We start from the raw sequence: 72089 nt of genomic DNA on the forward strand, positions 1-72089 counted from the left end.
TGAAATCATCTGACCAAGGATTTCAGGGGGTTAAACGTTTTCTTTATACTGTGGGAAGCAGTGTGGTCTAGTGGAAAGAAGAAGAGTCAGAGGACCTGGGTCCTAATTCTGGCTCTGCCACTTGCCTGTTATTTGACCTTGGCCAAGGAACTTAATTTATCTTTGCTTTAGTTTCCTCAACTGTGAGGTAGGGAATCAAAACCTGCTCTCCCTCCTACTTAGACTGTGAGTCCCATGTGGATCAGGGACTATGTCCAATCTGATAAACTTGTGTCTACCCCAGTGTTTTAACAGTGTTTGACACATAGTGAGCATTTTAATAAATATATTTTAAAAATATACATGAAAAAATAAGGATAGGAGAGAACCCGTAGTCCCAGCCTCAGTGTGCACACATAATCATTGTTTTTTTTAGGGTTATCAAATTTGATTTTTACAGTATCTGGTGCTGCTTTTGTTCTTGTTTCCTTATACTTTTTCAGTAGTTTCCAAAGAGCATCAACAGCAGCAACAGCAAAAAAATTTAGAGTTGTCCATGGCACAACTAGGCAAACCAGAGCTGGAAAACAGCATGAGATTCAGGGCAGGGCAAATTCAGAATGAACCATTGCTTCATTGCAAAGGGCAGCACTCCCTGGACATCTGGTCAGACAGGTCTCAGCAATTTTCTGACTCAGGACAATCTGCGCAATAGCAATCAACCAGTCAATCGATAATATTTATTGAACACTTACTGTGTACAGAGAACTTTTCCATGCACTTGGAGAGTACAATAAAATAGAGTTGGTAGACTCAATTTCTGCCTGAAAGAGTTAACTCAAACGGGGAAGCTTACAGTCTTACACTATTACCAACTGGGACTCTCACTTCTTTTGTTCATATTATTGGCAACATATGGAGTAATGGAGATGTCAGTTGCCAAAAGTGAAAGAATAGGAAAAGTAAATAAATGCATTAAAGATCTGTGGTCTGGATCCAGAGTGGCTTTCTCTTGCCTTCTATTGCTCTACCAACCCTCATTCCCCCACTGCCACTTACCATAGTGAGAACCCATTGCTAAATGCAGATACACAAACCTTTGTATCTTTCTCCAGGTTAGTTTAGGAGGGAGGAGGCAGGGGAATACTAAATAAAAGCCTTGATGTAGTTCAATGCCATTCTGCTGCATCTGTCATACAACAAAAGTCTTGCCTGCTGTTCCCCTCTGGGGTCTCAAAATGCATTCATACTATAGAAGCCCAGTAGAGTCTTTTAGAGACAAAGCCCAGATATTTCATCATTCAGCACAAAATAACATTTCTTTCTCTCTTGTTTCTTGCTCTCTTTGTTTTGCTTCAGTTAGCTGTTTGCTTTTGTTCTCTTTAAATTGCTAGATTCCATGGATTTTAGCTACGCAAGTGTTTCTTGTTTAAGTTTGACACCTTAACACTCAGAACATTGCACGGTCACAGCCCAGAAAAGGACAGAAGCACAGTGCTGGTGCCTCTTTTCACCTCCCTGGGCCTGTGATCCTATCCTGCCTTGCATCCATCATGACAGGAAGGACAGAAGCAATAGCTGCCTGAGGTCCTCACAAAGCTATGTTGGATAGGTTGTGGTGGTGGTCCCTGTAGCTACAGTTGTGATTGCCAGACTCTGAATCACAGAGAACCCATACTTTTGCCCCTCCAGCCAAGTACCCAACTGATTTTTTTTATTTGGTTAGTTTTTATGTTGTGCATATTTGTTGTGGCTTGATGTTGTTTTAATGTTTGTTTCTTCTCTCCTTCTCTGTCTGTTGCACATCTCCCCACTCCTCAAAAACTTCCAATAGTTGTCTATCCAACTCTGCAACAAGCAGAAACTCCTCACCATCAGCTATAAGGAACTCACTCAGCTCTCTCCCTCCTACCTATCCTTGTTCCTCTCTGGCTACAGTCCAGTCTACACATTTCACTCCTTTACCACCAAACCTCTCACTGTGCCTTGATTTCTTCTGTCTGGCCACTGATACCTTGCTCACGCCCTCACTCCAATCTGGAACTCCCTCCCCCTTTATATCTAATAAGTCATCATTCTCCCCATCTTCAAAGTCCTACTAAAATCACATTTCCTCCAGAAAACCTTCCCTGATTAACAGCTCATTCACCCACTCTATTTTCCCTTGTGATTTTTCCCTTGTGATTCCCTCACTTTCCCTGAGTTACTGTCTGTTGGATATTAAAAGGGAGGAGAATCCAGCCTAGAGGCAGAACATGGGCAAGGGATCAGCGGGGAGAGACAAAATTGAGGTTCACTGAGTAGTTTGGCATTAGAGGATCAGAGTATGGGCTGGACGATAGTAGGAAATAGAGAAGTAAGATATGAGGGGGTAAGGAGATTGACTGTTTAAAGACCCATGGTAAGGAGTTTCCATTTGATGCAGGGATGGATAGGCAACCACTGGAGGTTCTTGAAGAGTGGGGAAACATGGACTGAATGATTTTTCAGAAAAATGATCCAGGCAGCATAGCGAAGAATGGACTGGAGTGGAGAGAGACAGGAGGGAGGGAGGTCAGCAACTAGGCTGTTATAGTAATCAAGGTGGGATAGAATAAGTGCTTGGATTAACATGGCAGCAGTTTGTATGGAGAGGAAAGGGTGGATTTTAGCGATGTTGCGAAGGTTAAACCAAAAGGATCTGGTGAATCTGTGTGTTGAATGAGAGAGATGAGTCAAGAATAATGCCAAGGTTATGGGCTCTTGAGGCAGGGAGGATGGTTATGGGCAGGGAACTTTGTATTCTGAGTTGCATTGTACACTCCCAAACAATTAGTACATTGTCTGCACATAGTAAGTGCTCAATAAATATCATTGATTGATTGAAACTACAGTAATAGGAAAGTCAGAGGGAGGACGGGGTTTGAGTGGGAAGATGAGGAGTTCTGTTCTGCACATGTTAAGCCTAAGGTGTAGATGTCCTGAAGGCAGAAGGAAATGTGAAACTGCAGAGATGAAGATAGATAAGGGCTGGAGATGCATATTTGGGAATTATCCTTATAGAGATGGTAGTTGAAGCCATAGGAGTGAATGAGTTCTCCAAGGGAATGGGTGTAGATGGATAATAGAAGGGGACCTAAAACTAAACCTTGAGGGACTCTCACAGTTGTGGTGGGGGAGAGGGGACAAGGTGGGAAGAGGCAGAGGAGGAACCTGAGAAAGAGGCTGAGCATGAGCTACTAGAGAGAAGGAGAAGCAGGAAGAGGACATTGTCAGTGTCAGACATTATTTAGAGATTATTAGATTTAGTACAGTGCTCTGCACACAGTAAGCACTCAATAAATACGATTGAATGAATTAGACTGGAAGCTCACCATGGGCAGGGAATATCCCTGTTTGTTGTTGTAGTGTACGTTCCCAAGCACTTAGTACAGTGTTCTGCACAAAGTAAGCACTCTATAAATACAACTGAATGAATTAATTAGATCAATCATGTGTCAATCCTAGTGAGCGGCTGAGATGTTGTATAGCAAATGGTCTGCTGAGGGTAGGAGAGAAAGGAAGCAGAGGGCTGTAGAGTCAGTGAAGTTACCAATCTAGAGAAGCAGTGTGGTCTACTGGAAAGACACAGACCTGTGAGTCAGAGGACTTGGTAATCCCAGCTCCACCATGTACCTGCTATGGCATTTTGGGCAACTCACTTAATTTGTCTGTGCCTCAGTTCCCTCTTGTGCAAAATGGGGATTCAATACGTATTCTCCTTCCTACTGAGAGGATGAGCCTAGTTCAGTGCTTGGCACATAGTAAGCACTTGACAAATACCATAAAACATACCAATATTATTATCAATATGGAACCTGAAGTCTCAGGGATTAGAGTGGGAGAAAGGAGCAAGATCTGGAAGGCAAGGAAGGCATTACAATCAGCAAGATATGGCCAAGCGGAACCAGGATGTAGGGAGGTAACAGCAGCTAGTATTTGAAGAGGGTGATAGAGATGGGTCCTGGGAGATTCAAAGGAGGAGAAGGAGACGTAGAACAAACCACCAAAGCTGCAGTGGGTGGCAAGAGGACCAGACTCACCTCTCCCATTTTCCCTATGAGATAGAAATAGTGGAGGAAGATGAGCCCTCCCCCTCTTGGCATCACCCCTTAAGAGCCAGAGAGTGTGTTTTAGCTGTTGAAGTAGTTGACAAGACCCCTGATGATCATCTTGCCCCCATCCTCTTTTTTCCCAGTCCTCTCTTATAATTGGCTTAGTTCCAGATGGTGCCTTTGGCTAAAAATAATTGGCATGGAATTTAGATGAGCTTTGCCTTTGAGAGAAAGTGTGAAAGAGTGAGTAACTTCCTCTCTGAAAAACTTTCTTTTTCTGTCTTCGTGGGTAGGGGTAGCCTCTTTTGACAGTACTATGGCTTTTCTAGATGAGGCATTAGCACTGTTAGGAAAGCTTCTTCAGTGGAAGAGAGGAGAGCCAAGAGCAGGGAGCTGCAGCCAAAGGTGAATAGTAAATAGTTTAAACAGAACAATAAATCAGTTTTATGTTATATAAAACCTGTGTTGCCTTGCCTTTGTGACCAGAGTAGAACTACACCACTGGGGATACTGGATCCTGCTAATTTTCACTGCCTCTACCATGCCCCCTAGGCCTGAATGTGACTTCTGAGCATACCTGGCTCTGAGTTCTCATTCCACACTGACACGAGAGTAGGGCAGGAAGAACAGGGCATTTGGGTGAAAACATTTGGGGGCCTGAATTCTCCATACAATTTTCTCAGTTCTCTGCTTGCCATGATTGGGTTAGACCCCATCACTGAGGCCTTGGCATATGAACAGGCGAGTGAAATTGAAGCCAGGTTCATATTCCCTCTCGGGATGGACAATGGAATCACTAACCCTCTTGCTTTTCAGGCCTGACCCTTTCAACATAAATTTCATCACCTGTGAAGAGGAACATCAATTATTCCAATATTACATTAGACCACATTAATAGGACCTTTTGTAAGGATGGAGTCTTGACTTTGTAAGGGAAAGAAAAAAGAAAAGAAGAAAAAGATATTGTTCATTGTCTCTGATTAATGGCAGCTCCTTCTCTGAATAGTTGTCTGGTTTCAACAGAATTATTTTGGATTATCAAAGCCTACACAGGGACTTGGAAGAATAGCAATGCTTGCAATATAGGACAATGCGCTGTTGATTTCTGACCTTCTGGTGTTCCAAACTGTCAGAAACAGTCTAAATGACCTTTTATCCTGTGATTTATTTGCCATTTTGTGTCAGTCTCAAATTTTCTTAGCTCACAGGGGTCATATAACCTCAGCTATTGCAAACCTTCCACCTGCATGAATGACTCATAAAAAATGATTTTAATGTTCTCAGAGCTATAATGGATGCAGTGCTATATGGCAAGCTCTAATAATATTAGGCTTTTTTTTCAACATCTTCCTGTTCCAAATTTGAAAATTGAGGAAAGACACATTGTGGTATGGGAACTGTCACCAAGGGTGCCCCTGCCTCAAATACATGCATGGAACAAAGCCTATAAGTATTGATTAATATCCCTCTCAAAGCTCAGTAGGGAAAAGGGGAAAGGGCAAGATAGAGGGAGAGAATAGGGGCTTGGACTGGCTCAGTGAGATAGGCTAAGAACACAGAATGCTAGGTCCTTCCAGGGAGGGTCAAGTCCCTGATTATATTTCAAAGACAATAAGAAAAAGATCAAGAAGGGTAAGGAGGAAAGGTCAAGGGGCAGAAAGGAGCCAGGAATGGAGAAAAGCTGCAGTACTCTCTGGTCACCAGGAAACAGAGATGCTGTGGGCATCTAGTGAGAAGAAGCATGGCCTAGGGGAAAGGGAACTGGTCTGGTGTCAAAGGATGTGGGTTCCAAACCCAGCTCTCATTTGTCTGCATTGTGACCTTGGGCAAATCACTTAATGCCTCAAAAACGGAGGTTTCTCCATCTGCATACTGGGGATTCAAAATCTGTTCTCCTTCACCTTTAAGCTATGAGCTCCATGTGGGACAAAGACTGGTCTGAACTGAGTATCTTGAATCTACTCCAGTGTGTACTTCAGTGCTGGGCACATAGTAAGCACTTTGCAAATGCCACAATTATAATAATTATTATTATGGTGAGCACAATGGGACCTTCTCCAAGAGAGCTTCCCTCCTGATTGTAAGCTTGCTGTTGTACTCTGTTTTACTGTACTCTCCTAAGAGATTAGTACAGTGTTCTGCACACAGGAAGCAATCAATAGACAGCATTGATTTGACTGATTGAGAGAGAAGAAATTCAAGAACCATTTCTGGAAAGCACTTCTGATTTGAGTCTTTTCTATGCTACACCACACTTGGGAGTAATAACAGAAACCTGAAAATATAAGCCTAGACATTTGAATGTTTTTGCGCCAGACTTGATCTGCTGGGGCCCAAGTCAGCACTTCTTGGTAGAATTCAGGATTTAAGGCTTACAGACATTAATAGAAATAAATAAATTGTGGATATGTACATAAGTGCTAGGGGCCAAGGTTGAATAAAGGGAGGAAGTCAGGGCGATGCAGAAGCAGGTGGGAGAAAAAGAAATAAGAGCTTAAGGGAGGCTCATCCTATCCTGCCTGGATTACTGCAACAGCCTCCTTGCTGACCTCCCAGCCTCCTGCCTCTCCCAACTCCAGTCCATATTTCACTCTTTTGTATGGATCACTTTTCTACAAAAATGTTCAAAAAACTCTAGTGGTAATCCATCAAACTAAAACTACTCACCATTGGCTTTAAAGCACTCCATCACCTTGCCCCCTCCTACCTCCCCTCGCTACTCTCCTACTACAACCTAGCCCACACAGTTCACTCCTCTGATGCTTCCTTCCCACAGTGTCTTGATCTCACCTTTCACGCTGCCAACCCCTTGACCCAAACCTGTCTCTGGCTTGGAATGCCCTCCCTCCTCAAATCTGACAGAAGGTTACTCTCCCCCTCTTTCAAAGCCTTAATGAAGGCACAACTCTCCCACTAGACCTTCCCTGATTAAGCCCCCTTTCCCTCTTCTCCCACTACCCTTTCTCCCTCTGTTCTTCTCCCCTCTCAGCCCTACATCATTTATGTACAGATCTGTAATTTTTTTATATTTATGTCTGTCTCCTCTCCTCTAGACTGTAAACTTGTTGTGGGCAGGGAATGTGTCTGTTTATTGTTGTATTGTACTCTCCCAAGTGCTTAGTAGAATGCTATGCACACAGTAAGGCTCAATAAATAAGATTGAATGAATGAATGAGGAGATGTGCCTTCAACAAGGCTTTGAAAGTGGGGAGAGTAATTGTCTTTTGGATATGAAGCAGAAGGGTATCCTTGGCCAGAGTCAAGATGTGGGCGAGAGATGAAAGCAAAATAGATGAGATCGAGGCACTGTGAGTAGGTTGTCTTTAGAGGAACAAAGTATGCAGATAGGGTTATGCAAGTATGCAATAGGGTAGTAGAGCAGCGAGGTGAGGTAGGAAGGGGCAAGGTGATTGAGTGCTTTAAAGCCAGTGGTAAGGCATTTCTGTTTGATGTGGAGATGGATGGGCAACCACTGAAGATTCTTGAGGAGTGGTGAAACATGCACTGAATGCTTTTGTAGAAAAATGACCCAGGCAGCAGAGTGAAGTATGGACTGGAGTGGAGAGAGACCTGAGGCAGGGAGGTCAGCAAGGAGGCTGATAAAGTAATCACCATCCATCCCAGATACATCATCCACCTGTTTTCCATCCAAGTTAACAACACAACCCTCTAAGACTCCCTCACAGAAACACCCTAGGGTTGCCTGAAAACCCCTTCTATGACATAATCACAGTGTGCTGTGGGCCCAATATAATAAATATGACTTCACATGCATCGTCATGTCTAGCATATAAAGGGGAAGGTTTTGTAAAAAATATACTATTTAGACACTTGTTCTTCCACAGTTAGGAAGCCCTTGACTCACAACTGCCCAGGTTTCAACAAACAGCATTAAGACATCTCTGAATTCACCCTGTGTTTCAGGGTAGGACATAGGATCCTACTTCATGATATCAGACTCATAAAGTGGGCATTATGGAACCTGGCTCTCTCTGCCCCTGTGACTTTCCCAATCTCTCTCCCCTTGTTCCCTGGAGTGCTTCCCACAGCTCCTTTCCACTCACCATTCACTACCTCCTCTAGTCAACAACACTGGAGAAGCAGCGTGGCTCAGTGGAAAGAGCACGGGCTTTGGAGTCAGGGCTCATGAGTTCGAATCCCAGCTCTGCCACTTGTCGGCTGTGTGACTGTGGGCAAGTCACTTAACTTCTCTGTGCCTCAGTTCCCTCATCTGTAAAATGGGGATTAAGACTGTGAGCCCCACATGGGACAACCTGATTCCCCTGTGTCTACCCCAGCGCTTAGAACAGTGCTCGGCACATAGTAAGCGCTTAATAAATACCAACATTATTATTATTATTAGGAATGCTACTTGAGCAAGCTGGGGTTAGGGGTTGACTGGAGCAGGCGTTGTACCAGCAATTTTGGGGGTCCATCCTGCCCCTGTCCCCATCTTTGTGGTCTTTTTGGGTCCATGTCTCATAAGGTAGGGGGTCATGGGTTGGGGGAAGGTTTTGTAGCAGTAGCTGAATCTGACATTTTGTTTCCAGAGGAGGAGGCATTCAGTTCAAAGCAAGCCCCCATCCATTTGTAAGTAAAAGCAGAGGGATGTTTCTGAGCTTGGCTGGATCAAAAGATATTTGGGGTTTCTGCATGAGGCAATAGTGCTCTGAAAAAGTATTAAAGAGCTCTTAATATTTTCATTACTCATGGGCTCATGTGCCCAGAGCTGTGCCCTATTGCTATATTTTGAAGGGAGGGTAGTTGTGGGAAGATTGGATCAAGTTTTATCCCTTCCAAATTTTTCCAGTTCCTCATACATACAAATGTTAAACTCTGCTCACTGTGTGTTTGTGGACACTAGAGAACCTAATGAGTTTTCCTGGAATTCTCATGGGGAAAAAAAACTGGAGTGCTGTAGCAAATAAAATTTGCTGGCCTGAGACTACCAAATTGTAGCCTCATAGAATTCTTTAACTCAGAGTGCATTTTTTTCCTATCCTTTATTCTCCCCTCCTACAAGGTTTACATCCACTAATAAATTAGCTCAATAATTTTTTGAAGTAATTTTGAGTATTTTTTTTGTTTGGTGAGTACCTAGGGGATAGACATTAATCTTTCCATCTGTAGTTCTGTCCTGATGGAGGATGGGTGTATGAATGCCTGTGAGAATGTGTGCTTGGTGGGAAAGAATGTCCAGAAGTTTCGCCTAAGAACAATGTGCTGACCCGAAGTGCCAGAGCCATGAGAAGCAGAATACAGTGAGGGCAGGAAGCCATCAGGAAGCTGATGGCAAAGCCATTTCCTGGAGGTGTCATTTGGCAAGGAGTCTGCATAGGATGCTGAGTTCAATAAAAAGCACACCAGAAATGAAGTCGTGAGGTATGTTTTGAGGAAAGGAGTTTGGCTAGGGGTTGGTGGAACACTCATTTCCAGCCCCTGAGCCAGCAGTGGGGAAGAAAGGAGATAGGAGAAGGAGGACCGGGGGAATCATCTCCCTCCAGTCCTCAACAATGGAGGTGCCCGGGGGAGGTTCCGGGCTTTAAGGGAGACTGGAATGAGCAGTGCTTCTCCTACCTTCTTTTAATTCCCAGCTATTTCCACTCACCCCTATTGGAGGTTCCCAAGCTTTGCTGGGTTCCTCATTCGCTCTTCTCCATCCTGTCCCTTATGGGGCCTCTGGTCCTCCTTAGTGTCCCAGAATGAACACTCCTCTTTATTTCCTCCTCCTTTACAGCAGTAGGATAAGAACAGTGGCCCACTCATTAAACATCTCCTCCCCTGCTTAGGTTAGCCTTTTTTTCATCTGCCGCTGAAGACCAATCGGAAAGTGATGCATCACTGGCACAGGGAACCAATCAGAGGAGGGGGCAGAGAAGGTGCTAAACATTAATATTTGCCTAGCAATCAGATTCAAGGTGGAGCAAATGAAGAAAGAGGCAGGAGTAGTAGATCCTAAGCTAATGTTTGGTTTTAGTGGAATCCAAACAAAAAAGTGGTGACCAAAAAAGCCTTTCATTTTCCAGGGATTGTATTGTTGCAAGCCAAAATACCTGGTGCCTCCCAGGTCTACCACATGGCTGAGGCATCCACATGGCTCATCACAAAGATGGCAGAAGTGCTGTCCTTCTCAAACATGAAGACTGCAAAGCCCAGCACTATCCTGGGACAGAAGCAGGTAGACTCTCCCCTCTGTTAATGGTATGCCTCTGGGCAAAGATGAATCTGTCAGGGGAACAGACTCCTCAGACCTTCCCTGGAGTCATGACAGAGGCAGAGAGTGGATTAGACTGCTGATGAAGCTGGATGGGGGTGCCTCTGTCCATCAGGCATAGAAGAACATCGCCTTGAAGCCACCAATCTGCTGCAGGGTCTCTTTTCTCTTGGAGTGGCTGAGGTACTTCAGGGAAGAGGGAAGAAATGTACTTAGATGCTGGCCTAACCCCTAAAATACTACACTTTGGTGGCCACTGAGTCACCAGAGGGGTACAGTGGCCAAGCTAGAATCCCCAGGTAGTTTTTCATTCCCTCTCTCAGCTTCCTCTCCACCTAGTTTGTAGGAAAACTATAAAAGATAAAAGGCAAATTAAAAAAAAACAAGATCCTAATGGGAGAGAAGGATTTCTTGGCAATGAAATCTCCTTTCAAGTAGTGTATCTCTTCAGCCAAGAACAGCACAGCAGGGACCAGATGGAACTTTTCAAAGTCACTTCAGCCCAGCAACAGCCAGATTAAGTTTGTGTAATTCTAAATATTTGATGTGAAGGAAATGTTTTTAATAAAAGCTAACTCTTTCAATTGCAGACATCATTCCAGAATCAAGAATTCAGTGTTTTCTGTTTGCCAGGGGAATGAGCCAGGGTAATAGTACTCGCATGGAGCAGAGTTGTAGAGAAAGGCTGGAACTCAGCCTGCATCCCTGCATACTTGTCTGTTACTGGGTTAGATGCCACTTCTCTCCTCCTAGATACCACAGAAATATGATCATTGTAGGAATTTAGAATCTAATTTTCCCAGGACAATCTAGAGGGCAATGAAACCACTTCTAGAGCCATCTGGCACATGCTGCCCCATTGTGCGTTGGAAGAGATTAAATAGTCAGGATGCTAAATGCAGGATACCAGGATTGTCCTGCCGACAACGAGACTTCATTAACATGATGATCAAAAGGGCTGATTCAGCTCCAAAGATGAAGTGTTAAGGCCATTGTAGAGCTGTGGGGTTCAAACACTTACCCAAGGTAAAGGGATGGGAAAGGAATCCATCCCTGAGATCGTTCCTGCCATCATTATCTCCAGCATGTCCTGAGCAACTGGGTTCCCCCATCAAAGGCTGGAGACATGCACAATAATCATTCTAGAAGGCCTGAGCAGGGCTGTGGAAAGAGATGAGATTTGGGGAAAGGCATTCTCTGCAGGGAACAAGGGGTGACCATGGATTAGAGGCAGGGAATTAAAGGCAAGGGTGAGGTAGAGAAAACAGACGGAGAGCAAATGGCCAAGACCAAGTCTTGCTTTTTTTTAAAAGGTATTTGTTAAGCCAGGCACTGTACTAAGCACTGGGGTTGATACAGGTTTATCAGATTGGATACAGTACCTGTCCTACATGGTGTTCAGAGTCTTCAACCCCATTTTACAGATGAGATAACTGAGGCACAGAGAGAAGTTAAGAGACTCGTCCAACATCACACAGCAGACAGGGAGAAGAGCTGAGATTGGAACCCACATCCTTCTGCCTCCCAGGCCTATGCTCTATTCATTCTATTCCAGGCCCACGCTGCTTTCCCCAAGCAGTGTTCTAGTAACACAGGCAATGTACCAGTTGGACAAGGTCCGATCCCTTCCCAGTGTCCTTCTGTTTGAGACTTGGAAGAGAGCAATATCAGGGGCAATGCTTTCTCGGCTTTGTTTTTCAGTGATTAATCTCAGGATTGCCTAGAGACTGGTCTCAGCCTAGTTCCGAGGTCAGACAAGAGAGGGAGTAGGAAATGAAGGATGGGAGACAGTTAGCCCTTTGCTGATCTTATTGAAGTAAACTGGCTGCACCTCCTAAAATGACATTGGAGTCTTGAAAATATTAGTATAATATCAATTTACATCCCTGGGTCTCAAATAGATTAAATCTAAGTGAATTTGTCATCTTCACACACACACACACCCTATCTTTCCCATCACTGTAGAAAATACCACTATTCTCCCTATATCACAAGCTTATAGCCTTCATATTATCCTCATTCAGTCACCAAATCCTGTCGGTTCTTCCTTAACATCACTAAAATCCGCCTTTTCCTCCCCATCCAAACTGCTCCTATGATGATCTAAACACTTATTGTATCCTGCCTTGACTACAGCATCAGCCTTCTTATTGACCTCCCTGCTTTCTGCCCCCTCCCTACTCTAATCCTGACTTCACTGTACTTCCGAGATCATTTTCCTGAAATATCATTTTGAACATATGCTCAGACACTCTCCAACCACTGACTTTAAGGCATTCTATCAGCTCTCTCCCTACTGCTTATCCTTGCTCCTTTCCTATGCTAACATAGTCCACACATTTTGTTGCTTGAATGTCAACCTACTCCCTGTGCTTTTCTTTTCTTTCCGGTTTTCCTCTTGTCCGTACCCTCCTTCTTGCCTGGAACTCCCTCCTACTTTTTCATTCATTCATTTAATCATATTTATTGAGCACTTACTGTGTGCAGAACACTGTACTAAGAGCTTGGAAGGTAAATTTGGCAAAAGATAGAGACAATCCCTACCCAAAAACAGGCTCTCAGTTTAGAAGGGGGAGACAGACAACAAACCAAAACAAGTAGACAGACATCATTAGCACCAAAATAGATTAATAGAATTATAGATATATACCTATCATTAATAAAATAAATAGATTAATAAATATGTACATGTATACACAAATGTTGTGGGGAGGGGAATAGAGCAGAGAGAGGGAATCCGGGTGAGGGGGAGGGGAAGAGGAGCAGAGGAAAAGGGGGGCTCAGTTTGGGAAGGTCTCCTGGAGGAGGTAAGCTCTCAGTAGGGCTTTGAAGAGGGGATGTGAGGATGGAGGGCATTCCAGGCCAGAGGTAGTACCTGGACCAGGGGTCGAAGGCAGGACAGGCAAGAACAAGGCACAGTGAGGAGGTTAGTGGCAGAGGAGCTGAATACAGGGTGGGTTTTAAAAGGAGAGAAGGGAGGTGAGGAAGAAAGGAGCAAGGTGATGGTGAGCTTTGAAGCCAATAGTGACTCAGATGCCCCCAATCCCTATCAAGTTTTTCAGACCTCCTATCTCCCCTGACAACTCCTTCCCTAACCACCGATGACGGTGCCAACGACTTTGTCGCTAAAAATCAAAGCCATCAAGCATGTACTTCCCAAAATCTCACCCTCAATCCTCTATTGTTTCTTCCTCCTCCTCTTCCTGCTTCCCAGCTGTTGATTAAGAAGAGATCTGCTACATGTTTCTCCAGGGAGGAGCTGGAGATTTGGGAGGACACTCTGTAAGAGAGGAGATGAGAAAGGACAAGAAAAGGAGGTACTGGGAACCTGGAATAAGCAGGCCCAACCCTTCCCTGACACTCCACTGAAACACAACGAGAGGGGACTGTGTCACTGGCATGGTGTGGAAGAGGGAAGTGAGGGCTCAACAAGCAGATTTTCCCATGAATCAGATCCTGCCTGGAGGAATCAGTCAGAGGAGGGAGGCTGTGGGATGAATTGTAAACAAATATTTCAATGGGAGGAATCGAGACAATGACTATTGCTCAGAATCCATTCATTATTGAGAGAGATTTAGATTAACAAACTGAAGCCCTACCAGGAAACAATTAAAAGCACATAAGTAGGCTAACTGCTGCCAACTCAAGAATTTTCTGAAAGGAGCAGGTTGCGTGATCTTCAGTCCGAGAATTAGGCCAGGGACACCCGGAGCCTGCTCTCCTTGTACCACCTCAAGCCTCGGCTTCAAACTAGACATAGCCAGAGGCCAAGATTCAGGGGTCAGAGTTCAAATAGACCCTGAGCAATTCTGACACTGGCCATAATGGTCATGTGCTGGACACAGTTCAACATAATTTGCAAGGGATTTTCTCTGGTCTCATTGCTGCAGAGTAACGTAGTGGAAAGAGCCCAGGCCTGCGAGTCAGAAGACAAGGGTTCCAATCCCAGGTCTACCACATGTCTGCAACATGACCTTGGGCAAGTCACTTCTCTGTGCCTCAGTTATCTCATCTGTAAAATGGGCATTAATATTGTGAACCCTATGTGGGACAGGGACTGTGTCCAACCTGATTAGCTTGTTTCAACCCCATCATGTTGAAGAGTGCTGGGAAACGTATCACATATAACAGTGCTGGGCTCATAGCAAGTGTTTAACAAATACCATAATTATGATTATCATTGTTATTATTATTATTACTTCTTCTGACCAACAATTGCTCATGTATAATCCCATGGATCACTACTCCCTATTTTGTAAAGGAGAATGTTTTTTCTGACTGTGACATTCATCTATCTTTGACCTTTGCTTTTTAAGCTATGAAATAACAAATCTCATAAATAGGCACCATTACCATTTCGATTACTTCAAAACATTTTTGATTAGTGTTTACCTTTGCTTCAAAGGAAACATTGAAGCATCAGCCTAATCATCAAGAAGAGCAGTTTCTAATTCCTTGGCTGAATGTGCTTTTAATCCAAAATAAAATCATACTTGCATGCTGAGCTAATGAAAAGAGAAGATTCTTTAGTGTCTGGAGTTTTGTTCTCTAGTATGAAGAAAAATTTGCTATTAGTGAAGTGCCATTTATATTCAGTTACTTAAAACAACTGAAATATCCCTGACACATTTATGACCAGGGAAAGAGAAGAGGGAGAGGGAGAGAGAGTAGAAAAGAGAGAGAGAGACTTAAATAGCATTCAGAGCTTATTGACTGTGTTCTCAACTATAGAGCTGTCCTAGGGCCTCCTGATAAAGATTCTATCAGTGTTTGTATTTGTGTTTGTGCATGTGTATATGACAGATGCCTGGATAGCAATCTTTTACACTTCACGTGCTTGCAAAGTTTGCCGTGTGCCTTACTGGAACTTTTGCTAAAAGCTGCATCTGGGCAGGTTTTTTATCATGATGATATTTATTAATAATAACAATAATAATGGTATTTGTTAAGCGCTTACTATGTGCCAGACACTGTACTAAGTGCTGGCGGTTACAAGCAAATTAAATTGGACACAGGCCCTGTCTCGCAAAGGGCTCACAGTCTTCATCTCCATTTTACAGATGAGGTAACTGAGTCACAGAGAAGTGAAATGACTTGCCCAAGGTCCCACAGCAGACATGTCTCAGAGCCAGGATTAGAATCCATGAACCTCTGACTCCCAGACCCATGCTCTATCCACTAGGCCATCCTGCTTCTCATATACTAATAATGACATTTCTTAAACCCTTACTATGTGCCAAGCACTGGTCTAAGCCCTGGGGTAGATACAAGGTTACCAGGTTGCCCCACGTGGGACTTTCAGTCTTAATCCCCATTTTACAGGTGAGGTAACTGAAGCACAGAGAAGTTAAGTGACTTGCCCAAAGTCACATCTGATAAGTGGCCAAGCCGGGATTAGAATTCATGACCTCTGATTCCCAAGCCTCTTCTCTTATCAGTAAGCCACACTGCTTCATTAAACGCTTACTCTATTCCAGGCATTGTACTAAGCTTTGGGGTAGTTAATAGCCAATTATATTTCACACAGTCCATGTTCCACATGGGGCTCACATTCCTAATCCCCATTTTGCAGGTGAAGTAACTGAGGCATGGAGAATTTAAGTGACTTGCCCAAGGACACACCTAAGACAAGTGGCGGATCCAGGATTAGATCTCAGGTCCTCTCCTCTCAGGCCCAGGCTTTAGCCACTAGGTCATGCTGCTTGTCTTCTTGACAGGAAAAACTCTGAGCTCAAACCCAGGGTCCCTCTGTAGTCAGATGAATAGAGGAGGGTCCACTGGGGAAATGAAATCACTTGATCAGCTCTATTTTTGCATGGAACGAGCCGCCCATTGACTCTCTAGACTATCAGCTCCTTGGAGACTGGAAATGTGTTTATCAACTCTGTGGTACTGTACTCTCTAAAGTCCAATACCGTGCACTCAGTAGTACCCAATAAATATCACCGATGGATTGTCAAGCAATTGAGAGAGTAGCAGCTGGGAATTTTCTCCCACATAGTATTTGTAAACATAAGGTAGCTGTTACTGTGGGTCCACTATTAGCTTATTCAGCCACCCATACCTTCATAGATGAATTTCATATATCACACGAAGGATCATTTTATGCAATCCTAGAATTGACTGCATTAACCAGAAGAGAGTGGGAATGAAGATACCAGTTACGGTCCTGAAGAATATTATTTCACTGTTCACTTTGCAAATCAGCTTTTCCACCAAATGAATGTTTTGAACAAACTGAATTGATTCTGCCCATGATCTAACTGGGACATCCTGCTTGGTAAATGGGATGAATTAAAAATCACACGTTTCATTAAATGGCTCACCTTCTCTCCATAAACTATAAGTGGAACGTTTCACCTAATGAATATTTCTCCTAATGCCTTTCTGCACCCCAATTTCAGGATTTGAGGTCCCATTATTTTTCTTAGTAGCAAGAAACTAGTAAACAGTGAAAGCATAGCTGATGCCAGGAAACAGTACGTTAAGCATTTTACAGAGTGACAACGTAACCCATTTGAAGTATCAGTGGTATCTGCAGGGGGTAAATTGTCCTTGGAAGACATAAACAAAGTATAAAGAGCAATTTATAATACATCTCTTAGGCTTAATAATATTAATTTGTCTTAGTCATTTTGGAGGTCCTGACCACAATCCTTCTTTCCTAGGTGCATTTTAATTAGGCTGATTCTGTCTCATTAAGTTACTCAGGATTCAGCACAGAGCAAACCAGGAGCTCAGAAGCAATCGCCATGGAATGCATTAGGATTTAATTGAATAAACCAGGCAATTTGAGCTCCTAAAATGGACACCCTGAAGTATAGGATTTCAGTCATCTTCTGCACAGAATTTTTAGGTTCTTGAACGAAAGTTCCCATTTACCAAGAGCATTTGTGAGAGAAACATGGGTGTTTTCCTCAGAGGTTTGAGTTGCTTGGATTGGGGTCAGATCCAAAAAATCCTACAATTGAGAAGTTTCCCCAATTCATTTCCCCCTAAATACCACCATCTCTTCCATAAACCATCTCTCTGAAGCATCATTGCTTCTGGCAAGACAAGCTAAAGACACCAATCAGTGTTAATAATAGCAACAATAATAATAATTGTGACATTTGTTAAGCACTTACTATATACCAAGCACTGTACTAAACACTGAGGTGGATACAAGCACATCAGGGTGGACACAGTCCCTGCCCCACATGGAGCTCACAATCTTAATCCCCATTTTACAAAAAGGTAACTGAGGCACTGAGAAGCTGTGACTTGCCCAGGGTCACATAGCAGATGGGTAGAGAAGCTGGGATTAGAGCCCAGGTCCTTCTGACTCCCAGATCGTGCTCTATCTACTAGGCCATGCTGCTTCCCTCTTACCCCAAAACAGTCTCCACAAACTGATGGCAGATACCTCAGGAATTCCAGATGATTTACTTTGGAACGGAGGGATGTGATCCTGCCTCCAAAGGCCAAGATTTTCCAAGCACCACCAGTACAGTGCAGACTTTGTGATGAAGGAAAGGTGAGAAAACTTTAAAAGAGAATTGAATTCAACAAAGATTCTTCCCCAAGACAGACCTAGTTCATGTCTACAATGATCATCCAAACCAGTGAGATAAAATAAACCTAGCGGCCATGTTTATAAAAATATTAACAATACTTAATTCTGAGAGCGGAATGGAGTGGATCTTGGAACACGTGAACCACATCTTATGGGAGTTCTTTTAGCTCCTTAGGGACAGAGGAGAAGCAGCATGACCTAGTGGATAGAGCATAGGTCTAAGACTCAGAAGGACCTGTGTTCTAATTTGGGCAATGCCATCTGTCTGCTTCTGTGACCTTGAGCAAATTAACTTAACTTCTCGTGTTTCAGTTTACTTCACCTGTAAAATGGGGATTAAAACTGCAAGCTCCATGTGGCACGGAGACTGTGTCCAACCTGATTAGCTTGTGTTTACCCCAGTATTTAGTACAGTGCCTGGAACATAGTAAGCACTTAACAAATACCAAAAAAAGAAATAAAAGGAGCTATCTGCACTTTTGTGCTGACACGTCTTGTTGGAAAAGCCCCATGGTTTAGGCCAAATAACTTTCTTGCAGAAGCGTCCACCCACAGAGCAGACTTACACTGGCTGGCTTAGCAATAGGAAAGGGGCAGACACTGTGCCATACAGACAGAATCTGTACTTCTTAATGACTCTAACAATATCTGTCTTTTTAGCCAGCAAATCAATGTTTGGCTGCTGCTGACTTCAGGATGGTGATTCAGAAAGGACTATCTAGGTAAGAGCCTGGAAATCAGCACTATTCATCTTCTTCCCTCCTAAACCCATTCCTCCTCCTGACTTTCCATCTTCTTGAATCATGCCACCATCCTCCCTGATCCAGAATTTCACAAACTTGGTGTCATCACCTTTCAGCTCTCACATTCAGTCCAATACCATATCCTGCCAGTCGATTCTCCACACCAGTTCTCACATCCACGTCTTCCACTCCACCTTAACTGTTACCACCCTGGTCATATCCTGGCTAGATTATTTTATCAGCCTCCTTACTGGTCCCCTGTCTGCAGCCTCTTCTTCCACCAAACTGCTAACTTACATTCTCAAGATTCATTTCACTCACCTCTCTCTCTTCACTCCTCAAAAACCTTGCATGGCTATCAGCAGCTCCAGGGACTCCTGTACCCTGAGGAAATTAACCATTTGACTGTCCCGCCTCAGGTGACTTGAAGCCATCAAACTGTGCATACAGTATGTCTGAGATGTTCCCAGGGGTTCTCAACCTTAAATCCCAGCATAAGTAGTCTTTGGGTCAATCGATCAATCAATCAATCGTATTTATTGAGAGTTTACTGTACTGTACTAAGCTCTTGGGAGAATACAATATAACAGAGATTAGTAGACACCTTCTCCACCCATTTACAGACTAGAGAGGTAGACAGATATTAATATAAATTATGGGTATGTACATAAGTGCTGTAGATCTGAGGGGGGGTGGTGATTAAAGGGAGCAAATCCAAGTTTAGGAGCACTCAGACTGCTGTTTTACTTTGTTCATTTTTTATGGGTTTTTTTTAAACATTTACTATGTGCCAGATACTGTACTAAGCACTGTACAAGTTTATCAGATTGGACACAGTCCTTGTCCCCTAGTTTTAATCCCCAGGTAACAGATGAGGTAATTGAGGCACAGAGAGGTTAGATGACTTGTCCAAGGTCACACAGTCGACAAGTGGCAGAGCCGTGATAAAAATCCAGGTCTTTCTGACTCCCAGGCCCATGCTCTAACCACTAGACCATGCTGTTTCTCCTGTGGGCTCCAGTTCTTCCATTCCCGGGACCGACAGTTTGGACAATCTCTGCCAAGTGAATCTCATATCCCTACAGCTTTACCCCTGCCTTCAACCCGTTTCTCAAACTCAAGCATCTTCCACAGACTAGCCTACCAACCCCATCCTGAGTTTGACTACTGGCAGCTCGCCCAGAAAGCACTCCTTCTTGTCCCTTGGCTTCCAAGGTCTACGAATCTCTCTGGCACCTGGAACTTCTCCTCCAGCCCTCTTGCAGATAGGTGCCAAGATCAGAGATTTCAATAATAATAATATTCTTGCAAGCATTCTTAATCAGATAACAGTCATGTAGAATTCCAGTTCAGACCACCTTTCCCTAAATCTAATACTTTTCCTCCCTCAGGACCCTCTATACTTCCCTCAGACAGACCAGAGCTGATGTTCTTCTGGTCTTTTTCCTCTTATCTCAGGTATCCCAAGCTCCAGTCTCACTCTCTCAAAGTCTTTTGATCAGGATGGTAGCAGTTTGGTTGGAGAGGAGAGACCAGATTCTAGAAACATTGTGAAGGTAGAACTGACAAGATATGATAACAGATTGAATATATGGGTTGAATAAGATAGATGAGTTGAGGATAATGCCAAGGTTATGGGCTTGTGAGAGAGGGAAGATGATGGTGTTAATGTCTATAGTGATGTAGGTTATCTAGAGTGCATCAGGAAGGATGCTGGCAGTCCCTGCCAGATACCACCCTCCAGTGACTGCTTACCTTTTCCACCTTGTGAAACGTCCTTAGTATTGACTTCCTATTTCCCTCCACATCAAGCAAAAGCTTGCAATCAGCTTCAAGGCCTTCCTACTCTCCCTATCTTACATATCTATCCTCTTCAACTTTGCAGTAGAGAAGCAGCTTGGCCTAGTGGATAGAGTGTGGGCCTTGGAGTCAGAAGGTCCTGGGTTCTAATCCAAGCTCCGCCACTTGTCTACTGGGTGATCTTGGGTAAGTCATTTCACTTCTTCTGTGCCTCAGTTACCTCATCTTTAAAATGGGGATTAAGAATGTGAGCTCCATGTGAGACAGGGACTGTGACCACCTGATTAGCTTGTATCTTAGAACAGTACTTGACACATAGTAAGCATTTAACAAATACCATTATTATTTTGCAATGAACCTTCTAACTAATCTCACTCAAAGTCTTATTAAAATCACATCTCGTCCCAGAGGCCTTCCTTGATTAATCCCTTTTCTTCCCTGGCTCTCTCTCCCTTCCGTGCCATCTATGCATTTGGATCTGTGACGTTTGGGCCATTTCATCCCACCCTCAAGTCCCTGACCCTTATCTGCAGATCTTTAAATTCTATATTAAAAATAATTTATATTAATGTCTTTCTAATCCTCGGGACTGTAAAATCCTGGGCAGGGAACCTGTCTGCCAACTCTGATGCATTGTACTTTCCCAAGAGCTTAGTAGAGTGTTCTGCATAGAGTAACCACTCAAAAAATACCACTAATGATGATAAATCAATAAATAATAAATAATTGTGGTGGTGTGACTATGAGCCCCACGATGACTTAGGGACTGTGTCTAACCTGATTTGCTTGTTTCCACCCCAGTGCTTAGTACAGTGCCTGGTACACAGTAAGTGCTTAATAAATACCATAATTATTATTATGTTGATGATGATTACATTGATTCACAACTCTTCCACTTCCATCCCCTTGCTCATACTGTCTCCCAGCATGAAACTCCCTTAGTCCTCTAATCCACAAGACCACAACTCTCCCCCTGTTCAAAGCCTTCCTAAAATGTTCCTTCTTCCCACAAACCTATCCGGATTAACTTCTTCAACCCCAAGAAGTATTCATTTATGCCCAGTCTCAGAACTTGTATAAAATGATTATTTTAAATCTGTATTTAATTATTTATTCTTACTGCTCTAGTTTAAATATTATTACTGTTATATGTCTTTTTTTTTCTGTCTCCCCTATTAGAGTATAAGCTCCTTGATGGCCGGGAACTTATCTCTTGCTTCTATTGCACTTCCCCAAGCACTAGGTACTGTGAGTCACTTAACTTCTCGGTGCCTCAGTTACTTTTCACATATTCACTCTGAAACTAAATCCTATCTCTTTAACCTTAACAACATTGCTAAAATCCATACTTTCCACTCCATCTAAATTGCTACCATGTTAATCCAAGCACTTATCCTATCCCACCTTGATTATTCTATCGGCCTTCTCACCGACCTCCCTGACTCCTCTCTCTCCCTATTCCAGTCCATTCTTCACTCTGCTGCCCAGTTCATTTTTCTACAAAAATGGTCGGTCCATTTTTCCCCACTCCTCAAAAACCTCCAGAGGTTGCCCATTTACCTCTGCATCAAACAGAAACTCCTTTCTATTGGCTTTAAAACAATCATCTTGCCCTCTCCTACCTTACCTGGCTGTTCTACTACAACCCAGCCTACACACTTCACTCCACTAATGCCAACCTACTCACTGTACCTTGATCTAGTCTATCTTGACACTGACCTCTACTCCACATACTGCCTCTGGCCTGGAACACTCTCCCTCTTTATATACAACAATCACTGTCCCCACCTTCAAACCCTCACTGAAGGCATGTCTCCTTCAAGAAGCTTTCCCTGAGCAAGCCATTTCCACTTCTCCCACTACCTTCTGCATGGCCCCTGCCTTGGATTTGCTCCCTTATTCACTCCTCCCTCAGACCCATAGCATTTATGTACTTATCCATGATTTATTTATTTAGATTGTCTTCTCCTCTAAACTGTAATCTTGTTGTGGGCAGGGAACCTGTCTACCAACTCTCCCAGGCACTTATTACAAAGCTCTGCACCCAGTAAGTGCTAAATAAATATGATTGATTGATTGACTGATCTTCCAAATCAAACAGAAACTCCTTGCCATTGACTTTAAAGCCCTCAATCACCTTGGCCCCCTCTTACTTTACCACAGTGCCCAGCCTGCACATTTAGCTCCTCAAATGCTAACCTACTCACTGTACCTCTATTTTTATCTCATTGTTAACCTCTAGCCCTCTGGTCTGGAGTATCCTCCCTCTTCATATCCAACAATCACTTTCCCCACCTTCAAAGCCTTACTGAAGGCACAGCTCCTCCAAGAGGCCTTCCTTAAAGAATCCCTTATTTCCTTTTCTCCCACTCCCTTCTGCATCACCTTTGCACTTGGATTTGCACCTTTAATTCACCCCTCCCTTAACTCCACAGCACTAACTTACAAATCTGTAATTCATTTTTTATTCATCTTAATATCCATCTCCCCCTCTAGACAGTAAGCTCATTGTGGGCAAGGAGTGTGTCTACCAACTCTGTTATACTGTACTCTCCCTAGAGCTTAGGTCACTGCTCTGCACACAGTTAATACTCAGTAAATAATAATGTTGGTATTTGTATTTGTTAAGCACTTACTATGTGCAGAGCACTGTTCTAAGTGCAGGGGTTGATACAGGGTAATCAGGTTGTCCCACGTGAGACTCACAGCTAATCCCATTTTACAGATGAGGTAACTGAGGCACAGAGAAGTAAAGTGACTTGCCCACAGTCACACAGCTGACAAGTGGCAAAGCTGGGATAATATATGAATGATATGAATGGTTGATTGATAAATATGAATTTATGAATTTAAAAATATGAATGATTGATTAATTGATGCAAGTGAATATGGTACTTTGACATCCTAGTTTCTTTAACAACTTTCTGAGCTCTGGACTGTAGATGTTGTTAAATAGTTTTGTAGGTCCGGTGAGTACATTAGTCAGAATTTGGTTTTACAGAAGTGAGGGAGGGCTAAATCAATTTATCCAAGCTTTCTTGCTATTGGTGTAGGCACACAGGATCTGCAGGCTTATGTTTGACATGCATGGTCTGGACCTTACACATTTCCATAATGTCTTTCATTTGTTTGGGGGTTGAAATATCATATTAATGATTATGAAGTATGTTTGACCCATTCACTGGGCAGAAAAAGCCCATGGCTGTTGAAGCTTTCTATTTCGAATCCATTTAATGACTTTTTTCCGCAGTTTAGCTTTGTTACCCAATTGTGCTCTGAGGTCTCCCATGATGCTCTGTTCAGAAGATTTCTGTTAATAAGCCTATCCAGATGGTCACAAATTTTTTCCTTCTCTTCATCGTTAGTTGCCATTATTGTGGCATATATGCTAATGGTGGAAAAACAAACTTCTGCTTCAGGTGCATAAATCTAAAATCAGCCACTAATACATTTAGGAGACCAGAGAATGATGAATTCTGATTGCATATCTGATCCTAAGACATCTCTTAAACGTAGCCTATAGACTAAATGCTGGATAGATGCAGGATTATGAAAGCAGATCCAGTCCCCATCCTATATGGAGAGTACAGGGTATTTTATCCCCATTTTTTGGATGGTTAAACTGAGTCCACGAGAGATTAAATAACTTGCCCAGGGTCAAACAGCTTTCCAGTGGCAGATCTGGGGCTAGAACCCAAGTATCCTGACTCTCAGTACCACACACCTTTCTTTAGGTCATTCTTAGTCTGATATCCAAGTGACATTACAATAATCAGAAGAGATTTTTCCAGAAAAAGATACACCCACCACCTGTCTCTGTAGACTGTCATCCACCACATAGTCTTGTTTGGCTTTTTTATTATGGGATTTGTTAAATTCTTACTACGTGTCAAGAATTGTTGTAAGCATTGAAGTAGATACAAGTTAATCAAGCCAAATATAGCCCCTGTCCCATATGGGGATCACAATCTAAGTAGGAGGAAGAACAGGTATTGAATCCCCATTTTACTGTTGTGGAAACTGAGCCATGGAGAAGTTAAGAGATTTGCCCAAACCAATTGACAGAGGCAGGATTAGAACACAGGTCAGCTGACTCCCACTTGGTTCTATGGCTTCACGGATACACTTGAACTTCAGTCAGTAGCAGTGGAATTAATAGGGGTGCAAGCACTTGGGCAACAGTGGCAGATGCCCCCAAACCTGCATTAGAATGGGAGAAAGGGAGGGCTTTAGGACCCAGTGAAGGCTTGATGACGTACAGGCACTCCTAAAGTGACCCTAGGGCTCTTTCTGCTTGGATTTAGGGCTGAGCCTCCCACCCCCGGGACATCACAGGGTCTTAGGTTACTGAGGAATCAGGTAATCAGGATCATATTTCTAATCCTAATCCCATCTCCCCTGGTGGAAGTTTCCTGGAAAAAGTAAGTCACAATCATTCTTCCACCAGGACTCTGAAGAGTTTCTTTGGACCCCTGCTAACAAGACGTCAGAGCTCAGGGGAATTCTCATAATAGATTGGAAAAGAGATTCAACTTTTGAAAGGAGGAGCCTATTTATATAGCATGAGCATCACTGACAGCAATTTGTAACACAGTGTTACTACTTGTCAATGCCATCAGCTTAATATCCAAGGTTTATAGAGTTAGGTTTGCTATAACTGATGTTCAAGGGAGGAAGAAGGATGCTCCGTTCCCTGTTTTGATCTCTATCACAGAAATTGTCACATTTGTTTGTCAAAATGATTTTGCATCCTTTTCAGGCCATGAATGTTTATCTGGTTCCCAGTTTGAGACTGGTTTCTCTGACTGAGCCCTGATTACTAGCAGCATGGCCTATTAAAAAGAGCATAGGCCTGGAAGCCAGAAGGACCTGGGTTCTAACCCCAGCTCTGCCACTTGTCTGCTATTCATTCAATCGTATTTACTGAGCGCTTACTGTGTGAAGAGCACTGTACTAAGTGCTTGGAAAGTGCAGTTTGGCAACAAATAGAGACAATCCCTACCCAACAAGGGGTTATATGACCTGAAGTCACATAACTTCTCTGTGCCTCAGTTTCCTCATCTGTAAAAAGTTGATAAAATACCTGTTCTCCCTCCCTCTTAGACTTTAAGCCCCATGTTGGATATGGACTGTGTCCGACGTGATTAACTTGTATCTACCTCAGCACTTGGGACTTTGGTTGACACACACTAAGAGCTAAACAAATATCATTATTATTATTCATTCCAAATAATTTCTTTGAAATACCTGACTACGAGAGTATTCAATAGAGGTTTTACAGTTCCATTTTAGCTCTAATTCCTTAATTCCAATCCATTGATTTACTCCCAATTTATTCTCAACAACTGTTTTTATCTTAGTCAAGTAACCATAATGTCCCATGATACCACTGTTATTGTCTCTCTTTTCATTCATTTCTCTTTGTTGTTGCACTGCAGAATTTAAATTCACAAGGAGTTGTTCCCTGGTGAGCTGTTTTGTTTGGTATTAAGACTGCTGTCCCAAAACAACCCTCAGAACTGGTTGGGAGAGGGTAGGTGGAGAAGAAATATCAATCTGATTTTTAGGAGGAATGTATTTTTCCAGTGCACCATGTCTGATGAATTTTGTATTTTGGATTACAGGTGAAGATCATTTTATTGTTTTAGTTCCATATGTAGAAATAAAGTTGATAGTTAACTTTTACCCCCGAAATTTAAATCTTCATTGAAAAGGAAGGATATTAGTCAATTTTGCAAAGCTTAATAAATACAGAAACCCATTATCTCTTGATTTATCATGGGGCTCAGCATAGTTACCCTGTAGTTTATTGTGGTTCACTTAGCAAATAAAGTATGCATATTGCTTTACACTCCCAGCTGAGTAGTAAAACTATTTTAGGCAATAGATTAGTAATACTAACAGTGTAAAACCTGGAGGGGGTTCTGGAATTTCTAGAGAAATTTATCTCTGCTAGTAATGCAACAGTCGCCCAGGGCATAAATTTCTTAATGTGGCACTTATAGACTTAATGGTTCATTTAAAATATAATCTTAAACAATAAAATATTAGTGTTGGTGGGAAGGAGAAAATTACCCAGTGAATTGTCTACATTTTCACCCAGAAAGATTAGAACCCCGAGGTGCTTAATGACATTTAGAGGAGTTACCATGATCCTTTCCCAGGGATGGCAATTAATGAATTCTACCTCAAATGGACCACTGAGGGAAGATAAACAGTTATTGGTCCTAGTGTCAAATCATTGTTACGGCTTTACATTAAAATGCTTTTTTAAATGTTTTAACTTAATTAACTTTAGAGTTTTAAGTATATTCTTTCATAAGAACAAGGTTCAGGTAATTTTTATTTAATTTTGATATTTAAAAAAAAGAAAATTGAGTGGTCAGACACGTGGCCAAGCTGTTAAGCACAGGGCAAAAATCAGTTTCCTCTGTAAGTGGTGCCACCCGTTTGCTGCATGTGGAATGGACTGGAGAGAGGAGAGACTATTAATGAGGAAATCAACAAAGGATATATAAGGTGGAAAAAGATTTAGGCTTGTACCAGGGTAGTGGCTATTGGAGTGAAGAGGGAGAGGGAAGACCTGGGTAGACTTGGAGAGTGTAGACTTGGTGAATGAACAGAGGGTGAGAGTTGGCCTCTTGCAAGTCTTGAAGTTGCGTGGCTCAGTGGAAAGAGCCCGGGCTTGGGAGTCAGAAGTCATGGGTTTGAATCCCGGCTCTGCCACTTGGCAGCTGTGTGACTGTGGGCAAGTCACTTCACTTCTCTGTGCTTCAGTTACCTCATCTGTAAAATGGGGATTAAGACTGTGAACCTCACGAGGGACAACCTGATTACCTTGTATCTACCCCAGCACTCAGAACAGTGCTCTGCACATAGTAAGCGCTTAACAAATACCAACATTATTGAAGTTGTTTTTGAATCTTCATCTTGGCCAGTGTTCTTACTTGCCTGTCTCTTGCGTGCAGTGCTCCCTTGGTGAATATGCTTAATAAATGACATTATTCCTATATTACTATTGTACTGCAAAGGCCCAGCCTGAATCCATTCACTCATTCATTCATTGAATTGTATTTATTGAGCACCTACTGTGTGCAAAGCTCTGTACTAAGTGCTTGGGAGAGTACGATATAAAAATAGACACATTCTCTGCCCATAATGAGCTCCCAGCTGTCTCTGGGAGCATAAGATCAAACCTCCAGGACCTTCAGAACCAAGCCCCTTGGTCTTCTCTCCCACCCACACCATGTGGCCCACCCTGAATAACATCAGAGATGCTTCCCCACCTGTTGTGGCCGGGAGCTCACCTTCACAACTGCCATAATGGACTGAAGAAAGGATGCCACAAGAACATCGGACTAAGGACTGTCTACTATGTTCTTTCTAGGATAGTGCTCCACTTCAGAGTACAAAGATTTCACCCTTCAACTTCTTGATCTTGACTATGATCCTCTCCATCCCCACCCCCTCTAATCACCTCATGCTGGTGTCACATGGCCATGGTGGCAATCATCTTATCCCCAGCATCACCACTCCCTTTCAGCTAACTCCCAACTCCTACCCATCACTCACACCATTCTCTCTCTGATCCCCAGTCCAATAACCCCAGCTCCGTGCAGTCAAAGGAACTCCCACTCCATAGTGGGCAACTCCCCTTCATCCTCTCTCCCTCTCTGCAGTCTCACATTTCCCTCTGTCCACAGGATACCTCTAATTAGATGTCCTTTCGATGTCTAAAACTTAGTATGTCTAAAACAGAAGTTGTCTTCCCAAACCCTGTCCTCCCTGAGACTTTCCAATTACTGTAGACAACCTAGACAACAACACCAGCCTTCATGTATCACAAACCCATAAGCTTTCCATTATCCTTGACTCATTTCTCTTGTTCAACACACAATTCAAGCTGTCACCAAATCCTGTTGGTTCTACCCACACAACATCTCTAGAATCCTCCCTTTCATCACTGATCAAACTGCTTCCATGCTGATCCAAGCACTTACTATATTCTGCCTTGATTATCTTATCAGCCTCCTTGCTGACCTTCCTACCTCTTGTCTCTCCTCTCTCCAATCCGTACTTCACTCTGCACCCTGGATCATTGTTCTAAAAATACATTTAGTCAATATATCCCCATTCCTCAAAAACCTCCAATTTTTACACATCCACCACTGCATCCAATTTAACCTCTTTACCATAGGAATTAAGACACTCAACCGTCTCTTTCCCTCTTAACTTACCTTGCTGTCATCCCACTGCAATCCAGTCTGCATAGTTCACTCCTCTAGCACCAGCCACTGCACCTCAATCTCATCTATTCTATCTCACTGCCAACCCTTTGGCGTCCTCTCCCTCTCCCCCTTCAAAATTTACTGACTACTGCTCTCCCTAGTTTCAAAGACCTTCTGAAATCAGGTATCCTCCAAGAGGAGGAGACCAAGCCCTGCTTTCCCTTCTGCATTGTCTATGCGCTTGGAACTCTACTCTTAAGCACTTGATATTCACCTCACTCTCAGCCCCACAGTGATATGTACATATCCCAGATGTATCTCTTCAGCTCTGACCTCTCTTCTTCTCGGCAGTCTTGGATTGCTTCCTGCCTTCAGAACATCTCTACCTGGATTACCTGCTGACACCTCAAACTAAACATACCCAAAACTGAACTCCTTATCGTTCCACCTATAACCTGTCCTCCCCCATATTTCCTATCATTGTAGACAATATCACCATTCTCCATATCTCCACATCTCTCCATTTCTGAAGAACCTCCAGTGTCTTCCCAATCATCTCTGCATCAAACAAAAGCTCCTTACCATCTGTTTTGAGGCAATCAATCACCTTTCCCCATCCTACCTTACCTCACTGAATTCCTATTGCAGCCCAGTTAGCGCAGTTTGCTTCTCTAGCACTAGCTTACTCCTTGTGCCTCAACTTCATCTATGTCACCAGTGACCACTTAATCATATCCTCCTTCACTCTCAGAACTCTCTCCCCCTCCACATAAGACAGATAACCACTGTCCCCACCTTTAAAGTTTTTTACAGTCACAGTTACTCCAAATAAGCCTTCTTTACCCCAGCTACTCTCCCTTCTGCATTGTCTAGGCATTAAGATCTATACCTTTTGAGTACTTGGTATTCACCTTGCCTTAGGCCCCTCAGCACTTATGTGCATGTCTACAATTTATTTACTGATATTAATGTTTGTCTCCCCTTATAGACTGTAAGCTCCTACTGAACAGGGAATATGTCTACCAACTTTATTGCAATATACTTTCCCAAGTGCTTAGTACAGTGCTCTGTACAGTGTACTGATCTGTTCTTGTCCTAATCACTGCTCCTCCTCTCTATCACTGAAAACTGACTCTCTCCAGATCAATCAATCAATGAATCAATGATATTTATTGAATGACTCCTTCGTGTGCATAGAACTGTAGTAAGCACTTGGGAAATTACAATATGACTAAGTTGGTAGACATATCACCTCCCTCCAAGGACCTTACAGTCTGGAGTTTACAATCTAGAGTTTAGTCTAGAGCTTTTACCATGGAGCTTACACTTCAGATGACACATTTTTAGTCGATCAATCAGTGGTATTTACTGAGCACCTATCATGTGCAGAGCATTGTACTAAGCACTTGGAAAAATCCAATACAATAGAGTTGGTAGACATGATCCCTGTCCTCAAGGGGCTTAAAATCTATTGTGAGGAGACAGAGATTAAAATAATTACAGTTAGGGGAAGCCGCGGAGCATGTAAATGCTGTAGGGCTGGGGGAGGGATGGGTATCATAGTTCACAAGGTTTACAGACCCAGGTACATGGACAGCTCAAAAGGGTGGGGAAATGAGAGTGTTAGGGAAGGCCTCGTGCAGGAAATATGATTTTAGTAGGGCTTTGAAGATTGGGAGAGTGGTGACCTATGAGCTATGAAGGGGAAGGAAGTCTCCATCTATATTAGGATGATCCCTTAGGTCATCCACTCCCACTGCTTCAACTATCATTGCTATACATATGGCTCCTAATTATATCTCAACAATCCCAACTACTTTCCTTCTCTGCAATCTCACATTTCCTCTTGCTTTCAGAACATCTCTATTTGGATGTCCTGCCGATGCCTCAAACTCAGAGTCTCCAAAACTGAACTCCTTATCTTCCCTCCTTAACCCCTCTCCTCCCTTACTTTTTCATCACTTTTGACACCACCACCTTCCTCTCTGTATCATAAACCTACAGTCCTGGTGTTATCTTTGGTTCCTGCTTCTTTCAACATGTGAATTGGGTCAGCCACCAAATCCTGTTGGTTCTACCTCCAGAATCCACCCTTTCCTCTCCATCCAAACTGCCACCACACTGGTCCAAATATTACTCATGTTCCATCTTGGCTACTGAATCAGCCTCCTCCCTGACCTCCATGTTTCCAGCATCTCCTTTCTACAGTCCATAGTTTACTGCCCAAATCATTTTTTCTAAAAAAAATTTATCCCAGTTTTCCCCACTCCTCCAAAAACTCCAGTGGTTGTCCATCCTTCTTCACCCTCAACAGAAACTCTTACACCTTGCTTTAAGACACTCACTCTGCTCTCTCCCTCTTACTGATCCTCACTTCTCTCCTACAACAAACAAGCCCACACACTTTGTTCCTCTAATACCAACCTACTCACTGTGTCTCATTCTCCTCTCTCTCACTGTCTACCTTTTGCTCATCCCTTTTCTCCTGCCTGGATCTTATAAGCTTCTTGAGAACAGGGATCACATCTCATAACTATTTTTTACTCCCAAATGCAGATGGGGCTTTACACAGTAAGAATAAATAATATTGATTGAGGGATGGATGGGTTCTTCCTGCTTTTCCCATTGTTTGTACAAAGTTGAATCTGCATGTCTCCCCCCTTGGACTGTAAGTTCCATAAATGCTGGAACCACATCCTTAACTTTTCTTGTTTGCTCCAAAATTCTCTAGTACAGTGCTCAAAACACAGTAATACTAATGAATGAACAATCTCTAGCTCAAATCATTATATTCCCTATGAATTGGTGGGAGGGATGAGGCTGTCCTATATTATCAAGACAAGAGAAATGAGGGAAATTTTGGTTGCTAAATATCTGTTCCTGTGGAATTGAAATAGATGGGGCAGTTTATAACTGTCTGCCATGAGGAGTTGCATAATGAAAGAGGGAATGAAGAGTGGTAGATAAAATGGACATTGAGTCAGTTTAGATTTAGTAGGTACTGACAGGCAGGATATATTCAACAATGGATAAAATACCTTGGAGAAAGGGCTATTCAAATTCAGCAACAACCACATTATGAGAAACTGCCATTTGAGCATTTGAAAAGAGTGATGTAAAAGGGGAAAGCTTTGATTTGTGTCATGAGAGTGATGAGTAATTAGGAGGAATTAATCTATTCATTCAATAGTATTTATTGAGCGCTTACTATGTGCAGAGCACTGTACTAAGCGCTTGGGATGAACAAGTCGGCAACAGATAGAGACAGTCCCTGCCGTTTGATGGGCTTACAGTCTAATCGGGGGAGACGGACAGACGAGAACAATGGCACTAAACAGCGTCAAGAGGAAGAACATCTCGTAAAAACAATGGCAACTAAATAGAATCAAGGCGATGTACAATTCATTAACAAAATAAATAGGGTAACGAAAATATATACAGTTGAGTGGACGAGTACAGTGCTGTGGGGATGGGAAGGGAGAGGTGGAGGAGCAGAGGGAAAAGGGGAAAATGAGGCTTTAGCTGCGGAGAGGTAAAGGGGGGATGGCAGAGGGAGTAGAGGGGGAAGAGGAGTTTCAAACACCTCCTATATCCTAAACAATGTTCGTCATCAAGAGGATGGTGACCTCCATCAACATGGAGGAGTCATTTGAAAGAGGTGCCCTAGAGTCCAGTGGTTATTATCAGGGCTGGATTATCACAGGGGCTCAGGCTAAGAGGACCCCCAGACACCTCAAAAGCTGGCACGCAACCGCACAAGTTCCCCCTACGAAGCCCTTGCCAAAAGCCAATGGCGTCGATGCCATCCCACACAGCACGACATGATTGCACTGTCATACTCTGATGAACCTCGGCACCCAATTGTAACTCTTTTTCCCTTCAAAGTCCTCAGAACACAGCTGTCCTCAGTTTCACAACCCATCTGCAAAGACACACATGATCACATAGAAACACTACCCTTGTCCATGGCTTTAGAGGTTGCTGTGGCAGGTGTAGCGGGATTGGGTGGTGGTGTGCTGGAAGCAGTGGCTCTCTGAGCCACCACCACAGTGCCAAGCTGAGAGATGTGGATAGCAATGGCTGCAGGAGCTGCAGTGGCTGCAGCAATAGCAGCAGTAATGGAAGCATTGACAGCCACAGCAATTGCAGTGGAGGTGGCGGCTACAACGGAAATTTAGCAAAGACTGGTAGAGGCAGCCTGGTAGCTGTGGAAGATGGCTTGGGTGGCAGGCCATTGTGCGGGGGAGAATGTGAAGGGGAATGGCAGAGGCAGGAGGTGGAAGGTGGAATTGGAATTGTGTGTGGTGTGTGTGTGTGCACCATATGCACCAGTACTTTGATGCAACTTCCTTACAGCAGTAATGTTATATTTGTGGGATGGTGCTTCTAAATTCCTCTTGAGTTCAAAAACCTGGGTTTAACATCCCAGAGGCCCCTGCATTTATCCCATCCTTGATATGGGGGGGCTCCTGAGAAATCCATTCTACTAGGCCAAAAGAAGCTGTTAAGATAGACATGGTTATTGTTATCTGTGGATGAGAGAATTTGGGGGGCTGAGTCCAGGAAATGTGTTTATTATGGTTATTTGTTAAGCACTTACCATGTGCCAGGCACTGTACCAAGCACTGGTGTAGATACACGTTATTTAGAGTGGACACAGTCCCTGTCCGACATAGGGCTCACAGTCTTAATCCCCAATTTACAGCTGAGGGAACAGAGAAGTGAAATGATTTGCCCAATGTCACATAGCAGATAAGTGGTTGAGCCAGATTTAGAACTCAGGTCCTTTTGACTCCCAGGCCCATGCTCTATCCGTTAGGCCATGCTGCTTCTCAACTAAATGTTTCTACCAAAATGAGAACAGAAAGGAAACCAAACTCATTAGGGGGATGAAATGAATTACATATTAGAGTAAACTGGAAAGGTTAGGACTCTTGCGTCTGGAAAAAAGAGACAGAGTGGGGACTTGATTGAACTTAATCAAAAAGGTGAAAACAGGAAAGGGCAAATATGAAGTTATTGTTCACCAACATCATAGCACCAGGTCAAAGAATGTCCCCTTAACCAGTTCTAAAGTTGTCCCCTTCGAAGCTTGAAAACAAAGGAAACACTTAACTCTGGGTACTTTGCAAAATAAATTTGTAAATTCAAGAAATGTTTAGTTAGATTCATAAGCTCTAGAACTCAGTGTTAGTTACCCCATCTGTAAAATGGGGATTAAGACTGCAAGCCCCAAGAGGGACAATCTCATTACCTTCTATCTCCCCCAGTGCTTAGAACAGTGCTTGGCACATTTTAAAGGTTTAACAAATACGATCATTATTTTCAGCCCTTAGTACAGTGCCTGATACAAAGTAAGAGCTTAATACAAACCATTATTATTATTATTATTATTAGAAAGGAAAGTTAGAGGTGGTAGAAGGTTCATCCCTAACCGTATTGCTCAATTACAGGAGAAATACCATTCTTTAGACCTTCCAAATGTCCAGATGCCACTCTTAGAAAGAGAACCCTGGCCTGGAAGGGCCATAGATCTGACTTTATTATGGTATTAATGCTTTGGCAAGGTATGTGTCTGCTAATTCTATTGTATTATATTATTCCAAGTGCTTAGTACAGTGCTATGCACTTAGTAAGCACTCCATAAATACCATTGATTGATTGATTGACTGGAGACTGCTTTTATGTCTCCTCCCCACCTTCCTTTAGACTAAATTAATGAGGTTTCCCTGAATGACCATTCATTTTATAAGCACTATTAATTATTCAATGCATTTGATTAGCTCCTGCTTTGAGTATTGCTGTGGAAGTTTACATTCTACGGATGGACCTGAATCATGCATGCCCTTAATTGTACTTTCCCAGAATACAGCAATTACTCAGAGGTAGTCCATTTCCTATCAAATGCAACTTTGTCACTTCCAGAACTGAACCAGTGCATTCTCTTGATTCTGAAAATATGAAAAAGCAGCAAAAACTCTTTGAAAACACAACCACCAAGCTAGTCATCCCTCATGCACAGACATAAAATCAATGCCATATTTATGCAACCATCATCATTAGGAGATCAGACAGGCACATCTTTTTTTTTCCAGTTAATCCCACTTTCTTTTCATTATCCTTGTCTTCAAGTATGCCCTCTTCAGTTAAGGGAATGTGTAAGTGTGTGTTGTGTGTGTCTCCAATTTAAAATCATCTGAAGCCAGCTGGTTTTCCACGTGCAAAAAAAGCCTAAATGAACCAGATCTGAGATTGCCTCTTGAACATGCTTCAGAGAGTTAGAATTTAATACAATCTTTCCTGAAACTAGATTAGCCCACATGAAGATAAAAACAACTACAAAATGAATATAAACATAGCTTAAAGATTGAACATGTTTAGACATTGCAACTACCTTAGGCTCTTTGAAGGTCAAAAATGATTTACACTTAGAAACATAGAGAGAGTCCAAATCTTTTAACAAATCACCCACTAAACTTAGCAACATAGAAAACTGTTAGAATCACAAGAGAATTTACAGAAACAATAATCTGCAAGCTTCTTGGCTTAACTGACAAAAATATTTTACATTTAGTATTCCCTGTTTTCTTCTTGCTAATTAATAACCTTCCCAAGCATGACCGTTAGAAATGAAATAATCAATTTTCATTATTTACAAGGCAGTAGTGAATCTTCATGGGAATGGTGTCAGCATATCCTTTTTTTTAAAATCAAAAATTCACAATCTCTGATGGTCCAGAAATTCATTCACATAGTCATAAGTCTATGGAGCATGAATAATTCCAAGTCCCTTGTCTAAGCCCCCTTGAGGCAAATGCTTTCTATGGATCATTACATCACTCATTCTGTAAGTGTCAACACTCTCTTGGTTCAGACTGCATTTGGATGAAATTCCTTTTCAAGCAGAATCTGTTCCCTTATTACCTAATCCAAGTGCTTCTCTAAATGAATCCACCGATTTCTATCCCAAACAGAATTCAACCTAAAGTGAATGATGATGTCACTGTAGATCTGTTCCAACTGCAGCAATTAGACAAGTTTATATGAATAATAATTGTGGTATTTGTTAAGCGCTTACTAGGCACCAAGCACTATACTAAGCACTGGAGTAGATACAAATAAATTGAATTGGATGCACTAAAAGTTAGCTAAGTTTTTTTCAGAGCTTGTCTATAATGCATGATACATTTGAAACCCTTAATAGGCCCCCCTGAGGGAATTCTGTATTTATCTGATGCTTATTCACATCTCAGAGAGATCATTTTTGTTTCTCAATTGAGAAATCATTTTGGTCTATTAAAAACACATTTTCTAGGGGGTTTTGGCCTTTCTTGACTAAGCCCTTATTTCCTCTTTTCTGATTCCCTTCTGCATCTTTCTGACTTGTTCCTTTTACTCACCTTCCCCCCACCCCCCAGCCCCACAGCACTAATGTACACATCCATAATTGATTTGTATGAATGGCTGTCTCCCCCTCTAAGCTCACTGTGGTCAGGGAACATGTTTATTATATTGTTGTGTTGCACCCTCCCAAGCGCTTAGTAGAGTGCTCTGCACAGAGTAAGCACTCAATAAATACAACTGATTAACTGATTTTAGTGCAGCACCAAACTTGGAGTCCAGAAGATTAACTCTATTCTCAAACTCCATATCAACTGACCCCTGAAGGGCTATCTATTTGAATAGACCAGAATCAAAGGATTAATGGAGGACTGCCGAGGGAAGAAAGGGTGAACATTTTTCATTTTAATGTGATTCTTGATTCTCTCTGTGTCCCACAGATATGGCTAGAACTTGCTATATCCTGGAGCCATAAATCCATACAACATTTTCTGTGTGATAGAACTGAGATCAAATGAAACTGCACAACTTTGTTCCTGAGATGAGCCAGGGCAAATTATCTGGCTTACAAGAGGGAGGATGTTTGTGTGTTTAAGGAGGTGGATCTAGCATACTGAGGGGTTGCCTGTTCCCCAGCTCAGGAAGAGAGTGTGAAGCCTTTAGCCATGGTGGGGACCCAGGTGTGTATAATTGAGCAGGGATCCCCTAGTTCCGCCTTGGCCCTGGGGTAAACTGAGGCTTGGGGCATGGCTGAACAGTGCTGGCTGGGCTCCAAAGTGTAGACTGCTGACATGGATTCTCCATTTGTTAGCAAGTGAGATTGTCAGGCAGAGACTGGAAGAGATGGCCTGCTCAGTAGCCTTTGGCATTTGTCTTGGCTGTACCACAAAACTAGGAGAAAATCTTTTGCACCATTCCACCTCCCCCCTCCCTTCTTTTTCCTTCCTTTGAAGCCCATATCATCCACCTCTACCACCCAATCTAGGTTCTGTTAACTGTCATCTGCCGCCTCCCAGGTCCCACTTGGAGACTTCCTATCCACATAGATGGTACAGATGACCCTTCTGCTGATCACTGTCTACAACTCCTCAACTCCACTGACATCTTGCTCCACCCCACCTCCCCCACGCATCAACTTAGACACACACTCGATCTCATCATCTCTAACCACTGCACAATCTCTAACCTCACCAACTCTAAATCCTTCTATCTGACCACAACCTCCTCACTTGCCTCCTCTCCCACACACCTCTTCCCCTATATCTGTACTATTCCCCCCAAGAGACCTCCAATCTTTTGACCCCATGCAATTTATTCAAATCATCATGCCCCACTTAGCCTCCATAACCCAAACTATCCTCCTTTCATGATCACAAAGACTTTCTCAACACCACCCTATACTGAACTCAACTCATTCACTTCTCTATCCCTTTGTCAATTTCGTACCACTAACCCACAGCCATGGATCACCTGCACAGTCCACCTCCTTTGCTCTTGTGCTCGAGCCACGGAGCACTCCTGGCAGAAATCTAAATAACAGGCCGACTTCGTCCACTTCAAGTTTGTCCTTGCATGCTTTAACTCTGCCCTCTCCTCTGCTTTGGAAAACTATATCTCCACTCATATTGACACTCATGCCCATCACTCTCACCAGTTGCATCAGACACTTAACACCCTCCTCAAGCCCCTTGTCCCTCTGCCTCCCCCATTGCTTGCCCCCAGTGACCTGGCCACCCACTTTATTAAGGAAAATTGACACTATCGGGCATGAACGTCCTAAAATGGCCCCACCCCTCCCCAATCCCCTCCCCTCTGGCCCCCTCTTCAACTCTCCCATCCTTCCCTAGAGGAGAGCTCCTGCCTCCTCTCAAAAGCCACCCCCTTCACCTGTACAACCAACCTCATTCCTTTGCACCTAATCAAAACTATTGCCCTTTTCCTTCTTCCCTTCCTAACAGCCATCTTCAACTGTTAGCTCTCCAATGGCTTCTTCCCCACTGCTTTCAAAGATGCTCATGTCTCCCCAATCCTAAAGTTATCCTCCCTTGATCGCATGGCTCCCTCTAGTTATAACTCCCTTTCCCCCCTTACCATTACTTGAGTGAGTTGTCTACACCTGCTGTCTCAAATTCCTCTCCTCCAATTCTCTTCTTGACCTTTTCCAATCTGGCTTCTGTCCTCTTCACTCTAGAGTAACTGCCCTCTCAAATGTCACCAATGATTTCCTTGTCAAATTCAACAGTCTCTACTCCATCCTAATCCCTCTCGACCTCTCAGCTGTTTTCAACACAGTGGACCACCCACTTCTGGAAACTTTATCCAACTTTGGCTTAACTGATACTGTTGTCTCCTGGTTCTCTTCTTATCTCTCTCAACGTTCATTCTCAGTCTCCTGCACGGGATCCTCTCTGTCTCCCACCCCCTAAGTGTGGGGGTCCCTCAAGGTTCAGTTCTGGGTCCCCTTCTAGTCTCCATTTACACCCACTCTCTTGGAGAACTCATTCACTCACATGGCTTCAACTACCATCTTTGTGTAGATGAGACCCAAATCTACATCTCCAGCCCTGACCTTTCTCCCTCTCTGCAGACTCGCATTTCCTCTTGCATTCAAGACATCTCTACTTGGATGTCCTCCTATTGATGATATGATGACACGAGACTACTTGTTTTGTTTTGTTCTGTTTTGTTTTGTTGTCTATCTCCCCCGTGTAGACCATAAGCCTGTTGTTGGGCAGGGATCATCTCAATCTGTTGCTGAATTGTACATTCCAAGCGCTTAGTACAGTGTTCTGCACATAGTAAGCATTCAATAAATACAACTGAATGAATGAATGAATGAATCTCAAGCTTAACATGTCCAAAACAGAACTCCTTATCTTCTCACCCAAACCCTGTCCTCCCTCTGACTTTCCCATCACTGTAGATAGCACCACCATCCTTCCTGTCTCACAAGCCCATAACCCTGCGATTATCCTTGACTCCTCTCTCTCATTTAGCCAACATATTCAATCCATCACTAAATCCTGTTGGTCTCACCTTCACCACATCGCCAATATCCACCCTTTCCTCTCCATCCAAACTACTAGGGTCCTCAAGGGTCAGGGTCCTCTGATCCTCAAGGGTCAGTTCTTGGCCCTCTTCTGTTCTCCATTTACACTCACTACCTTGGTGAACTCATTCACTCTCACGGCTTTGACTACCATCTCTACGCAGATGACACGCAGATCTACATCTCTGCCCCGTCCTCTCCCCCTCCCTTCAGGCTCGCATCTCCTCCCGCCTCCAGGATGTCTCCACCTGGATGTTGGCCCGCCACCTAAAACTCAACATGAGCAAGACTGAGCTCCTCATCTTCCCTCCCAAGCCCGGTCCTCTCCCAGACTTCCCTATCACCGTGGATGGCACGACCATCCTTCCCGTCTCTCAGGCCCACAATCTCGGTGTCATCTTTGACTCGTCTCTCTCGTTCACCCCACACATCCTATCCGTTATCAAAACCTGCCGGTTTCACCTTTACAATATCGCCAAGATCCGCCCTTTCCTCTCCACCCAAATGGCTACCTTCAATAGTATTTATTGAGCGCTTACTATGTGCAGAGCACTGTACTAAGCGCTTGGGATGAACAAGTCGGCAACAGATAGAGACAGTCCCTGCCGTTTGACGGGCTTACAGTCTAATCGGGGGAGACGGACAGACAAGAACAATGGCACTAAACAGCGTCAAGGGGAAGAACATCTCGTAAAAACAATGGCAACTAAATAGAATCAAGGCGATGTACAATTCATTAACAAAATAAATAGGGTAACGAAAATATATACAGTTGAGCGGACGAGTACAGTGCTGTGGGGATGGGAAGGGAGAGGTGGAGGAGCAGAGGGAAAAGGGGAAAATGGGGCTTTAGCTGCGGAGAGGTAAAGGGGGGATGGCAGAGGGAGTAGAGGGGGAAGAGGAGCTCAGTCTGGGAACGCCTCTTGGAGGAGGTGATTTTTAAGTAAGGTTTTGAAGAGGGAAAGAGAATCAGTTTGGCGGAGGTGAGGAGGGAGGGCGTTCCAGGACCGCGGGAGGACGTGACCCAGGGGTCGACGGCGGGATAGGCGAGACCGAGGGACGGCGAGGAGGTGGGCGGCAGAGGAGTGGAGCGTGCGGGGTGGGCGGTAGAAAGAGAGAAGGGAGGAGAGGTAGGAAGGGGCAAGGTGATGGAGAGCCTTGAAGCCTAGAGTGAGGAGTTTTTGTTTGGAGCGGAGGTCGATAGGCAACCACTGGAGTTGTTTAAGAAGGGGAGTGACATGCCCAGATCGTTTCTGCAGGAAGATGAGCCGGGCAGCGGAGTGAAGAATAGACCGGAGCGGGGCGAGAGAGGAGGAAGGGAGGTCAGAGAGAAGGCTGACACAGTAGTCTAGCCGGGATATAACGAGAGCCCGTAATAGTAAGGTAGCCGTTTGGGTGGAGAGGAAAGGGCGGATCTTGGCGATATTGTAAAGGTGAAACTGGCAGGTCTCAGTAACGGATAGGATGTGTGGGGTGAACAAGAGGGACGAGTCAAGGATGACACCCAAGGATGGGCCTGCGGGACGGGAAGGATGGTCGTGCCATCCACGGTGATGGAGAAGTCTGGGAGCGGACCGGGCTTGGGAGGGAAGATGAGGAGCTCAGTCTTGCTCATGTTGAGTTTTAGGTGGCGGGCCGACATCCAGGTGGAGACGTCCCGGAGGCAGGAGGAGATGCGAGCCTGAAGGGAGGGGGAGAGGACAGGGGCGGAGATGTAGATCTGCGTGTCATCTGCGTAGAGATGGTAGTCAAAGCCGTGAGAGCGGATGAGTTCACCGAGGGAGTGAGTGTAAATGGAGAACAGAAGAGGGCCAAGAACTGACCCTTGAGGAACTCCAACAGTTAAAGGATGGGAGGGGGAGGAGGCTCCAGCGTAGGAGACCGAGAATGATCGGCCAGAGAGGTAAGAGGAGAACCAGGAGAGGACAGAGTCCGTGAAGCCAAGGTGAGATAAGGTATGGAGGAGGAGGGGATGGTCGACAGTGTCAAAGGCAGCAGAGAGGTCAAGGAGGATCAGAATGGAGTAGGAGCCATTGGATTTGGCAAGAAGGAGGTCATGGGTGACCTTAGAGAGAGCAGTCTCGGTAGAGTGGAGGGGACGGAAGCCAGATTGGAGGGGGTCTAGGAGAGAATGGGAGTTAAGGAATTCTAGGCATCAATTGTAGACGACTCGTTCTAAGATTTTGGAAAGGAAGGGTAGTAGGGAGATAGGACGATAACTGGAGGGGGAAGTGGGGTCAAGAGCGGGTTTTTTTAGGATGGGGGAGACGTGGGCATGTTTGAAGGCAGAGGGGAAGGAGCCCTTGGAGATTGAGTGGTTAAAAATAGAAGTTAAGGAAGGGAGGAGGGCAGGGGCGATGGTTTTAAGAAGGTGAGAGGGAATGGGGTCCGAGGCACAGGTGGAGGGGGTGGCACTTGCGAGGAGGGAGGAGATCTCCTCTGAGGATACTGCAGGGAAGGATGGGAAAGTAGGGGAGAGGGTTGGTGGGGGGAGGGGAGACGCGGAGGGGTGACTTTGGGGAGCTCAGACCTGATCGTGTTGATTTTCGTGAGGAAATAGGTGGCCAGATCATTAGGGGTGAGAGATGGGGGAGGGGGAGGAACAGGGGGCCTAAGGAGAGAGTTAAAGGTCCGGAACAATCGGCGGGGGTGACGGCCATGGGTGTCGATGAGGGAGGAGAGAAGCTTTGCCTGGCGGAGGAGAGGGCAGAGTTAAGGCAGGAAAGGATAAATTTGAAGTGTGTGAGGTCGGCTTGGTGCTTGGACTTTCACCAGCAGCGCTCAGCAGCTCGAGCATAGGACCTTACTGCTACAGGCTCTTGTTATATCCCAGCTAGACTACTGTGTCAGCCTTCTCTCTGATCTCCCTTCCTCCTCTCTCGCCCCACTCCAGTCTATTCTTCACTCCGCTGCCCGGCTCATCTTCCTGCAGAAATGCTCTGGGCATATCACTCCCCTTCTTAAACACCTCCAGTGGTTGCCTATCAACCTCCGCTCCAAACAAAAACTCCTCACTCTAGGCTTCAAGGCTCTTCGTCACCTTGCCCCTTCCTACCTCTCCTCCCTCTCTCTTTCTACTGCCCACCCCGCACGCTCCGCTCCTCTGCTGCCCACCTCCTCACCGTCCCTCGGTCTCGCCTATCCCACCGTCGACCCCTGGGCCACATCCTCCCGTGGTCCTGGAATGCCCTCCCTCCTCACCTCCGCCAGGCTAATTCTCTTCCCCTCTTCAAAACCCTACTTAAAACTCACCTCCTCCAAGAGGCCTTCCCAGACTGAGCTCCCCTTCTCCCTCTACTCCCTCTACCGCCCCCCCTTCACCTCTCCGCAGCTTAACCCTCTTTTCCCCCCATCTCCCTCTACTCCTCCCCCTCTCCCTTCCCATCCCCTCAGCACTGTACTCGTCTGCTCAACTGAATATATTTTCATTACCCTATTTATTTTGTTAATGAAATGTACATCGCCTTGATTCTATTTAGTTGCCATTGTTTTTACAAGATGTTCTTCCCCTTGACTCTATTTATTGCCATTGTTCTTGTCTGCCCATCTCCCCCGATTAGACTGTAAGCCCATCAAATGGCAGGGACTGTCTCTATCTGTTGCCGACTTGTTCAATTCAAGCGCTTAGTACAGTGCTCTGCACATAGTAAGCGCTCAATAAATACTATTGAATGACTGAATGAACGAATACTACCACGTTAATACTATCACTCATCCTAACCTGCCTGGATTATTGCATCAGCCTCCTTTCTGTCCTCCCAGCCTCCTGTCTCTTCCCACTCCAGTCTATACTTCATTCTGGGGCCCAGATCAATTTTCTACAGAAATGTTCAGGTCATGTCACCCCTCTCCTCAAAAACCTCCAGTGGTTGCCTCCAATTCAAACAAAAACCTCTCACCATTGACTTTAAAGCACACCACTAACATGCTCCCTCCTACCTCACCTCATCTACAACCCAGCCCGCACACTTCACTCTTCTAGTGCTAACCTCACTGTGCCTTGGTCTCGCCTGTCTCCCCTGGCTTACATCCTGCCCCTGTCCTGGAATGCTCTCCCTCCTAAAATCTGCCAGACAATTACTCTCCCCTACTTAAAAGTCTTATTGAAGGTACATCTCTTCCAAGAGACTTTCCCAGACTAAGCTCCCTTTCCTCTTTTCCCACTCCCTTCTCCATAGCCCTGAATTGCTCCCTTTGTTCTTCACCCTGCCTCCCAGCCCCACAGCACTTATGGACATACCTGTAATTTACTGATAGTAATGTCTATAAATAATAAATAAATTACAGATATGTCCATAAGTGCTGTGGGGCTGGGAGTGGGGAAGTAGAAAGGTAGTAAGGCAGGGCAATGTAGCAGGAAGTGGGAGAAGAGGAAAGTGGGGCTTAGTCAGGAAGGCATCTTGGAGATGTGTCCCCTTTCCCCCATGGGGCTATGTGACTGCCTGAACATCTGCCAATTCCCCAGATTCAACACATGCCTGTCTTCCAGCCTTACTTCTGCCTATCTGCAAGTTTGAACCTGTGCTGGTTTCCTGTCCTAAACCTATGTCAGCCCCCCAGCCCCTTCCTGAGCCAGCCACCCAGGTCAACAGATCAAGCTTAACCCCCTCTCTGACAATCCTTCATCGTAGAACTTCTTTCTCCTCAGCCAGCCTAGGACTGTTGTTGGGCAGGGATTGTCTCTATCCGTTGCCAAATTGCACATTCCAAGCACTTAATACAGTGCTCTGCACATAGTAAGTGCTCAATAAATGTGATTGAAAGAATAAATGAATGACTAGAGCAGCCCCTGCAGGAGCTTGTTATTGTGAGCTGTTCCTATAGAGCCATTCCAGGTGAGAGCACTCAGGAAATCATGAATTGCACTTTCCAAGTGCTTAGTACAGTATTCTGCACACAGTAAGCACTCAGTAAATATGATTGAATGAATGAATGAGGGAAGTTTCACATGTGTGCACCTGGTCCATTGAGCTCTTGGAACTCAGAGAACAAGGAAGCTTCCTGTAGATAACAACAATAATAATGTCATTTGTTAAGTTCTTACTATGTGCAAAACACTATTCTAAGTGCTGGGGAGGATACAAGCTGATCAGGTTGTCCCACGTGGGGCTCACAGTCTTAATGCCCATTTTATAGATGAGGTAACTGATGCACAGAGAAGTTAAGTGACTTGCCCAAATTCACACAGCTGACAAGTGGCAGAGCTGATATTTGAACCCATGACCTCTGACTCCCCAGCCCGTGCTCTTTCCACTGAGCCATGCTACTTGGGAGGTTGAGCTAGATAAGCTGAGGGAGACGGAGGATCAGTGACAAGCCTTTCAAAAAGTGCTAGAAATAAACCAGAATTGGTCAAAACCTGGCTTTGGTAAAAGAAAAAAAATCCAGAATGGCCATTCTGATATGAAAATTATTTTGTGGTAACAGTAGCCAGGGCCTCATCCAGATGAGGAGAGCTCAAGGAGTGGAAAGTCAGGTGCCAAACATAAGGCCAGAGAGGAGTTTTAAGATCACTTTGCAAGGGTTGCTAAAGTTACTAATAAAAGATTCTTCAAATACATCAAAAGCTGGAAGCCAATCAAGAAATCAGTGATGCACTAGAGAATGAAAAAGAGGTAGGTAAAGAGACTCAGTGAACGATTTCATTTGGCTTATACTGAGGAAAGGAGATTCCCATACCAAAATTGTTTGTTGAAGACAAGTCAGAGCATCTGAATTAAATTGTGGTGACCACATTCATTCAGTGTGAATGCATGCAATATGAGGTGTTTATACCAAACCTATTAACTAAATGTGAGCAAATCATATTGAGTGGATGGCTGCAATGAAATGTTCTGAAAGTTTGGTGGAGAAACTGTAAAACTGCTCTACAAATGGCCATTATACTGGAGGACTAGTACAACTCCCAACTATTAGAATGGTTCCGGAGAATTATTCATTCATTCATTCATTCAATAGTATTTATTGAGCGCTTACTATGTGCAGAGCACTGTACTAAGCGCTTGGGATGAACAAGTCGGCAACAGATAGAGACAGTCCCTGCCGTTTGACGGGCTTACAGTCTAATCGGGGGAGACGGACAGACAAGAACAATGGCACTAAACAGCGTCAAGGGGAAGAACATCTCGTAAAAACAATGGCAACTAAATAGAATCAAGGCGATGTACAATTCATTAACAAAATAAATAGGGTAACGAAAATATATACAGTTGAGCGGACGGGTACAGTGCTGTGGGGATGGGAAGGGAGAGGTGGAGGAGCAGAGGGAAAAGGGGAAAATGAGGCTTTAGCTGCGGAGAGGTAAAGGGGGGATGGCAGAGGGAGTAGAGGGGGAAGAGGAGCTCAGTCTGGGAAGGCCTCTTGGAGGAGGTGATTTTTAAGTAAGGTTTTGAAGAGGGAAAGAGAATCAGTTTGGCGGAGGTGAGGAGGGAGGGCGTTCCAGGACCGCGGGAGGACGTGACCCAGGGGTCGACGGCGGGATAGGCGAGACCGAGGGACGGCGAGGAGGTGGGCGGCAGAGGAGTGGAGCGTGCGGGGTGGGCGGTAGAAAGAGAGAAGGGAGGAGAGGTAGGAAGGGGCGAGGTGATGGAGAGCCTTGAAGCCTAGAGTGAGGAGTTTTTGTTTGGAGCGGAGGTCGATAGGCAACCACTGGAGTTGTTTAAGAAGGGGAGTGACATGCCCAGATCGTTTCTGCAGGAAGATGAGCCGGGCAGCGGAGTGAAGAATAGACCGGAGCGGGGCGAGAGAGGAGGAAGGGAGGTCAGAGAGAAGGCTGACACAGTAGTCTAGCCGGGATATAACGAGAGCCCGTAATAGTAAGGTAGCCGTTTGGGTGGAGAGGAAAGGGCGGATCTTGGCGATATTGTAGAGGTGAAACCGGCAGGTCTTGGTAACGGATAGGATGTGTGGGGTGAACGAGAGGGACGAGTCAAGGATGACACCGTCCTTATTATAGGCCATGAGTGTCACTTCCAAATATGGAAAATTATGATAGCTAATCAATTGTTTATTAGAGCTACTGCTTACTGCTTACTGCTTTAGGCTCTTGTTATATCCCGGCTAGACTACTGTGTCAGCCTTTTCTGTGATCTCCCTTCCTCCTCTCTCGCCCCGTTCCAGTCTATTCTTCACTCCGCTGCCCGGCTCATCTTCCAGCAGAAACGATTTGGGCATGTCACTCCCCTTCTTAAACACCTCCAGTGGTTGCCTATCAACCTCCGCTCCAAACAAAAACTCCTCACTCTAGGCTTCGAGGCTCTCCATCACCTTGCCCCTTCCTACCTCTCCTCCCTTCTCTCTTTCTACTGCCCACCCCGCACGCTCCGCTCCTCTGCCGCCCACCTCCTCACCGTCCCTCGGTCTCGCCTATCCCACCGTCGACCCCTGGGCCACGTCCTCCCGCGGTCCTGGAATGCCCTCCCTCCTCACCTCCGCCAGGCTAATTCTCTTCCCCTCTTCAAAACCCTACTTAAAACTCACCTCCTCCAAGAGGCCTTCCCAGACTGAGCTCCCCTTCTCCCTCTACTCCCTCTACCACCCCCCCTTCACCTCTCTGTAGCTTAACCCTCTTTTCCCCCCATTTCCCTCTGCTCCTCCCCCTCTCCCTTCCCATCCCCTCAGCACTGTACTCGTCTGCTCAACTGTATATATTTTCATTACCCTATTTATTTTGTTAATGAAATGTACATCGCCTTGATTCTATTTAGTTGCCATTGTTTTTACGAAATGTTCTTCCCCTTGACTCTATTTATTGCCATTGTTCTTATCTGTCTGTCTCCCCAGTTAGACTGTAAGCCCATCAAACGGCAGGGACTGTCTCTATCTGTTGCCGATTTGTTCATTCCAAGTGCTTAGTACAGTGGTCTGCACATAGTAACTGCTCAATAAATACTATTGAATGAATGAATGAATAGAGTACTTATTGTGTGCAGTGTACTGTACTAAGCACTTGGTAGAGTACAGCGTAATAGACTTGCTATGCACATTCACTGTCCATAACGAGCTTACAGCTTTGAGGTATGCCTATCCGTTCTTTTCTATCGCGTCGTTATTGACCTCCTTAAGAAATTCTAGAATAGTAGTGAGGCACGACTTTGGCTTATAGAAATAATTTGTCCTTTCTTCCATTAGGTTGGACTTTTCTAAGTGTGACATGAACCTAACCTCAATTAGTTTTATTGGCCTCAGTTAACACATGTCCCCCAAGAGGCTTTCCCTGACTAAGCCCTCATTTCCCTTTCTACCACGCCCCTCAGTGTTGCCTTTGAACTTGGTTTTGTACCCTTTATTCATGCCTTCCTCAACCGCACCACACTTTTGTATGTATCAGCAATTTATTTATTTCTATTATTTAAATTTATATAAATGTCCCAATTTACAGATGAGGTAACTGAGGCACAGAGAAGTTAAGTGACTTGCCCAAGGTTACACAGCAGACAAGTGGCACAGACAGAATTAGAATCCAGATTCTTCTGACTCTCAGGACTGTGTTCCATCTACTAGGCCATGCTGTTTTCCTCTCCATGCATACTGCTATCACATTAATCCAAGCACTTATCCTATACTGACTTGATTATTGCATCAGCCTCCTTGCTGACCTCCCTGCCTGCACACAATAAGGGCTCAGTAAATGTCATTTATTGACTCTACTAGAGCAAAGGCTTTATTAAGACCAGGATATTAAGAGATGGCATCGAAAAACAGTCAGGCCAGATGTAGGACAAACCCATTAACACAAGAAGGATCCAGCCTTACTTGTGAAAAATGCAGGAAGATGTGTCAAACCAAAATTGTTTTTTTAGCCACATTCACACACATTCATCAACTATTCTCCCCACCTTTCTGCAACTATACATATACATAAGTGCATATCCTTATAATCCACTGTTTGACCTATCTGTAGTTTATTTAGTTTGTCTCTCCCACTAGGCTGTAAGATCTCTGATGACTTGGATCATGTCTACCAACTCTATCATATTGTACTGTCCCAAGTATTTGACATGCATAAGTCCTCACATTCAATGTTGTCATCTTTAAAAATGAAGGACATGTCAGTTAATCAATAAATCATTTTTATTGATTGCTTTCTGTGTGCAGAACACTATACTAAGCACTAGGGAGAGTACAGTGTTATGGAGTTGATAGACTCATTCCCTGCTGTCAAGGAGTTTAAAGTCTAAAGGAGGAGACAGTCATTTATATAGATAAATTACAAATATACACATAGATGTTGAGGGGGCTGAGGATGGAGGGAATAAAAGGTGCAAATCCAACTGCAAAAGTAAGGCAGAAATCAGTGGGTGCATAGTGGATAAAGCACAGACCTGGGAGTCAGAAGGACCTAAGTTCTAATCCTGACTTAGCCACTTGTCTGCTCTATGACTTTGGGTAAACCACTCAACTGTTCTTGGCCTCAGTTACCTCACCTGTAAAGTGGGGATTAAGACAATGAGCCCTTTGTGGGACTTGGACTGTGTCCAACTTGATTAGCTTAGTATAGCTCTTAGTACAGTGTCTGGCACAGAGTAAGCGCTTAACAAATACCATTAAAAAAAAGGATTGAGGGCTTTGTCAGGGAAGGCCTCTTGGAAGGCTTATAAGGGTGGGGAGGGTAATCCTTTGTTGGGTATGATGAGAGAGGGAGTTCCAGGCCAGAGGCAGGATGGAATGGGATTTGGGAAACAGTGATTATATGTCAGGCTGATGATAGTCTTCATGGTTTTGAAAACTTCAATCAACTTTACCTCTCCTCCTGAATCTTTCCAGACTGAAGAGGTCTTAACCTGTTCAGTCTCCTTATATGAAAGGTTCTCCTCCCCATGATCTTCCTGCTTCCCTCCTTCCTCAACTCTATGCTATCTTTCTTAAGATGCAGCAACAAAAAACTTTGGGATATGCTTTCATAAGTCATAAATTATATTGTTATCATTAGTACAATAATCACTATCATTGTATTAATTATGGGCTTAATTTTTGCCAAATAGTGCACTAAATGCTGGGGTAGAGAAAGATAAAGTATTCAGAAGGCATCCCTGACACACTAGAAGTTTATAATCTTTGCCCTTCCTTGACAAAATTAGAATTAAATTGCCAAACAATAAGAGAAAGCTGAAAAACCTAGCCACAAAACATTAACATTGGAAAAAGTAGCTAGACAGTGGTTGGAGGGCAAAGTCATTGGCTGTGCATTTGATCTAATCATTTCTTAGTAATCAATCAATCATATTTATTGAGCACTTACTGTGTGCTGTGCACTTTACTACTAATAATAATAATAATAATGTTGATGGTATGTTTTAAGCACTTACTGTGTTCCAGGCACTGCATAAACTGCTGGGGTGGATACAAGCAAATTGGTTAGACATAGTTCAACCCACTAAATGCTTGGGAGAGTACAATATAACATATACACAAGGAGTCTAGAGGAGGATAATCTGGTATGGTCAGCACTTCTGTTTCTACCCTTTTCTTAATAATATTCAGTATTTGGTTGGCTCTTTTGACAGTTGACCCCCATTAGATTCTCCTAAATCTCTGCAAAGCAGAGGGGGCCAAAGATTACCATTCTGTTATAAATTTGGGAAAACTGAGGCCCCGAGAAGTTAAATAATTGACCTAAGATAACCCAGCAGAAGTGCAGCAGGGCATAACCTAGAGCCTAATACTATAACTCCCAGCCCTTTAAAACTCTTCTCAGGGCTGCACCTGGAGAGTTTCCCGTAATCTACAATAATAATAACGATGGTATTCGTTAAGCGCTTACTATGTGCCAAGCACTGCTCTAAGCACTGGGGGGATACAAGATCATCAGGTTGTCCCATGTAGGGCTCACAGTCTTCATCCCCATTTTACAGATGAGAGAACTGAGTCACAGATAAGTTAAGGGACTTGCCCAAAATCACACAGCTGATAAGTGGTGGAGTCAGGATTAGAACCCGTGACCTCTGACTCCCAAGCCCAGACTCTTTCCACTGAGCCATGCTGCTTCTCTCCATGTCTCAACTATGGGAGAGAGAGTCAAGTAGAAGCATACTCATTCCAATCCTAGCTTGGGTAGTGGCTAGAAAGTGGAAGACAATCCGCTACAAGTCAAAACTCACCTGTGCTGGGCAGCAGCAGCATGGGAGAGAGTCGAGGGTGGTGACTCAAGTTGACTGCAAGGAAAGAGGCAATAGTAAACCACTTCTTATTTTTACCAAGAAAACTCTATGGATTCATTACCAGAACAAATGGAGGTGGGGTGTTCTGGAAGAGATGTGTCCATAGCATTGCTATGGGTCAGAGAAGACTTGACGGCATAAGACAAGACAAACCCTTTAAAGAATGTGTCAAACCACCCTGAATGCTTGGTTGAGTTCACTGTTATTTCAGATTTTAGTACTAATGAGGGAACATGTTTTTAAATATCCAAAGATGTTTCACTGAATTTTCACATTAGGGAAGCTGAAATTAAAAATTGAAGTTGGAAATAATTACACGGGATGCCCTTAAGATGCTCTCAGGTGATATTCAACTTATAAACTCCAGTCAGGCGTAATAGAGAGTCACTGGTCCACAAATCCGTATATTAATCAATAAAGCAAGTAATAGCCCTGGTAGGTTGGTTTGTGAGGGGAAGTGAAATCGCCAGATATAGCGGAATGCTTGCTGAGGCTATGCCATCAGTGGTGGAGGTTTTGACCAGAAGATTATCCACAGCATCTCGCATAGTGGAAAGTCTCAACAGCAATCCAGAAAATAACTGCTTAATGAAATACATTCTTTTATGTCTGTCTCTGCAATTACATTAGAAATTCCTAATAATCAGGGACCATGTCACCTATCTTCATTTTACTTTCTCAACTGTTATGTACAGTGCCCTGCAGACATTAAGCACTCAATACATTCTGTTGGTTGACTGACTGTCTTCCTTTTTAAAGTGCATTTCAGCAGCATGGTCTAGTGGATAGAGCACGGGCCTGGGAATCAATCAGTCAATCGTATTTATTGAGCATTTACTGTGTGCAGAGTACTGTATTAAGCACTTGAGAGAATACATTATAACAATAAGTGGGCACATCCCCTTCCCACAATGAGCTTACACTCTAAAGGGGGAGATTCAATACCTGTTTGCCCTCATACTTAGACTGTGAGCCCCACTTGGGTCCTGATTCTCTTCTATCTACCCCTGCTCTTAATTCAGGGCTTGGCTCACGGTAAGTGCTTAACAAGTACCATAATTGATATTCTTATTCCTGGCTGATTACTAGGGTCCTGTAGGGGAGTGCCCTGCCCATGAACTCCTGGGCCTGCTGGCAGGACTGGCTGGCAGAGGATGCCCTCATCGTAGGGGTGAAGAGGGCACCAGCCTGACAAGGCTCTGGTGATGAGCACCGCCCTGGTTTCTCCCAGAATTGCTGGGTGCCCACTGGGATCAGCTTCTCCAGTCTCGGCTCCTCCTTCCACAAAATTGGTACTGCCAGATCTCCTCGTGTTACTCTCCTTAATCAACATCAGTGGTATTTAGGAGTGTTCACTGAGTGCAGAGCACTGTACTGTGTGCTTGGGAGAGTACAGTACAACAGAGTTGGTACACATGCTCCATGCCCACAAAGAGCTTACAGTCTAGAGAGGAGCAGACATTTATAAAAATGAATTATTTATTTATAATCGATTAAATAATTATGCTTATTGAGTGCTTACAGTGTCTACACAGTAAGCTCGTTGTGGGCAGGGAATGTGCATTGCACTATTATATTGTACTCTCCCAAGTGCTCAGTACAGTGCTCTGCACACAGTAAGCACTCAGTTAATACAATTGATAGATTGCAGAGCACACTTGGAAGAATACAATATGATAATCCGTAAATATGTTTCCTGTCCACAACAAACTTACAGGCCAGAGGAGGAGAAAGACATTAAAATAAATAAATCACTCATTCATTCATTATATTTATTAAGCACTTACTGTGTGCAGAGCGTTGCACTTAGTTCTTGGAAATGTACAATACAACACCAAACAGTGACATTCCCTGCCCACAATGAACTCACAGTTTAGAGCGGGAGACAGACATCAATATAAATAAAAAAATTACAGATATATACAGACCGGGAGTGGGAGGGAAGAGCAAAGGGAGCAAGTCAGGGCAACAGAGAAGGGAGTGGGAGATGAGGAAAAGTAGGGCTTAGTCTGGAAAGGCCTCTTGGAGGAGATGTGCCTTCAATTAGGCTTTGAAGTGGGGGAGAGTAATTTTCTGTCAGATTTGAGGAAGGAGGGTATTCCAGGCCAGAGGCAGGAGGTGGGCTGGGATTGGTGGTGAGACAGGCAAGAACGGGGCAGAGTGAGAAAGTTAGCACTAGAGAAGCTAAGTATGCATGCTGGGTTATAGGAGGAGAGAAGTAAGGTGAGATAGGAGGGGCAAGGTGACGGAGTGCTTTAAAGCCAATGGTGAGGAGTCAGAAGGACCTGGGTTCTAATCTCAGCTCCGCCACTTGTCTGTTGTGTGATCTTAAGCAAGTCACTCTCTGTGCCTCAGTAACCTCAACTTTAAAATGGCAATTAAGATTGTGTGAGCCCTTTGTGGGACATGGTCTCGATCCACCCTGACTAGCTTGTATCTACCCCAGCTCTTAGTACAGAGAATGGCACATAGTAAGCACTTTACAAATACCATAAAATATAGTATTTATTGAGTGCTTACTATTTGCAGAGTACTGTTTGAAGCACTTGGAAGAGTACAAAACAATAGAGTTGGTAGGCATGATCCCTGCCCACAAGGAGTTTGCAGCTTAGAGAGGAAGACAGACATTAAATTAAAATACAGATAGGAAAATGACAGCATATGCACATCAATGCTGAGGGACTGAGGTTGAGGTGAATATCAAAGGCTTAAGGGGTACAGATTTAATTGCACAGGCAATGCAGTGGGGAGAATAAGTAAGGGAAAATGAAGGCTCAACTGAGTGAGAAATGGAATGGAAGCCACAGATTGTGGGTTTGCATCCCTCATTGCCCATGTTGGCCAGCTTCTTCCAGGATTCCTGGTTCACCTGCCGGCCATGTGAACAGACTCAGGGGGATCTTCATTCAGAAATTTTCAACATGGTGACATAAACCCCCAGAGGCCCCTCCATTTTTAGCTATGTCACCCCTACTCTCCCACTCAAAGTGAGGTGTGGGGCAGACTTAGAAAGAGATTGTGTTCATTATTTCCTTCTCAGGCTCTTCACATACCTACCTTGTTCAGAGCTATTTCCAAAACTTTACAAACTTCTGGCTTTGATCATCTTTCCCAGTCTCACATTCTTGATTTTCCAAGTGGTAATTGTGAGGCAGAAAATTCTGTCTGGAGAGACCACTAGTGCCGATGGGGATGTGATGATCAACTTAGACTAGCTCCATTCCTAGAGTCAGGGAAAGAAACTCAAGTTTTCTGAAAAAGGAAGTCACTCACTCTTCAATATCCCTTCCCAATAGGCAAACTCATCTACATCATTTCCCTGAAAGCAATACCTTGAACACAACAAATCACAGGGGAGGATTAATAATAATAATTATAATTATAATAATAATGGTGGTATTTGTTAAGTGTTTACTATGTGCTGAGCACTGTTCTAAGCGCTGGGGTAGATACAGGGTATTCAGGTTGTCCCACATGAGGCTAAATGGCTAAAATCTCCATTTTCCAGATAAGGTAACTGAGGCACCAAGAGGTTAAGTGATTTGCCCAAAGTCACATAGCTGACAGGTGGTGGAGTCAGGATTAGAACCCATGACCTCTGACACCTAAGCCCGTGCTCTTTCCATTTTGCCACGCTGCTTCTCATTCAAGGAAGATGAGATAGGGGTTAAGGTATTTTTGAGAGAAGGCTAGGGCTGTCGAGGTTGGGTTTGGGGTTAAGCATTCAAAAGGACAGGATACATAAAACACTTTTCTCTAGTTTGAGCCCAGAGGGCTAGAACTCTTGAAGCAGGATTTCCTTGGCAGAGTTGGTGGGATTTCCCCAAGAAGTGGTGTGTCTGACTGAGGTGGAGTGGTGAGGAACTAGGCCAGCACATCTGAACTCCCGAGGAAACCTCAAGATCACTTTGAGAAGTGCTAAGACTCCGGGGTAGGGGAAACTAACCCTTTTGAAAAGGTACCAGCTTTAGGAAAGGATGTTCAGAATCAGGATCATATTTACAGCCATTGCTTAACTAAATGAAGAATATTATTGTTAAATGTTTAACTAATTAAAGAGGGATTACCATTAATGGTGATGTGAGCAAAGTGTGTCATTTGCCTCCAGAACATTTTCTGAATCTGCCCTATCCATCTACCCAGATCACCACCTTCCTGGTATATCCCAGCTAGATTTCTGCATCATTCTCCTCAGTTTTTCTGCTACTGATGGTCCACCTCCTCTCCAGGCCATACTACTGTTTGCTGACTTGATCACTTTTCTAAAACATCATAGTTACCCATTTCTCTCCCCTACAAGCATAAATTCCTAAACATTAACTCTAAAGCTCTCCCCCACTCATTAATTCTTGCTACCTTCTATACATCTGCAATCAGATACTGAAGTGTGGTCTTTCTCTTGTTCCATTTTTGGCCAAAATTATCATAGCATGGGGCCAAAGTTGTGCCCACACTATACTCACTCCTTTGGTGAACTCATTCTCTCCCCTGGCTTCAACTACCGTCTCTATGCAGATGACAACCAAATCTACATCTCCTTCCCTGTTCTTTCATCCTCCCTCCAGGCTCGTATCTTCTCCTGCCTCCAGGACGTCTCCACCTGGATGTCTCACTGCCCCCTAAAACTCAACATGTCTAAAACTGAGTTCCTTATCTTCCCTCCCAAACCCTGTCCTCTCCCTGATTTCCCTGTCAGTGTGAATGGCATGACCATCCTTCCCGTATCTCAGGCCCGCAACCTTGGTGTCATCCTTGACTCAGCTCCCTCATTCAGCCCACACATCCAATCCATCACCAACACCTGCTGGTCTCACCTTTACAATTTCACCAATATCCACCCTTTCCTCTCCATCCAAACTGCGATCGTGCTGTTACAAGCTGTCATAATATCCACGCTGAGAAGCGGCGTGGCTCAGTGGAAAGATCATGGGCTTGGGACTCAGAGGTCATGGGTTCTAATCCCCGCTCCACCACTTGTCAGCTGTTGATGTCTGTCTCCCCACCTCTAGATTATAAGCTCGTTGTGGGCAGGGAAAGTCACTGTTTATTGTTCTATTGTACTTTCCCAAGCACTTAGTACAGTGATCAATAAATATGATTGAATGAATTCAATCAGTGAATAAATTCACTCCCATGGCTTCAACTATCATCTATCTCTATCTGACTAATTTCTAAATCTACGTCTCCAGCCTAGGCTTCTCTCCGTCTCTGCAGCCTCATATTTCCTCCTGCCATCAGGAGGCTGATGCAGTAATCAAGGCAAGATATGATAAGTTCTTGGATCAGCATAGAAGCAGTTTGGATAGAGAGGAAAAGGAGAGCTCCATAGGTTTTGTGAAGGTAGAGCCAACAGGATTTGGTGACAGTTCAAATATGTGGGTTGAATGAGACAGGTGAACCGAGGATAGTGCCTATATTACTGACTTGTGAGACAGGGAGGTGACGGTGTGGTCTACCAAGATAGAAGAGTCAGGGAGAGGACAACAGGGTTTTGGTGGGAAGATGAGGAATTCTGTTCTGGACATGTTAAGTTTGAGGCGTTGGCAGGACGTCCAAGTAAAGATGTGCTGTAATCAGGAGGAAATGTGAGACTGCAGAGAGAGAGAGGTCAAGGCTGGAGACCCCTGCACTGAGTCTCTTTTCCCTCAAAATCTTCCAGACCTCCATTCTCCCCACCTTCAAAGCCCTCCTAAAATTCTACCTTGTCCAACAAGCCTTCTTATGCAGTACTTATCAGTACCTTTTCCTAAGTGTGGGGACCAGTGGAACTAGCTGTCACAACCCTTCAGTCACCTACTACACTATTGCATAAGTATTCACTTGTGTCCATCCTCAGCAGTTGTGTGTATGTATACATATATATATACTCATAATCATTTTTATTCAGTGAACATTACATTTTATTTTTCTGATTCACTTATGTACATACATATTCAATTTTATTCAATGAACATTCAGTTTTATTTTTTCTGATTCCACGGTTTAGGAATATTTCAATATCTGTCTTTTCCCATTAGACTGCAAGCTCACTGTGGGCAGGAAATGCTTTTACTACTACTACAATGGTTCCTGAGAAAATTACCTTGGCAGATTCCTACTGGTTCATGGCTCAACGGTAACACAATGTGGAGGTCATTTGGGCCAAAAATGGATTTTGTATGCAAAATTATGCACTTTGCAGTATCTGCTCCCTTGCTTACATAATGGTTCATTGTTCTTGGTGTTCCAGTGAGAGAATGGGATCACATATGCTCCTACCCTCCAAAAAAGAGGATTCTGCAAAGAGGATGAGAGACTGTGAAGGGCACATGCAGATTATTAGCAATCATACTAATTTCTTTGCCAAGGGTCTTGGTCTTGCAGGCTTTGTGACTGGGCCCAGGCTCATACATCATTTACGATGGAAGATACTCATGAGAAAAATGTAAAATTATACTAATTGTAATTTTGCATCTCCTGAATCCTCTGTGCATGTAAAAATGGAGCATGCAATGGCTTATTTTATAGTGCCAGACGCATAAATAGCAGTGAAGATTTTTTGAACTACACTTTTTCTTTGAAAAAACCTCTGTCTCTCCCTTTTCTCTTTCATCCTCTCCATTTCCCCCAACACCCCAGCATGATTACACTGCAATTCTCCAAACACAGCTGGCAATAACTGGGACTTCCTTTCTGCTGTTTCCTCAGCAGCACCTCCTCTTCCCCAGAGTCATGATCAGAATGCTTCAGGGCTGCAGTTTGGTAGCCGGTCAACTTTCACAACAGAGAAAGATATTTCTCAATTTGCCCAGAAGAAAAAGATGCACTCTTCAAAATTGAATCTTGTAAAGCCATAATCATCAGGAATACAACAAGGCTACTTCCCTCAGATGTTATGTCTGCCACTCAATTAACAGATTTTGGCTATTCTGGATGCAAGTAACTGTTCTCCTTTGCAGTTGGCTACAACCAGTTAAAACCAAAGAGATGAAGCGGTTGACTTATTACTTCCTAAGACTCAGTAAACAGTCTAAAAGTTAGTCAGATCACCTCCGTCCCCATGATCTCAGGTCAGTGATCCTCCGTCACTACCTACAACTCATCCAGTGGCCCATATCATTTCACTCCCCCCTCCCCCACCCTACAGCCCTTATGTATACATCTGTAATTGTATTTATTTATATTGATGTCTGTTTGCTTGCATTGACATATGTCTCCCCCCACTAGAGCTTGCTCTGGTCAGGGATTGTCTCTCTTTATTACTGTATTGTACTTTCCCAAGCATTTAGTACAGTGTTCTGCACACAGTAAGCGCTCAATAAACATCTGTCTCCCCCCCCACTGTGAGCTTGCTCTGGTCAGGGATTGTCTCTCTTTATTACTGTATTGTACTTTCCCAAGCATTTAGTACAGTGTTCTGCACACAGTAAGCGCTCAATAAATATGATTTAAGGAATGAATGAAAAGGGCAGCCAAGATAGAAGGTCCCTTTCATACTGTTTTATGCTGGTCCTCACACTTGACTGAATCTTGACTGAGTATAAGAGAAGTCGTTCTTTCAGGCAATAATAATAGATGCTTGATTCTGAACATGACTTTAACATGAGGAAACAATTCACCAGGGATCTTTTACTCAGTGTGTTCTAGTTATAGAGATTCATGTTCACAATGGTAAGCATTTTCCACATAATACAATTCACCCTGCTTTACGGATTTCCATAAAACTAAGATAAATATATTAGCATGATAGAAGGACTAGAATTATTCATTTCTAGCATGCTTTTCTTTTTTTCTGCTCTGTCAGTTGAGACAAGAAACTATATTAGAGTAGGAGGATAAAAAAATATTCATTTATCATTGTTCTTATTAAGGATTCCCAGTTCTCTAGGGGAATATAAAGAATACATATATTCATGTACTCAAATAATAGCAAGGTCAAGTAGGTGTCTGATTAAATAGCTCATTGAAATGGTAAGTGCAAAACTAGCCCTTACACCAAAGGCAGGAGGTCACCCATTTGCTCCTGGATACCCTCCCAAAGGAAAAACTAATTAACAAAAGGAGCCATCTTGAGGGAATAAAGTCAATTAGAGTGGGAATTAAGGAAGAAAGGGAGGGGGCAAGGATGGTGGGGAAAAAGGAAAGTCATTTTAAATTAGTTGGGGCTGGGTAATCAAAGGGGCAGAACACAGGGGAGGGCTTTCTGTGTTTTTCAGAGTGTTTTTGACCAGAGAACAATCCTTCCTGGGTTGAACGAGTGGGCCAGAGGACTTCCATGAAGGGCTGTGAACACTAAGGAGAAATGGAATCAGGCCAATGGTGAATTAGGAAAATAATAATGTTGGTATTTGTTAAGCGCTTACTATGTGCCGAGCACTGTTCTAAGCGCTGGGGTAAACACAGGGGAATCAGGTTGTCCCACGTGGGGCTCACAGTCTTAATCCCCATTTTACAGTTGAGGTAACTGAGGCCCAGAGAAGTTAAGTGACTTGCCCACAGTCACACAGCTGACAAGTGGCAGAGCTGGGATTCGAACTCCTGAGCCCTGACTCCAAAGCCCGTGCTCTTTCCACTGCGCCACGCTGCTTCTCCCAATCTTCCAGGACCATTACAGGGAACTGAGGTATTAGGGGGAAAGTGATTTCACTCTTTTCTAGGAAAAGTGTCAGCTTCAAGGAAAGAGGATTTTTTATTCAATGTACTGTTGCTTTACTACTATTGCTGTTTTTGATCATTTCTATACTAAACCCCCCAACAGGCTAATTCAATCCTATTTGTAGCTTTTTGCTGAAGCTTAAGCCTCACTTAGAGACCTACTGTTTACCTGGAACTAACTGAAAATCATTTAAGACTACTAAATACAAACTCTGGACTGAGCAGAGGGTGTGTAAGACTTACATCTATCAGGGGCAAACTGTCAGGGAAGAGTTGAGAGAGAAGAGAAAAAAATCTTTCCAAGTTCCCAACAACCAAACCTCTTGAAGAAGGACTCACTAGGGGAACCACAGGCTCATCTAATGGAAAGATCATGGGCCTGGGAGTTAGGAGTCCTGAGTTTTAGTCCTGCCTCTTCCTCTTGCCTACTGTGTGACCTCAGGCAACTCACCAACTTCTCAGTACCTCACTTTCCACAAGTATAAAATGAGGATTCAAAATCTCTTTGCCTTCGTACTAAGATGAAACTCCCATGTGGGGAGAGGAACAGTGACTGATCGGATTATCTTATATCTTCCCCTGATCTTAGTAGAGTGCTAGAAGTATAATAAGCAATTGAAGTACTACAATTATTGTTATTAAATAAGGCGATTTGAGGAGAGGATTCTTGTTACCTCATTTGTGTGAGCCCCTGAAAACTGTTCCTTACCCCAGGAGGAAAAATTTGAGGACTTAGAATCCTAACTGCCAAATAGTGCCATTCCACCTGCTTTGAGGACATTTTCTTTCAGTAGAAAAATCAACAGTTAATTTCTTATTGGCCAAGAAATAGTCATCCATTCAATAGCCTCTCATTCACTAATTTCCTTGTTTAGATTAGGATGAACAGTTCCAAGTAGAAATATTTGCAGCCTGCTAGAAAATTTCACCAATAATTGTGGTATTTGTTAAGCGCTTACTATGTGCCAATCACTCTACTAAATACTGGACTTGATACAAGATAATCAGGTCCTACATGGGGCTCATAGTTTAAGTATGCTTGATTTGAGGCAGTGCAAACTCACGTCTAGCATCCCCAGCCCCATATTCTTGCAGCTCATGAAGCTTGCAGCAACAGTGTCGTGCGTTTGTGACCTCACTTATTCATGTCTTGCAGCAGCAGCGTCCTGCACCGTGTGTCTTGCCTGCTGTAGGGGCAGTACTGAACCCTGACAGCTTGTAGTCAGGAACTCCTCCAGTGGAACGAAGCTGGAGTTCCGAGGCTGGAGTGCAGTAGGGGACAGTGCCACTGGTGGGCAATCAGTAAATTGTATTTATGGAGCACGTCCTGTGTGCAAAGCAGTATCCTAAGCACTTGGGAAAGTACAAAAACAATATAATAGATACATTCTCTGCCCATAACAAGCTTACAGTCTAGAAGGGGAGGCAGACATTAAAACAAATAAATAACAGTTACGTACATCCATGCTGTGGAGTTTGGAGAGGGGTTGAATAAAGGGAATAAGTCAGGGCGACCCAAAAGGGAGTAGAACGAAAGGAAAAATGGGCTTAGTCAAGAAAGGCCTCTTGAAGGAAACATGCCTTCAATAAGGCTTGGAAGTGTGGGGGAGTAATTGTCTGTCAGAGATGAAGAGGGAGGGCATTCCAGGCCAGAGGCAGGACATGGGGGAGAGGTCAATGGTGGGTTGGGTTGTAGTAGGAGCCAAGTGTGCGGGCTGGGTGTAGTAAGAGAATAGTGAGGTAAGGTAGGAGGGGGGAAGGTGATTCAGTGCTCTGAAGTCAATGGTAAGGAGTTTCTGTTTGATGACGAAGGGGATGGGCAACCACTGGAGGTTCTTGAGGAGTGGGAAATCATGGCCTGACTGTTTTTGTAGAAAAATGATCCAGGCAGCAGAGTGAAGTATAGACTGGAGAGGGGACAGACAAGAGACTGGGAGGTCAGCAAGGGGGCTGATACATTAACCAAGGTGGAATAGGATAAGTGATTGGATTAATGTGGTAGCAGTTTCGATGGAATGGAAAGTGTGAATTTTAGTGATATTTGAATGTCGAACCAACAGGATTCAGTGATTAATTGAATTTGTAGGTTGAATGAAAGAGGAGTAAAGAGTAACACCAAGGTTACAGCCTTGTGAGACAGGAAGGATGATGGTGCCGTCTACAGTGATGGGAAACTTGGGGGAAGGCAGGGTTTGGATGGGAAGATAAGGAGTTCTGTTTTAGACCTGTTAAGTTTGAGGCAACAGGAGAACACTCAAATGGAGAAGTCTTGAAGGCAGTAACAGTCCAACAGTTTCTGACAATGATAGCAGTCACAGTAACTTGTCCCGGGATGCCATGCAGACTCAATGGCCTGCCTTAGGGGCAGGAAGAAGTAGTTCCACGAAAGGAGACGGGGTGGAGGGACAAAGCAGAAGGACTAGCTCAACCCCTCAGGAGATGGCTCTGGCCAGCTCATCCCCTCAGGAGATGGCTCTGGCCAGGAAGAGACTCACACAGTCCTCTAGACTAAACTTGCTGTGGGCAAAGAATGTGTCTACCTACTCTGTTATATTGTAGCCTCCCAGTTCTGAGTACAGGGCTTTACATGCATTTAAGTTCTCAGTAAATAGCAGTATGATATATGACTGATTGATAGATTTCAACTATTCCTCCACACACTGACACATTCCTTACACCTGACAAAACTGAGACCTGCATGCTTTCAGCATCTCTAGCTCCCAGACTCCAGACCATCTTCTCTCCTCTTCTACTTCTTCCATCTCTCCCTATCTTCCTCCACATTTCTACTTCTTCCTCCCATTTTCTCTGACCCAGGGGAATAACTGACTAAGTTTAAGACAAATGAAGATGATCAAAAAACTTAGTAAACATATATTTTCATTTGACACTACCCAATGTAAGCACTAAATAAATACCACTAATTGATTGATTCAATTTGCTTCCGTAAATGTCAATCAATAGTATTTATTGAGCACATAGTGTGTGCAGAGCACTATTCTAAGCATTTGGGAGAGTATAATAAAACAGAATTGGTAGACACATTCCCCAAAGATCTTACAGTCTAGAGGGGGAGACAGACATAAAGCATGCAAATCCAATCCAAATGTTGTGCACTGACAAATAATTACCCTGCACATCTGTAGGGTCTCTAAGCACCCCATATTTTCAAATGCTGAAACTTTATTGGCCATTTTTGGGGAGCACTTGTTTGCCTATATCTATTTATGCACTTGTAACCTGTTTCCTCTTAAAATTATTTAAAGAAAAAAGTTTGCCTGGCCCCTTGCACTGAGAGATAAAGAAAGAGGAACAAATGTCACATATTTATTCATTTTCATTTAAAATATTTTCTGATGGGGCTGTTACTCTGTCATGGGTCTGAATGTTAATAAAAAAAGCCACATGGCTGGATATATCAAAAGGTACTTGGAAAATATTATCTTTTAATTCCCTTGCAATCTATATCCCTCCGGCTTCTTGCTGTTCACTCACTCTTTAGAAAAGGTCATTATTAACTCTGCCAAAGCTTTTTCCTTGGAAGATTGAACTTGGGGCCCACTCAGCTGAATGCCACCAAATGAAGGTTGCAGTCCTGACCACTAAACCTCCAATCCTAACCAAGATAGGGATGGGATTAAAAACTCCATTTAGGAACTCATTCTGTGAAAGCCCCAGGGACCTTGGCTGTGCCAGACTCCCCAAAAAGATAATGATCAAAATCGGGATGTAAGTAATTACACAAATGGGGAAAGGTAATGATACTAATAATAATAATAACAATAATAATACTATTTCTTATGTGCCTTCTATGTGCCAAGAACTGTACTAAGTGCTAAGGTAGATACAAGCAAATCAGGTTGGACTGAGTCCCTGTCTCACACAGGGCACTTAAACTTCCCAGGGTTTCACTTCAGACAAGAGGCAAACCTGGGATTAGAGGCCACATTCTTCTGACTCCCAGGCCCATGCTTTACCCACCAGCTCATGCTGCTTCTTAGGCCATGGTGCAGAAGTCATACTTTGCAAGGTGATATTTAAGGCCACTGAGGTCCAGAAAGGTGAAGACCTAGGTGAGAATTTGATCAGCAGAAGCCAGAGGCCATGGGCTAGGCCATGCAGGGGACCTCTACTTGGGGATAAGGTTGGGAAATAGGGTTTAGTCTAAGATAACTCCAAGTTAAGATAATAGCTAAATTAATCAACTCTAACTTCTTTGTTTACCACTACTGGCAAAGGAGCCAGCCTGCTCTGAGAATGTTCTGAATGACTCTGGTGCTGGGCAGGGGGAGGAGAGGTTGTCACTTTCCAGGTCTGTGACTTCATTGCCTTATCAGCCATCCAAACACATGGCTTTAGCTAAAATGACCTCTAAGTAGATGATTAACAAATCTACCTCTCCAGCTCTGACCTCTCACATAATCTATAATTCCACATTTCCCCTTAACTCCAGGACCTCTCCGGTTGGATGTTTTACTGATACCTTAAACTCAACATGTCTAAAACTGAACTTCTCACCTTCCTTTTGAAACCAACTCCCTCTAGCAACTTTCCTATCTCCATCAAATGCCACCATCCTCCCTATCTCAGAAATATCCAGCAGTGTGGCCTAGTAAAGAGAGCGTGGACCTGGGTGAGAGAGGACCTGGGTTGTAATCCCAGCTCTGCTATTTGCCTGCTATGTGATCTTGGGCAAGTCACTTTGCATTCCTGTACCTCAGTTTACTCTCATGTAAAATAATGATGAAATATCTGTTCACCCTCCCTCTTAGATTGTGAACCCCATGTGGGACAGGAATAGTATCCAATCTGCTTATTTTTTATCAGACCCAGCATTTAGGGCAGTGCTGATAAATTAATATAATTATTATTCTCTACTTCTCACTCTTTTAGATTTCATGTTCAATCAACTGCTAATTCTTGGCAGTTCTTCCTCTACAACATTTTCCTGATCTACTTCTTCCTCTCCACCCAAATTGCTACCACCTTTACCCAGTCCTTGTCATGGGAGAAGCAATGTGGCTCAGTGGAAAGAGCCCGGGCTTGGGAGTCAGAGGTCATGGGTTCGAATCCTGGCTCTGCCACTTGTCAGCTGTGTGACTTTTGGCAAGTCACTTAACTTCTCTGGGCCTCAGTTACCTCACCTGTAAATGGGGGTGAAGACTGTGAGCCCCATGAGGGACAACCTGATCACACTGTATCCCCCCAGCGCTTAGAACAGTACTTTGCACATAGTAAGTGCTTAACAAATACCAACATTATTATATTACAATTGGACTGGACAACTGGATTGCCCTCCTTACTGGACTCCTTGTCTCTAGTCAAGAAGCAGTGAGAGAAGCAGTGTGGTCCAGTGGAATGAGCCCAGGCTTGGGAGTCAGAGGTCATGGGTTCTAATTCCGGCCCCGCCACTTGTCAGCTGTTTGACCTTGGGCAAGTCACTCAACTTATCTGGGCCTCAGTTACCTCATGTATAAAATAAAGATTAAGACTGTGAGCCCCACTTGAGACAAACTGATTACATTGTATCCATCCCCAGTGCTTAGAACAGTGCTTGGCACATAATAAGCGCTTAACAAATGCCATCATTATTATTATTATTAGTCCCTGTCCCACTTTGACCTACCAAACACTGTATGCTGCACATCACTGCAAGAATCACCTTCTGGAAGTATTGCTCTGCATGTTTCCCTCTGCTCCTCTGCCTTCCTTCCTGCTTGTTGTATTCCCTGTCCTAGGTAGGGAAGAGAGAGGAGGGAAAAGACAGTGTGGTGGGACAGCACAAACTGCTAATGCTAAAATCAATTCCTTCTTGCAGGTTCTCCATCTTGAAGCCTCAGGGTTGGAGCTTATCTTTCATTCTCAACCAGAGACACTGTTACCCAGCCAGTAGTTTCTGCCCTAAGATGTGCTGTCTGCATTGCTGGGCAGAACCCAGGATCCCAGCCAAAGGAGAGCCTACGGGGCCTGTGAGTGGGAAGAGGCTCCATCTGCCCTGGGATACATGTGAGTGGCCTCCTCAGGGGTTGAAAGGAGGAGGAGGAGCTCCAGCTTCTCTGAGATCTGGCAGAGGACCCAGTAGTGTCCGTGGTGTGGAAGGCAGGGAACATGTCTACCAACTCCATTGTATTGTACTCTCCCAAGTGCTTAGTACAGTGCTCTGCACACAGTAAGCACTCAATAAATGCCATTGTACAATACAATGGAGTTGGTAGACATGTTCCCTGCCCATACTGAATTTACAGTTTAGAGGGAGAGACAGAAATTAATGTAAATAAATAAATTCCCTAAGTGTTGTGGAGCTGATGGTGGGGTGAATATCAAGTGCATAAAGTGTGGAGATCCAAGTACAGAGATGACACAGAAGGGAGAGGAAGAGGGGGAAATGAGGACTTAGTTGGATATTGCCCCTTGGTGATTGATTGATTAATTGACTGATGTGACCTTAATGGGGTCTTGAGGCTGGGGAGAGTGGTGTTCAAGTGTATAGGAAGGGGGAAGGAGTTCCAGGTCAGAGGGAGGAAGTGGGAAAGGGGGTAGTGATGAGATAGATGAAACTGAGGACAGCAAACAAGCTTGCACTAGAAGAACAAAGCTCGTGCTTACAAGTTGGACCCCTCAGATTCTTTCCACTTGACCCTAATCCTCAGAGTCATCAAGAGATAGAGGGAAATATACCAACTAGGAGTGCAATCTAGGTCCTATTTCATATACAAGTACAGTTTTAGGGAGGAGATAAAGGCTAAAACTTCAGCACTGAAAATTATTCCTTGACTTGGAAGGTGAAGAAAGAAGTCCTACGGCTAACAGTGATTCACTGGGCAACTGGGCTGTTTCTCTCGATAGCCATGTCCAAAGAGATAACACACCAGGATCACCATTCACAAAGAGCCTCTTTATTAAAACCAACTCTATTGTATTATACTCCCCCAAGTGCTTAATACAGTGTTCCACACAGAGTAAGTGCTCAATAAGAACCAGTGATTGATTGAGTGATTAAATCCTACAGGCCCCATAGGCCAATCTGGTAAATGCACAGCTCTGTCACAAAAGCTTGTGCCTTTTATATCCCAAAAAAGCCAAACAACTAAATATTTTTCAAACTCCTTCCTTTGGCTCCCAGTTCATCCCAGAGTCCAGCAAATCTCTCCCTTCTTTTGAAGTTGGTATGCAGGAACACATTTTCAAAGGAAATTCCACTACTGGTGAAGCAAACAGTTCTAATTTCTCCTTATGAAGACAGTGTGCAGGAACTTCCAGTGGAAGTCTCTCTCTGGTGATGCAAGAGGACTTGATTACTTCTCCTTTTGATGATGATATGTGCCTTTTTGAGAGATTTTTTGTTTTCATCCTGGGTTCCATAAACGTTGAAAGGAAGTTTCCACTTGAGCAGTCCCAGAAATTACCAATTTGCCTGTCCTGGACTGATGCAGGCTCAGTGTACTGCCTTGCTGCTAGCTATTGTGCAGCTGGCCGGCCGGCTGTGTGCCTAATAGCCAGCTGGGCCGCTGGTAACAGGGCCAAGTTAATGCAGGGACTCAAAAAGGCCTTGAACACAGGGCCACAGTTTCCAGAGGACTCAGATGACCCCTAAAGTCACATCTCCACTTGATTGTAGAGACACTGTAATAATAATAATGTTGGTATTTGTTGAGCACTTAGTATGTGCAGAGCACTGTTCTAAGTGCTGGGGTAGATACAGGGTCATCAGGTTGCCCCATGTGAGGCTCACAGTTAATCCTCATTTTACAGATGAGGTAACTGAGGCACTGAGAAGTTAAGTGATTTGCCCACAGTCACACAGCTGACAAGTGGCGGAGCCGGGATTCAAACCCATGACCTCTGACTCCCAAGCCCAGGCTCGTTCCACTGAGCCATGCTGCTTCTCTCCCAAGCTCTTAGTACAGTGCTGTGCACAATGTAAGGGATCAATAAATACGACTGATTGACAAATTGACATAGCCATTTACTACAGCATTAAGAGGAGTGTGGCTTAGAGGAAAGAGCACAGACTTGGGAGTCAGAGAACCTGGGTTCTAATCCTGATTCCAACACTTGTCTATTGGGTGACCTTCAGCAAGACACTTGACTTCTCAGTGCCTAGTTCCCTAATCTGCAAAATGGGGATTCAATACAGGTTCTCCTTCCTACTTAGACTGAACCCTACTGGGAGCTGAGATTTTGTACAGTAATAATAATTATGATAATTATGGTATTTGTTAAGTGCTTACTTTGTGCCAGGCACTGTTCTAAGTGCTGGGTTAGATAGAAAATATTTGTTAGACACAGTCCCTGACCCACATAGGGATCACAGTCTTAATCACCATTTGGCAGATGAATGAACTGAGGCCCAGAGAAGTGAAGTGACATGCCCAAGAGGCAGACAAGAGGCAGAGCCAGCATTAGAACCCATAACCTTCTGACTCCCAGGCCCATACTCGATCCGTTAGGCCATGCTGCTTTTCTTCTTTCTACCCCAGAGTTCAGTACAGTGCTTGACACATAGTAAACACTTAACAAATACCACAAATTTTAAACATTATTATTATTCTATTGTTGTTTTCCTTCTCAAAATGGCTACCACAAAGCAGCCTGGGAGGGCATGTCTGACTCTTAAAGAGAATGCTGACCTTTAATTTATAGGAAATGGGACAGTATGAGAAAGGATACCGCTTGTCTCAGCAACTTCCTTAAAATCTATGCTGCCTCGGCCTCTCCCTTCTTAGTTAACCTATCCATGGTTAGGAGGAGGGAGGGAGAGGTTAACCCAGATCATTGTGGGCTGGGAACGTGTCTGCCATCTCTGTTATAGTGTACTCTCCCAAGCAGTTAGTACAGTGCTCTGCACATAGTAAGCGCTCAATGAATATGATTGATAAATAGTATTGATTGATAGGTGCTATTAATCATTGCTAATCACTGGGCCACGACCTAGCTCTTCATCTCCTGAAGGGATCTTAAGGATTCCTTGGTTGGAATAGGCCACTGAACTAATAAAAAAATATAGAAAGGGGTACATGGTGTTTAGGGGGGTGTAGAGGAAACACGTGCATCCTGGCTCTGTGTGTGTGTGTGTGTGTGTGTGTGTGTGTTTTCTGATGGGGTCCTGCCCCATTGAAGGGTCTCATTATGATTTGGGAAAAGGGGAGGATGCCCACCACCCTTTTCCTCCCCCAGCAACCCCAGTAGATGGGCACAGCCACATTCACTTTAAGAATTTAAAGCCACAGGGCAAATAGTGAAGATAGAAAGGGAAGAAGAAATGTGTCAAGAAACCCCATTCAGTCATGGCAGGGGGAATTCCTAACTCCTGGATCTTGCTCCCTCCTTCCCTTCTGCTTTCACCTTTCCACCCATCTCAGACTAAAGGCCACCTGGCCCCCATTGCTGCGGTCACCCAAAGTTCCCCGGCTGCGTCTGCTGTCAATATGGCTGGTAGCACTGTAATAATATCATCGAGGGTCACAACAGAAGGCCCCCCACTAGATGTCCTCCAAGCATTCCATATAATGCTCTGCACCTAATGTTGTATGGTGATTACCTGTGATAAAGGAGGGAAAAACATAAGAGGTGAGGTGAGGAGATTAGAGGAGGCAGGATGGAAGAAAGAAAAGGTAAGGACAGAAAAAAGAAATTAGGACGGGGGAGAGCCAAGCTTTGGATTTTCAGATATTGGGAGGCTTAATGGGATTGTTGGCAGAAGAAAATTTCATTTAGCATTTCAAAGAACTGCACTGTCAATTGCAATATCAATGTAATGTTCCATTAGCTCTAAAGAATGTGCAATTTTAATATAGCAATAATCATAAGCAGTAAAAATTTAAATTAGTAGTTTGTTGTGTTACTAAAATATGTTTCAATATTTAGGCAACGTTCTTGAAATATAATTAAAGACTTTGCTAGAGCATTTGATTAAAATTAATTCTGAGTCCACTAACAGTATAATAACATTTAGTGTCAATCATTTTGAAATTGTTCTGTGTCATGAGGGAGGAAAGTTATTACCAGGTCTAAAAATGAGCAGAAGTGTCAGGCAAGTAAAGAGGTTGTCATCCTGCCATTAATGCTGATTAATTTCTGAGGCTCCAGCCTTTTCATTGTGGAGAAGGTAGTGGAGAGGCACAGGGAACAGAGCAAGCATCCACTAAATGCTGCTAAGTGCGTTTTGGCTCTGACCCCAGAAGTCACTGAATCAACTAATCGGACTGCTACTGCTGAACTTTCCATGGAACAAGAGTAACATGACATCCCATTCAAGTCAGAAACAGTAAAGATGTCTTTCTCTGTTATGGGAGAATGAACTCTACTTACAGTCAATCAATCAGTGGTTTGATTGAGCGCTTACCATGTGCATTGTGCTGTACCAAGCGCTTGGGAAAGTAGAAAGTACAATACAGCACAGTTGGTAGAGTTCTCTGACTTACCAGGAGCTTACAGTCTAGAGGTGGAAGAAGATGTTAAAATAAATTATGGATATGTACATAAGTACTGTGGGACTGAGGTTGGGGTAAATAGCAATTGCTTAAGCAGATCCATGTGCTTAGGCAGTGCAAAATGAGAGAGAATAGGGGAGATGAGGGCTAAGTTAGGGAAGGCCAGTGGGAGGAGATGTGTTTTTAATAAGACTTTGAAGGTAGGAAGAATGATGGTCTGTCATATATGAAGGGAGGGGTGGAGTTCCAGGTCAGAGGGAGGACTTGGGCAAAGCGTCAGTGGTGAGATAGACAAGATTGAGGTAGTGAGTAGGTTGGCAATGGGGGAGCAAAGCATCCAGGCTAGTTTGTAGTAAGAAATCAGTGAAATAATATAGGAATGGGTGAGCTAACTGAGGGCTTTAAAGCTGAAGGTAAGGAGTTCCTGTTCAGTGCAAAGGTGGATGGACAACCACTGGAGGTATTTGAGGAGTGGGGAGACATGAACTGAACTCACCACTGGGAATGTACGGTAATATTGCATATATAAATGCTTGAGGGAAATAAAGGTAGAACTTTGTCTCCGAACTATCCAAAGTCTTTATTTGTATTACCTGTTTTTCCTCTGGACTGTGAGCTCCCTGTGGGCAACGTTCAAGTCTTCCAATTTATACTCTCCCAAGTTCTTAGTTCAATGCTTTGAATGCTATAAGCACTCAATAAATGTTATTGCCTGTTTGATTTCCGAAGACATATTTGAGTATAATTTTCTGTAGTGGCATTCAAATTCCTAGGCAGTAGAATATTCTTTATGGTAGATTAAAGAACAGATTTTAGAAGGGCTGCTTTCAGGGCAAGGATTATGTCTGCCAACACTATTGTATCGATTTTCCCCAAGTGCTTAGTACAGTGCTCTGCACACAGTGTGTTCAATATATATGATTGATTGATTGGTAGCTGTCCCTCATTACTGAAGATGTTACTGAGTGTCTGAGCTTATTTGTGGTTGCAGTTGTAAAAATTAGTACAGGCCTACTCCAAGATACAGCAAGATTATATTCCCTGAAAATACAGATTTATCAGAACAACTGTATCGTAGGGTAAATTTTTCCATAGACTTCATGTCATAAATTAGGATCAACTTCAGAATCTCTAGAAAAATGACATACTAAATATTCTAAATTTGCTAAATACTGTGATTTAAACATTGTTAATGCTGTTTCATCTTTGTTAAAATAATTCAAAGCATAATTCACAAAATTAATAAAATGAGGAATTGTAATATAATTATAAATCTTCACAGGAGTAGAAGCTTGTTCTGCCGATTGTGGTAGTGGATTTTTAACTTTAGTGCAGAATTTGTCTAATTTGAGTTGAACAGTAGCCTTCATCTCTTCTTCATAGAGAATCTGGTAGCTGGCTAATTCTTTCTGCACCTTTGAACTCCTCGCAAAGAATGCTGCTCAATGTCTCACAGACTAGTCAACCAGTGAATCAATTAATCAATCAGTGGTATTTATTGAGCACTTACTGTGTGTAGAACACTGTCTTAAGTGCTCTGAGAGAGTACAATACAATAGAGTAGGGAGACACTATACCTCTCCTCAGTGAGCTTACAATCTAGTTGGGGAGACAGACATTAAAATAAATTACAGACAGGGGAAGCCACAGAGTACAAAACTGTGTACAGAAGTGCTGAAGGACTGAGCAAGGTGTGAGTCAAAGTGAATAAGGGGTACAGACCCAAGAGCCTAGGCGATGCAGAAGGGAGAGCAAAATAGGGTGGGGAAATGAGAGGTTAGCTAGGGAAGGCTTCTTGCAGGAGATAGGATTTTAGTGTAGCTGTGGTAATGGGTAGAGTTAATAGTCTGTCAGATGTCAAGTAGGGGGGAAGTTCAGGCAAGATTTCAGTATAATAATAATGATAATATTTGTTAAGCACTTACTATGTGTCAAGCACTGTTCTAAGCACTGGGGTAGATGTAAGGTAATCAAGTTGTCACATGTGGGGCTCTCAGCCTTAATCCCCATTTTTACAGACTAGGTAACTGAGGCACAGAGAAGTGAAGTGACTTGCCCAAAGTCACACAGCTGACAAGTGGCAGAGCCAGGATTAGAACCCACGACCTCTGACCCCCAAGCTCAGGCTCTTCTCATTAAGCCAGGCTGCTTCTCAGTATCGTGAGTAGTTACTGGTTGTAGTGGGAGATTGGCAAGATTAAGGAGGAGGAGAAGAGTTGATTAAGTGCCTTAAAGCTTATGTGTTTTGATGTGGAGATGAATGGGTAACCATTGGAGTTTTTCAAGGAGTGGGAAGACATACACAGAACTCTTTTAAAAAAAAGATTCAGGCAGCAGAATGAATTATGAACTAGACTGGGGAGAGACTGGAGGCAGGGAGGTCAGTGAGGAGGTTCATGGAGTAGTTGATGTGGGCTATAAGTCCTTGGACCAGTAAGGTAATAGTTTGGATGGAGACAAAGGGGCAGAGTCTAGAAATTCTAGAGAACTGACAATTTTTGGGGGAAGGGGGTGTGTCAGAGAGAAGTCTTATTCTGCACACAGCAAATGCACAGTAAGTTCATTCACTGATTAGGCCAAATTGACTTTACTGTGTACACAACTATATTGGGCATTCATGACTATATAATAGAAGTACGAGATCCAGTCCTTGCAGTCAAGGAACTTCCAAGCCATAGCTGCCATTCCTTGCTCCTTTCCCTCCCCACTGACCCTGTTAGATATCATTCAGCCCAGTCACCTTGACCCCTCCAGAACTTCCCAGCTGTGCTCACTGAGGCCTGATGCTCAGTGAACTACAGAGGCCAAGGCTGAGAAAACCATATCATCTGTCAATCAATTAATCAGTGGTATTTATTGAGTGCTTACTGTGTGCAGAGCA

Source organism: Ornithorhynchus anatinus, chromosome 10 (genome assembly GCF_004115215.2).
Source record: "Ornithorhynchus anatinus isolate Pmale09 chromosome 10, mOrnAna1.pri.v4, whole genome shotgun sequence".
NCBI classification, from domain to species: Eukaryota; Metazoa; Chordata; class Mammalia; order Monotremata; family Ornithorhynchidae; genus Ornithorhynchus; species Ornithorhynchus anatinus.